The sequence below is a fragment of the Siphateles boraxobius genome, unplaced genomic scaffold, assembly GCF_051911475.1.
Source record: "Siphateles boraxobius isolate OS27281-9 unplaced genomic scaffold, OSU_SipBor_1 19, whole genome shotgun sequence".
NCBI lineage: Eukaryota > Metazoa > Chordata > Actinopteri > Cypriniformes > Leuciscidae > Siphateles > Siphateles boraxobius.
Genome location: NW_027508799.1, coordinates 8519821 through 8591909, shown reverse-complemented (window position 1 = coordinate 8591909; position 72089 = coordinate 8519821). Strand labels below are relative to the sequence as shown.

General features: G+C 41.3%; 1 protein-coding gene across 1 annotated transcript; it reads left to right on the top strand.

Annotated features, from left to right (window-relative positions):
- Positions 1 to 38921: 38921 nt before the first annotated feature.
- LOC143742436 (uncharacterized) lies at positions 38922 to 66216 on the top strand. The gene is made up of 3 exons (XM_077235289.1): positions 38922 to 38992; positions 39789 to 39929; positions 62236 to 66216. The coding sequence occupies exons 2-3, from the start codon at positions 39845 to 39847 to the stop codon at positions 64119 to 64121; spliced, it is 1971 nt and encodes a 656-aa protein (XP_077091404.1). The 5' UTR covers positions 38922 to 38992; positions 39789 to 39844; the 3' UTR covers positions 64122 to 66216.
- Positions 66217 to 72089: the final 5873 nt, after the last annotated feature.

The following is a 72089-nucleotide window of genomic DNA, read 5'->3' as shown; positions in this document are numbered from 1 at the left end:
CTGCCAGTCACCAAGCTCAGGGCTCACACTAATGACCTTAATTAATGTTGACTGTTTTGGATGCCTTTGTCTTTTTTCTTTGGTTCAGTTCTGGTGTCTTCTTTGTTCGTCATTTGAAATCAACTGGCTGTTTGGCTATTCAAATTTGAAGCCTATATATTGCCTAATTAAGTGCGCGAACGACGCTGCCTTTTCATTGGCCATTTAGGTTATTGTTCATGTGATTGGTTAATTTAAAAAAAAAATTTAAATCACTTTTAAACGAACAAATTCAAATCGAAAGCTAATACAGTCTGATGTAACCCGTATGAAAGGTGCATTTCTCTCTAAAGGCGCATCCGCTTTACAGCAGAGATGGAGATTTGCTAGATGAAACTAGCAGATAATAATGTTCTGCTGATGGCATATGTGCGTTATATGTCTGAGAGGGATGTGGCCGAGGATGTTTTGTTTGCCAAATATCTCTCCACTGACACACGAGGGGAGACGATCTTCAGGGCTCTGAGTGACTACCTGCTGGAGAACTGTATTCCCATCGCCAACATCCTCGCCTGTGCCACAGATGGAGCTCCCGCTATGGTTGGCAGGTACCGTGGCTTCGCAACTTTGTTAAAGGAGCGTGTGCCGCAGGTGTTAACAGTGCACTGCGTGTTGCACCGTCACAATTTAGTGGCCAAAAATTTAAGTCCTTCTCTCCACCAGTCTCTGAACATCGCTGTCAGGGCCATAAACAAAATTAAGGCCCATGCTCTGAACGACCGGATCTTCAGGCAGCTGTGCGGAGAGAACGATGAAGCGTTTCAGCGCTTGCTGCTCCACACCGAGGTACGCTGGCTATCCAAGGGCAACTGTCTGGCTAGGCTGTGTGAGTTGTTCACAAGTGTCCTGGAGTTCCTTGCCGGTGCCGACGCAGGTCTAAGGGACACGCTGTGGTCGTGTCGCGCTGACATATTTTACCTGGCAGATTTTTTCGGGAAGATGAATGAAGTGTCACTCAAGCTCCAGGGAGATGCCGTGACACCGGTCCATTCAAAAGCCACCATCTGCAGTTTCCTCGCCAAGCTGGAGCTGTACAAACTAAATTTGAGCAGGCGTCAGTTCAGTAATTTTCCTCAGCTGGCCAAGGTAGCCTATTATTAGCTATTATTAGTAGTAGGAGTATTAGTTATATTTAAATTTACAAAGGCAGCCTAAAAATAAAATCAATAACGTTAACCGCCTTTCTGTACTTACATTCAGGTGGTTGATGAGCTGACCGATAACCACCTGCTGCGTTACACCGATCACTTGAGGGCAGTGAAGGCGGACATGGAGATCCGTTTCAGGGACCTCGAACAATTGGATGTCCCTGAGTGGGTGATGGAGCCATTTGAAGGGGATGTGTCCAGGAGTGAGGCCGAAATTCAAGAAACTCTAATCGACCTCCAAAATGATGAGGAGGCCAAGGCAACCTTTCGTGCCTGTGGCTGGCGCGTCATGTGGGCCACGCATGGTCAGCGTTTCCCTCTTTTGTGGAAGAGGATTCGTCTTCTGCTCCTTGCTTTTCCGACGTCATACCTTGTCGAGCAGGGGTTCAGTCAAGCTTTGCACATGCAGACCAAGTACCGCAGCCGTCTCAATTTGGTTACCTCAGGCGCACTCCGGCTCAAGCTGACATCCTTGTGTCCTGATGTGAAAAAGTTGGCTGCCAGTCACCAAGCTCAGGGCTCACACTAATGACCGTAATTAATGTTGACTGTTTTGGATGCCTTTGTCTTTTTTCTTTGGTTCAGTTCTGGTGTCTTCTTTGTTCGTCATTTGAAATCAACTGGCTGTTTGGCTATTCAAATTTGAAGCCTATATATTGCCTAATTAAGTGCGCGAACGACGCTGCCTTTTCATTGGCCATTTAGGTTATTGTTCATGTGATTGGTTAATTTTAAAAAAAAATTTAAATCACTTTTAAACGAACAAATTCAAATCGAAAGCTAATACAGTCTGATGTAACCCGTATGAAAGGTGCATTTCTCTCTAAAGGCGCATCCGCTTTACAGCAGAGATGGAGATTTGCTTGCAGCCAACACTAATTTATAAAACACTAGTTTACTAATAAACTATACATTTAAAATTACAAACTCGTTATTTTTTCAGACACATTTATTATCATTAGCCAGTAAATAAATCAGATCTCTGTATGGTTCCAGAGACATGGCTCTTCTCATTCAGCACTGCGGGGAAAATATAATTTCCAGGTTCTAATTTGGCCTTAGAAAAACAGTAAAATCTAAATTTAGTATTTTAAATGTTTAATAAAGGGGCACAATGTCAAACAAAAATATGTAAATATGTCAATTGCATTTTATACAACAACCAAAAAACCAACAAAAGCAAAATACAACAACCGTTAATTTTTCGTTTTTCAATTACGGGTTAAAAAGGAAAAACGAATGGATAGTAAAAGTAAAAGGACCTTATATTATTAAAACATTTCAAATAATGCATTTGTAGAAAAAGTTTGATAGAATTGGGTCCGTGTACTTTTGTGTCCATTCCTTTTTCCTTTTTAACCTGTAATTGAAAAATGAAAAATTAAAGGTTGTTTTATTTTTTTAAATGCAAATTTGCATACCAAAATTTGAATTTGAAATGTAGGCTACACAATGCTACGCAAATATATATATATATATATATATATATATATATATATATATATATATATATATATATATATATATATATATATATAATGTATTTTCATATTTTTGTTTATGACTTTTTGCCCCTTTATTAAACATTTAAAATATTCACAAATTAATATGGAAACAATTTCTAAGGCCAAATTAGAACCTGGAAATTATATTTTTCCCGCAGTGCTGAATGAGAAGAGCCTCTAACCATAACTGATTTATAGATGTTTTATAAGTTAATATGATAATAAATGTGTCTTCACATTGACCCATTTTAATTGTTTATTAATAAACTAGTGTTTTATAAATCAGTGTCGCTGTCGGCTGAAAACCTCTCCATCTCCGCTGTAAAGCGGATGCGCCTTTAGAGAGAAATGCACCTTTCATACGGGTATTTGCTTTCGATCAGATATTTTTAGTTTAAAAGTGGACATTTCAATATAGGTAGGCTATATTTTGTTTGTTCATATTTGAGACGCGCTCCAGTTCATCAAAGTGCGCCTGATAGTTTGATTTTATTTACAAAAGCACATTTTCTTGTTATTGTGAGTTTAAATAAAAGTTGCAAATTATGTTATTTTTTTTTTTTGTATGACCAGAAATTATATAGCTAGTATTTTCAGTTGTTTCCACTGTTGATAGGAAAATGCACGTGATCGTGCCTGCATGCAGCAAGCGCCACACTCCGCACACACACTTGGATATGCGTAAACATCTTGTGTTTATTTGTGATAATCTTACTACTAACTACTAACTTGTATTGTGAGAGACATTTGAAGAATTGCTTTGTTGTTCTTCTCTTTTTTTTGGATAAAAGCGTCTTCTACATAGCCCAAATGTAATAATAATAATGGTAATAATGGTAATTATTATTATTTGCGTTTATAACTATAAATTAGTTAACTGAAGACATAATATGTTAACCGACGCCTCGGTTGAAAACATCTCAACTTTTCAGAATGCCGCAAGTGCACAGCAAGTCATAATGACAAAACCCATCTGATCAGCTTCGGCCTTTCCGTAACAACATCGAACGCTCGGCCGGACAGCTGATCATAGCTGTACAGGGCAGGTTTTTTTTTCTCATCTCCATAAATATATCTACTAGTAAAGCTAATGCAAGGGCTAGAAATCAATCAATCCTTTGTATCAAATGCAATGAATCCTCGTCATCATGTCATGGAGAGCGCAGTTCATGCTTTCTTAGCAACAACAGACGGGAGCGCAAGCGCTTGTGGAAAGGAGAAAACGATGCGGCCCTTATGTACACTTATTAGGTGTACTTTAGTAATTCAGAATAAGACAAAAGCACGGTTTTGAAAATGGATATACTGACTCAATACATAAATGTTTCACAATTTAAATACTTAAAGTTACGGATTTCATAATAATAATAATGATAATTATAATTTTAAGAAGAAAATAAGGACGTCAATCATACACATTATTATTGTTTTTATTATTATTATTATAACAGAATGATAATCAGCATACATTCAATAAAGACATTTAGCCCTTTTTTGGTGGTGGTGGGGGGCGGTCAGGGTTCTGGATCTTGGAAAGGGGGCGCTGGGCGAAAAAAGGTTGAGAACCAGTGATCTAAAATGTACAAAGACATGTGGGGTAGCTTGCTTATACATGTGGCCTCTGTCATTCCACAACATGTATTTTCAACATCTGATGGCATTTCCTTGCAATTTGTACAGAAGCACCATCCAGAACACATTTTACTACCTAATACAGAACCTATCCAGGACACTCGATATTATGTCCACACTCACTTGTGTCATCAACAAAAGCCTAGCCACCCTCAATCTGTCCTCTTCACTCAATGATGCTGTATTTCCTCTGCCTCTAGCTGCATGTGTTCCTCTTGCTGCACTGCCAACTTCAACTTCTCCACTCTCTCTTTCAACCCTGTTCTCTCTTCCAATCCCTTTTGCTCTTCTCATCCCTCTTCTCTTTCCTGTGGATGCTTGTCCAACTCTACCCTGTGATGCTTCATGCCTTATATTTTTGGGAGGACTCCAGGTATCATCTGGATTTGATACTTTCAGTGAGGATGTATCTGTGTTTCTCTGTAACACATGCAACTGTCAATATCACTTATAAACAATGCGAGATACATAGGCGGCCTATATGACGTGACAGATCAATCATTATGCATTATGTTCATTTACCTCAAAAACTATCAAGTGATCGTTATGCTGATGAAAATTCAGTTACATTGCTCTTTGAAAAGTTCGGTAATGCTTATCACGTAGTGATCGAGATTATGGCAGTGCAATGAAATAAAATCGGATATGTGTTGTAAAAAAATATTTAGCCATTACTTGAAAATGTTGGTTAAAATTTACTTTTAGTATGATTGGTTTGAACACTTAAAACAACACGGCATTAACCATACACGCGTAAAACTGCGCAGCATTAGGCTGACCCAACAAATAATTTGATAATAGGTTGTGACAGGATAATATAGCCTTATTTCGCGTTTCTTGCAGTTAATTCATTATGGTGACATAATTTGAAAACAGACGTATAGGTAATTGATGATGATGAACATGATTTGGGTCAATATCACCATAGAGTGCCTTTCAACCCTCACAATACTGACACATTTTGATTTTAATTTACCATTCGCTTTATGTCCTGTCAAAATAGTAGACACTCAAATACTATAATAAATATATTATCTGAGCTCCCACAAATTTATTTTTTAAATTATGGGCCATTTTTTAGAGCATAAAGCATACACTGTAAAGGATTTCTGTTGTTTTCACAGTAATATTGCTGTATTTTCAGTGAAAGTTTACTGTAGAAACAGTTTACAGTATGTTGCTGTCAATTTCATAGCTTTTACAGTATTATTGCTGTATTTCCAGCTTTGTCTACTGTAGAAACTATTTACAGGAAAGTTGCTGTAAATTTATGCTATTCTTTGAAAAAAAAACAGAGTTGGAAAATAATAACAGTAATCCTCATATTACTGTTAAATTGATGACAGTATTATTTCAGACAAGCCCCGACAGAGGACTTTCTTTTGGTTTATTGAGGTAATTTCAGCTTAGGAATTTTACAATACATTGTTTCATAAGGGAACCCATGTATGAAGGCATTTAGTATATAGTTAAAAAAAAGTTAAACATTTATGTGGGTGTTTTTTAATTGCGTGACTTTATGGCTGCCAGATTTTGTCACAGACCCAACTAATCTAATAGGTTATAGCCTACACTTTTTTGGGTGGGAGATGTGATTCCCATCCAATGATCAATAACATGGGCTATGCAAAACAGATAAAATCAATTCCCATGATTTTTTTTATTATTAGTATTTTGCTTTCTAATTACACACTTAATAACACAAAGAGCGAAATCGCAGTGGGTATACCTGGCAACCAATCATCTAAACCGTCAGCCTTCACTCGAATTTTCCATTTCATCGTGAGCCTTTGAGGACGGGGGCACGCACAGGGCACTACCAGCAAGAACCAGCCAGGTGAGATGTAAAAATCTATTTGTATTTAGTATTTTAAAGATGTTTATTTTTAAATGTTTCACCCCAAATGTGAAGATATTCGTTTTACCATTAAATAATCGGTGGTGATTTTGATATAAAGATAACGTTAGCTTTGTAATGCAAACATTCTTGCCAGTTAGCCAAATAAGTTACTAGTTATCACAAGGTTTGTGATCAGTTACTAGTTATCACAAGGATTGTTAATGTTAGTTAATAATTTCAAGTTAAATGTCGAAATGTTATTTTTTCTGAACATTTGTGTGTAACGTTAACGTTAACTTGTGCGTGCGTGTGGCCTGTCACAATCGAGGCCTCATATGCGCCCGTTACTGTACGTTCACACCGCCGCCGGCGAGAGCGGCAAAATCGCTCTCGCCGCCCTGCCAGCGACGCCGTGGAAAGATTCGTGGACGCTCTGATGCTCTGACGTAGATTGAACGCGTGGTCTTTTTTACAACTCTATTTAAAGGGGCCACAAAGCAAACAAGCATGATGATTGTTATTTTTGCAGAAAATTGATTGATGGAAAAAACGTAACAATTATAGTGACATGTTTGCTAATGAAATAAACAAATTAAAAGCCATTTGTGTGGTGTGGCTTTTGTGTTCATGGTTAAGTGCTATTATAATTTGCATTCCCGCTGAAAAACAAGCGTTCTAGCGCGAAAATATTGCCTATAAATAGTGTTGCGCGCCTTATCAAATTCAAATGATCAACCTCCTCAATTTTGCTTGGGAACTAATGTGGTCGGAACCAAAGTTTACAGGACTGCGTTCTCTGGACTCCTCTCAAACGGAGCACTTCTATATTCCGATTGGTTGCCGCCGAACCGCGTCATTGCTTATTACCATAAAGTTGACCTGACTTCAACTCTCCTCGCCGCTCTCACCGTCCAAGACGCGCCGCACCGCTCTCGCAGGAGCTCGCCGCCGGCTCTCATTGACAATTAATGATTTCCAGCCACTTTGACGCTCTCGCCGGCGGCGGTGTGAACGCACAGTTAACGTTACGTTACCCCTAAAAGGCTATGTTCGAAATCGACCTATGTTATCCACGACATGAAGGGACAACCACACTGTTTTCAATCATATTATACATTTATAACGTGAGTACAACCGATGTACACTTAAAGTGAATTACACAGTCGGTGAAAGTCGCACCTAATGAATTCCCGCGTCTCGGCATCCGTCAGACCAGACGTTCACAGGGTTCGATTTTGCTCACTCGTTTTCATCCACTTCAAGTACACTACCGTATATTAGTTTATTAATGTCTGGATACAGCCACTGCCAACGGTCTGAGGTTAATTTAGTTGTATATTTGATATTCGTTTGATATTCACGACAATGGTCATTATAATCTCCGTGTTTGTCACCTTCCCACATAGCAAAATTGGTTTGGCCCAGTGATGGGCCACACGACCCACTTTCACTTGGCCCAAATACAGCAATGAATTACGGTACATGACTGGACCAGTTCTTGTTGCCAGAACTCGGGGACATATGGCCCATGGCATAGCCATATCTCAGCCAAATGTATGACTATAGCTGGCCCTATTCTGGTCCTTTCTAGGACCAAACAATTCCCAGACAGCAACAAAGTGTCGACCCAGATCCGGCCCACATCTGCGCCGTGTGGAATCCACGTGTATAAGATGTGGGCCGGATCTGGGCCGACACTATGTTGCTGTCTGGGTTGATTCATGTCAGCCTCAACTAAACCTTGATCTAGCCACTTTATACACACCCTTGGCCCAACTGATAAATGTCTGAAAAACAACAGTATTCTTAACAAATTTTTATTGTTTCACATTTAAACAAAACAACAAACAAACAAACAAACAAAAAACTTCTTGAATGTCAATGCCATGTATCACACAGCTCTTGAACAAGTGAACAAAAGGCACTGTGCACACAATTCTTCAATATCTGATTCAGTTCATGAACAAGAGGCACTGTGCACACAACTCTTCAACAACTGATTCAGTTCATGAACAAGAGCCACTGCACACAACTCTTCAACAACTGATTCAGTTCATGAACAAGAGCCACTGCACACAACTCTTCAACATCTGATTCAGTTCATGAACAAGAGCCACTGCACACAACTCTTCAACATTTGATTCAGTTCGTGAACAAGAGCCACTGTGCACACAACTCTTCAACAACTGATTCAGTTCATGAACAAGAGCCACTGCACACAACTCTTCAACATTTGATTCAGTTCATGAACAAGAGCCACTGCACACAACTCTTCAACAACTGATTCAGTTCATGAACAAGAGCCACTGCACACAACTCTTCAACAACTGATTCAGTTCATGAATAAGAGCCACTGCACACAACTCTTCAACATCTGATTTAGTTCATGAACAAGAGGCACTGTGCACACAACTCTTCAACATCTGATTCAGTTCATGAACAAGAGGCACTGTGCACACAACTCTTCAACGACTGATTCAGTTCATGAACAAGAGCCACTGCACACAACTCTTCAAAAACTGATTCAGTTCATGAACAAGAGCCACTGCACACGACTCTTCAACATCTGATTCAGTTCATGAACAAGAGCCACTGCACACAACTCTTCAACATTTGATTCAGTTCATGAACAAGAGCCACTGTGCACACAACTCTTCAACAACTGATTCAGTTCATGAACAAGAGCCACTGCACACAACTCTTCAACATTTGATTCAGTTCATGAACAAGAGCCACTGCACACAACTCTTCAACAACTGATTCAGTTCATGAACAAGAGCCACTGCACACAACTCTTCAACAACTGATTCAGTTCATGAACAAGAGCCACTGCACACAACTCTTCAACATCTGATTTAGTTCATGATCAAGAGGCACTGTGCACACAACTCTTCAACATCTGATTCAGTTCATGAACAAGAGCCACTGCACACAACTCTTCAACATTTGATTCAGTTCATGAACAAGAGCCACTGCACACAACTCTTCAACAACTAATTCAGTTCATGAACAAGAGCCACTGCACACAACTCTTCAACAACTGATTCAGTTCATGAACAAGAGCCACTGCACACAACTCTTCAACATCTGATTTAGTCCATGAACAAGAGGCACTGTGCACACAACTCTTCAACAACTGATTCAGTTCATGAACAAGAGCCACTGCACACAACTCTTCAACATTTGATTCAGTTCATGAACAAGAGCCACTGCACACAACTCTTCAACAACTGATTCAGTTCATGAACAAGAGCCACTGCACACAACTCTTCAACAACTGATTCAGTTCATGAACAAGAGCCACTGCACACAACTCTTCAACATCTGATTCAGTTCATGAACAAGAGGCACTGTGCACACAAGTCGCAAGTCTGTTAACCAGTTGTACTCTCCTGACGCTCTTTTCTCTTCATCCTTTCTCTTCTGCTACCATCCCTATCCGGGGCCAGATATAGCCATCTCTTAATGGTGGAATCGATTTCCTTTTCTGTGGCTGCAGATGTCAGGCGGTTACGCCTCACAGCCGCTGAAACATACATGGTCTGAAATTAGTTTCTGTATCAAAAGACAATGTGGGTATTGGATTTTAAAGGACAATTACATTAAAACTGAACCCAGAACCTATTGAAAGACATTCTGTAACATCTACACATAGAGACTGTAAATTGATGCAGATCAGTAATGAGCTGGCACCATCCTCCTACCAGGTTCCAATATGGCTCCAGGAGGAATCCAACCTAAGCAGTTGCTTTTTCACAGAGACATGTGCAATTCAATAAGGACAGATATACGACTGCACTTTTTTTAATTAATTTTTTTTAAATCTCGGCCTTAGTGCAATGGTATGATTGGTTCAACACAATTTGCTCAGCAGAAAATAATAAGTCCATTATGAATCATGTGAACCAGTCATGTATGTCTACACTTTCGATTTAAACTGGTCTATGTATGTATATATCAAACCAGAATGTCCCGGGTTCGGTTTAAGTGGAATTGTCGGTTACACTATGTTTTACGGTGTCCTTTTTACAGTTATAATTGTTATTTAAGAACAGAGTAATATTATGTATCGATTATTTTCTATAGTGTTAGTATCAAGGTTTGGTTTACTGTTATTATTACAGTAAGTACATGTAACATGTAGCAAGGATACCGTAAAATAAAGAATAACAGAATTTTTTTTTCTCCTCTCTCCTGCTCACCACTATCTACCTCCTCGCTTCTCTACATATACCTTCTTCCTGTACCCTTCTCTCATCTTATTCTTTCCTCATCCCCCAATTTCTCCACTTTCTCCTTTTCCTCTGCCCTTTTTTTTCTCCCTCCCCCTTTTCATCCCTCACATTTCCATCATCTCGTTCTCCTCTGCTTTCTTCCTCTACTCCCCTTGTAACCTGAATTTAAATACATTGTAATGATTCTTAAAACTTAAACCACTCTTATGGCATGAAGTACAACTTACCAATCACAACATCCCGTAAACGTAAGCGCTGGTGACCAGTCCATGCATAATCCTCCAAATGCACTCATGAACATCCACCCCACCTTTGAGAGCCAGTGCGTGTACCTGAAATCATAATGATTTTTTTTTAAAGCAATGGTTTAATTCATCATGAAATACTTGAATACTATAGGTGACACTGGTAACATTTATTTCTCTCTCTCTCTCTCAAAAAATACATTAAAAATTACATCCGTCTGTTAGAAAAGATGACCATTTTGATGTAATTTTGTCTGTATTTGTTCATCCAAGCACAAAAAGAAGCAGAAGAGAACTCAATTCAGTATGTGTGTGCATCTGAGATATGGCTGTCAGTGTGTGAGTGCTTTGAATGTGTGCACACAGAAAAGCGGCTTTACTGTTCCCACATTTAACAGGGGAAGTGCCACCACAAATAGAGTGCAAGTCTGTGGAAAACACTGAAGCTAATCACCTCAGTTTTCATTTGCTTACATACCAACTGTTTTTGGAGGTCAGGGTTACTTTGCAGTTGTTCCTCCATGTCCTGAAGAGAACTGACATCTTTAAGTGGCAACAAATTTCGAGCGAGGTCTGTCCCTGACTGTCAATTTCATACTTTGCAGGGATTTGAAGATGATTCGCAGTTGGTCCATCATCATTTCCTGTTTTGTTAATATATTACACAGGAGGGCTAAGAAGAAAACAAGAAAGAGAAATATTAGTTTTCAGTCACTTTAATTAGGTTAAAACAGACTATTTGCTGGTATTATTACTATTTCTTACTAAAACTATTCCAATGCATATCAAATTTAAAAGTTAACATGCTAAATGACAACAATTGTGGATTAATCACCGTCAGGACTTCTGGATCATCACAAATTACAACATCTCAGCAAAACATTCTTGAGATATTAATTTATGGAGGTTGTTGGCAAAATATCTGAAGTAATTTCCCATTGATTTTTTTTTTTTTTTACACAAAAAAAAACATAACTATAATAAACATAAATATACTCACATGTTTGCACACTAGATGTCTGCTCCCTGGACTGGTGTGGCTCAGTATGTTTCAATGGGACTAGAGAAGGTGCAGCGTGGCATGGTCTACGGATCTCAAGAGCTGGCATGGCATGATCTAAGAATTTCTCTTTGTCTTACAGGTAAAAAATCCTTGGTTAAGTCACCAGATATGGATGGGTAAGTAAGTACTGTATAAAGTTAAAATTGCTTGGAAATAAGATTAGAAATGCCTTTCTCTTGCAAAGTGTGTCAGTACTCTGTAGAGTCTATTCCAGAATTTGTCAGACATGCTAAGGAACACAGGAATCTTTCAAACTATAGATTCTCTTGTGGATTTTTCCAGTGTCCATGTAACTTCAAAACTGCTGTTGGCCTTCGTATACATATGTATCGTAACCATGCAGTGGTTACACCATGTGCTGACAAATCACACAGTGGTGTTAATATGACATTCTTTCACTCCCACATCCGTATCTTGTCTTTGTGAGCATTTAAAATGGCACATTAGAGATGGCAAGGCAGTTACATTACATTTATTCATTTAGCTGACACTTTTATCCAAAGCGACTTACAATTGCTATATTTCAGAGGTTGCACGCCTCTGGAGCAACTAGGGGTTAAGTGTCTTGCTCAGGGACACATTGGTGTCTCACAGTGGATTTGAACCCGGGTCTCTCACACCAAAGGCATGTGTCTTATCCACTGCGCCATCACCACCCCTATAATGTTAAATGTCCTTTTCCAAGCTGCAAGAAAACATTCAGGGTTAGGTCATCTTTTCTCTCTCACATAAGCAGAAAACATTCAGCATGTGACATCTGTCGTGAAGACGGTGCAGTAGGTCTTGACACCAGTATGTCATGTGCTGCTGAGGAGTCTGACAATGTAACGTTTGCGGAGATTCTGGGGACAACCTCAGCTCATGCAGAGGGAGATGTTCTAATGACTAACTTGGCCCTCTTTAACCTCAGAATGCAAGCAAAAATGCTCCTGCCAGCCACCACAATATCAGCATTAATAGACGAATTCCAAGATTTACATGAGCACGGGATGGAACATGTACTGGCAAAAGTACGCCAAGAACTGACAAAACTTGAGATACCTAGAGATAGGATCCACACCATTGTTGAAGGGCTTTCAAAGGAAAATTTGTTGAAGATGTACAATCTGGGTGTGTTTAGGTCAGATCAAACTAGGAAGACTTTTTTTAAGAGGAATTTTTTTTATGTTGAACCTACTCGGATTTATCTAGGCATTAATGCCAAAGGAAATGAGTGTTTCTGTCAGTATGTGCCTGTCAAAGATACACTTAAAGCCTTTTTAAGTCACCATTCAGTTAGACAACAGTACAACACCTCTAAAATGCAGCAGTCTGTAGAATCAGATATACTGGAAGATGTCCAGGATGGTAAGAATTGGAGAAAAAAATACTCTTCTTCAGCAGTGTCCATCTTCTTTCTCCATAATTCTGTACCAGGATGCATTAGAGGTTGCAAATCCCCTTGGATCTGGCAAAAAAATCCATAAACTTCTGGCTGTGTACCTTACCTTGGGTGAAATTCTGCCATATAATAGGTCCTCTATAGATCCCATGCAGTTAGTGATGCTTTGCAGGGAACAGGATTTACAGTTTTTTGGCCAAGACTTGGTATTCTCTCGGCTTGTTAATGATTTAATGGATATTGAGGAATCTGGAATTATTTTAGATGATGGTGAGAAACTGCAAGGAGCTCTCATAGCAATTGTAGGTGACAACTTGGGATCCCATTCTGTGGGAGGATTTACTGAAAATTTCAGCAAAAGCAAGAACTTCTGTCGGTACTGTCTGATACATAGAGAAGATTTTGAAAGGGAGCCTACAAAAATTGGTCATGTGAGGACTCAAGAGGCCTATAAGAACAGTGTGAGAGGGTTGTCACTGGGTCACAGCCTTATAGATGGTGTAAAATCCGATTCTGTTTTCAATCGTTTGAGACACTTCCATGTGTGCCAGCCAAGCCTCCCACCATGTATAGGGCATGATCTTTTCGAGGGGATTGTGTCGACCGACCTTGCTTTGTACATCAAGCACTTTGTATCAGTAAAGCATTTTACATACACTCAGTTAAACAGGAGTATATCTCAGATAAAGCTTGTTGGCAGTGATGCAAGCAACCGGCCATGTGAAGTTGTGCAAGATGGAAAGAAGTTGGGGGGAAGTGCAGCCCAGAATTGGTGTTTTTTGCGCCTTCTCCCTCTTTTTATTGGTGATCGGATCAAAAATGCCCTTGATGACCAAGTGTGGCAGTTGTGTTTGAGGCTCAGGGAAATTGTAGAGCTTGTTTGTGCATCCAAGATTCACACCAATCAGGTAGCCTATCTCAAGGTTCTCATCAGGGAGTATTTTCAGATGCGAGTGGATATTTTCCCAGATAACCCTATCAAACCAAAACACCACTTCCTTCTCCACTATCCAGACCTAATCCTTAAATTTGGTCCTCTCATTCGTCTTTGGACAATACGGTTTGAGAGTAAGCATACATATTTTAAGCAGTGTGCACGGAAGCTTCACAACTTCTCCAGTACTCTGGCAGAAAGGCACCAGTTGCTTCAGGCGTATCTTCATGCTGGTAATGTCTTTCCTCCTGTTCTTCAAGTAGGTCAGGCTGATGAGTTTAATGCCCACATGTATAATTTCGCCATTCAAGATGCTGTACGACTCAGTAATTTGACTGGTAGCATCATGGAGACAGCCATGGTCACATACAAGGGTACAACATATTAGAAGGGAATGAGTGTTGTACTTGATGTTAGTGATGGTGGGTATGTGCTGGGGACGATTGCTCTGATAATAGTCTGCCAGGAAAAGGTGTATTTTGTTTCAGAGAGACATCAGTCAGTGCCAGTGTTGGATCTTGGTGTGCACTGTGTACAGCATGACAGTGAGACTTGTTATGTGTGTGTTTGTGTCGACGGGCTTGCAGACTATCACCCAGTGTCTGTTTATAGACATTTGGATCTCGATCTTGTTGTGCTTCACCATTCTATCTGTTTAGGTTGCAAGACGACATGGAGTCAATCATAAAGGGCACTCTTGCCCACTTGAGTGAGGAGACGCTGACATATCTTCTTGAACATCTCTCTAACATTGGCATAAGGACCTCAGATGACTTCAGATTTCTAACAGAGGATGATTTAAAACAAATGATTTCATTGATTGATAGCAGAAAACTTCTACATGCATTTAACAACAGAGGTAAAACATTTTGCAAATGTATTTTCTAAATGCTGTAAATATCTTCTTTTTTTTGCTTTAATTTTTAGAGTTCAAATGTTACTTGACATTTTGCATAGTTGTTTTGTAGTCAAAAGATTCAAAGTTCATGTTCTTTTATTATGGTAACTTTATTTGTCTCATTTAAATGTGTACTCTGTCTTTAGTAGACTCTGTCTGTGCTTTCCCCTTTTTTGGTCCTTTTTATGTTTTTATTTTTAGGTGGTGGTGGTACACAGTGCAGTCAGCCAAGTGACAATGCAGCAAGTGAAACAATTACACTGACATTAACTCCAGTTACTGAATTGGAAGTCTCCTCAATAATGACTTCACCACAGTGCAGCGTTCCTTTGCAAAATAAAACATGGACTACGACATTTAAAATTCCATGGGAGAAGACTAGCCCCACTCTACAAAGATGTCTCGCTCAGAACACAATCCCAGAAGACAGAGACAGACGGCACATGTTTAGAATCACTGTAGATGCCATGAGAGAAAAATGCTTAAACCCAACATGGAGTCAGTTTACAGTAATTTCTAAAAGTGTAGTTGACAAATACCCTGGTAGCTTTGAAGACAGAACAGATGAAGGTGACAGAATGGGCAATGGATACTTCACGTTGTCCTCACAACTAAATAATATAGTGGATAACCTTAACAGAAACAATACCCTTGCCCGTCTCAGAAAGCCAAAAAGACCTGCGGATACTAACAATGTCCACCCAGCACAGCCAGAAAAAGTTGCAAAAACTGACAGTTATGGATGCATAAACTGGCAGCCATCTCAATTACCAGAAGGAGAGACAATAGACTCTCTACATCATAAAAAAGAAGAACTTAAATTAATTTTCTCTCAAGAAGGACCAAGTGGAGCAGACCGTGTAAGAGTGAATGATTTGATGGTCTTAACTTATACAAGTCAGTGCAGTGCAATAAACTCCACACCTTCACTTAGTGTACATGAATTGAAAAGAGAATGGCCTTTCCTGTTTATGAATAAGTTTTTAATGCAGCACTTCACTTCACTTACTGGGATCGAGCTTGACGAACGGCTGAGAGAATGCATTGCTGGAAAAGGAAGGAGGGTGCTCCAGTTCTTCAAAACTCAGTTTCTTCGCTGGACAAAAGAAGTGAAGTTCTTGCCGACATTGAACGTCTCCAAGGCGAAAACATGGACTCAACAATCGCTGTCATATTGCTGATGATGACCTTCTTTAGAGAGAAAGATGATGCCATTTTCCTTCTTGCTGATGTAATTATTATACCGGATTCATATAATTGCCAATGAATATATATTTTTTAGATGTATTAAGATTTATTGCTGTCTCCCACATAAGCACTCCTTCTGTTTGACCTTTTGCATGCAGGTCACCAGTACCCATGCAGATGCTGAAGCTCAGTTGTCGCTTCCCACTACACCAAGAATAATCATGCTGGGTGAGGTTGTCATTCAGACTTATACCAGTTCATTTATTGCAACCGTTTCTGATTTGCTTCTAAGAGATAATTCTGCCCTATAAGGTCAAGTTTTCAAATCTGTTTTTTAGGAGATTCCATCCTGACATCGAAAAAATGGATGCTCTGCGTAGAAGGAAAGGTGGTCATCCAGTCAGTTAACCCTCAGGATGACTTCACATCTGCCCTGGCTGTCTTCTTCGCTTCTTTCTATATATTCAACCTGGAGTACCAAGCTGAGGCTGCATCAACCCTGGAATTCATCCAGAGGAAACTATTGATGAGTCCATAAAAATTCATACTGTATGGCATGAGCAGATCATGGTGAGTACTGATAAGTGAACACCTAATCCAGTGTGGCCAACTTAACCCTTTAAGGTTAACTTAATTTCTGCTGATTTTCATGCAAGATTTTGCAATTAATGCTATCATTGCTTGTCCAAATCTACAGTGGAAGTACTATGTTCATTCAAACCTATGCAAACATTATACGTTTATTTTTACTTTCCCAAGCTGTTGTGTTAGACTTGGCTTTTTTAGCTAATAGCTTTTTTCAGTATATTGTAAAAAAAAAAAAAATCTATTTACAGATTTTTGGTCAGGATAAATCCAGAGAACACAAAATGCAGAGCCAAATTTCAGCAGAGCCATAACAGTGGCAGGATGGTGCAACGTAAAAACAGGGCCCTGAATCCACATGTTGCCAGCTTCATCAAGGAATTCACCAACTATGACTGGCAGAATTATTAGAATTAGGTAAGACTTTTAATTAGCCTACTGATTAAGTAAAGAGGAAAGGTTAGTCAGTGTAGTTAAAAAAGTATCAACAAACTAAAGTTTCATTTCAATATTTTATTTGCTTATAATGTGAAATACAAGCATTACATTTAAATGTAATCAGGAGCCTTTTTACCTTAATTATATCAAGCAGGAAAATCAGAAAGAGAATTTATTGTGAAACGAATATCTCAGTAGGTTTATGCAGTGTTGAAAATGTTTTTCATCTCTTTCAGCGTGTATGTAGTTGTTCGACATTGCAGCGCGCTGATAGGTATCGCTCTTACGGTTAATACAGAGGTAAGTAATTTTCAGCTATTAAAGAACACATTCAAATACATCAAATTAGAGCGGTTTTAGCTTTTAACATGGATCGAGGAGATCAGGGTCATTAAGAAAGAGGATTCAATGTGAAACGAATATCTCCATAGGTTTATGCAGTGTTGAATGTTTTTCATCTCTTTCAGCGTGTATGTAGTTGTTCGACATTGCAGCGCGCTGATGAGTATCGCTCTTACGGTTAATACAAAGGTAAGTAATTTTCAGCTATTAAAGAACACATTCAAATACATCAAATTAGAGCGGTTTTAGCTTTTAACATGGATCGAGGAGATCAGGATCTTAGAATTTAGTTTAAAGGGATAGTACACCCAAAAATGTACTCACACTCACATAGTTTCATTCTCATTTAAAGGTATTAAGTTTTGGCTTATCTCCTGGTTCAATGTATTGTGGTTCCATATACTGTAAATTAAATGAAAGCTGTTTATCACATTGATGTCTGCCAAGCTGTAGTGCAACTACATTTTTGTTTTGTTCTCTAAAGGAGCAAAAATCTGGGATCTGCATTGGCCCTTCGAAGTCTGGACTGGAAAATGTTTTTACAGTTTAATGAATTAAATTTTAATAAAAGTTTTTAAATGCACTTCTGAGTGTTGTCATAATTGATGTGACATCTAATAATTAGTAATATAACTGTGAAATATTTGTGCATACAAGTCTTTATATTTCATTCTTTTTTAAGCGTGTAACAGATTGTATTTAGTCATAATATGTTTATATGTGAATATAAAAACTATATATGTGAATATAAAAACTACCGTAATCAATTATACTGCATAGTAACTTTACAGTGTTTTAAAATACAGTGCAAAAACAAGAACTGTAATTAATTTTACAGTATAAATATACTGTAAGTTATTATACAGTATGCTGTGAACTACTGTAGTCAGATTTACAGTAATTTTACCGTGGAATAAAATACTGAAGCTTGCTGGATATTTGTTGCCAGTAAGTTACTGTTGATTTTACGTTAAATTTTTTACAGTGTAGATATGTCCACCCTGTCGTGGACATAAATTACTGTTAAATATGTTTTCATTGCATTATTAAGATACAAATGATACTTTCTGAAAGGTATGATGTCCCTTTCCTAAACAGGGTTATTTTTTTTGCTTTAAAATTATAAATACATAAAAGATACATTTAAAGACACTCATACAATTCGCACATGTATTTTTTTCTTATTTGGAGAAATATTTGATTATTTAGATGCCGTTTTTTGTTTGCATGTTATTGCCCCCACACCTAGCACAATGGATTATTTAGGTATGATTACATTATTATTTTAAATATTATTTAAAAATACCAAGATGACAGGGTGGACGAGCCCACGACAGGGTGGACAAGCACACGACGGAGTGGACACATAAAGCAAAACACAAAAAGCATGACAAAATATGACAATGAAACATTTATTCAACTTAAAAAAATAAATATATAACTACATTCTCAATCACATTGATATAACTGAGAATTTAGAATGGCCTCTCTGGTTGAGATGAAAAGGGCAGGGAGTTCAAAAACCTGCCCGTCTTTTCAGCAAAATGTAAACATAAGGAAAATTATAATAACAAAACATGACAAGGCAAGTACATTAAATGTAACAATTAGTTTTTTATTTGTGGCCAAGAAATATTGTAGTAAATAAATTCTGTCAATTTGTAACATTTACAACACGTGGAACAACTTGCCCCAAACTGGTATTGCCGGGCACTTTCTGCCACAATTTCTGCAGCACTCAGAGGCATGTCCTGAGAACAGCAATGATTTTATGTTTTTTTATATAACAAAATATTATCTTGTTATATTATATTTAATAATATAATATTATATTATATTATATGTTTCCATAAAATGTAATATAACATTTCTATAAATTGCAATATTAACTACAAATGAATGCTATGTCCACCCTGTCATGTGTATGTCCACCCTAACGAGTCTAAGTGGCCGACAGGGTGGACATTTTGGAACAATGACAGGGTGGACATTTTGAGCTTCAATTAGCATATTAGCTTACAACAAACTGTTACTAGGTAAATAGTTAGTCTAGTTGTTGAAGAGAATTTGGTATATTAAAACGTACATATTTGGTAATTATTGTATTTGAATCACTTCCAGTATATTTTATGCCGATGTAGTACCCTCACCGCCTGATGAGGGGAGATATATGTATAAATTAATACAGGACACGGAGCTGCTGCTGCTTCACTTATCAGAGTCTGTATTGTTGGAGCAGCGCGCTTGAGCCCCCTCCCCCAGCAGGTGAACACTCCCAAAAGGTAAAAAACAATCAAATAATCGAACGACTGAGCAGGGAACATTAATCGTGAAAGAAATAATCACAAAAAAAACATGTATTAGAAATACATTCTCTTGTCGTCACATCTTACAAATCATATATTTATTTACTACTATTTATCTACTTACTTATTTACAATTACTTATCTACTTTTGTAACCACCACACTCTCCCCCTCGAAAATACATGTCATCCCGACATTACTTTATTTTCACTTTCTTTCTTTAGGTGGTGTTGTTTTATATGCAAATGTTCTAATTTATGTATGCACTGCGAGTTAACTGTATGTTCAGTTCATCAATAAAGGTAAGTGTAGGGAACTGCATAGTCTCTTGTCCTCCTAATACTGTTTTTTTTTCTCTAATCCATTCTTTTCAGTGTGCATATAAGTCTTTGTATGTGTAAAAGTATACTGGCTAGTACTGTGATGCTGGGTAAGTCCATGGAGTCATGCTGTGCATTTCATATGGCGTGGGTTGAAACACTATTGTGTTAATCTGCTCTACATTATAGCATGCAGGGGTACCCAGGTAATCATAGGTGAATGTCTTTGGTGGTCTCCTCTCTCTCTTAGGCAATCTACACTCCTGTTCTTCTTCACTGTTACTTTCCCACAGGGCTAGATGTCCATCTGCTGTATCATCAGATTTTCCTCCAGGTTTTTCCTCCACCATCACATCAACTTTCTGTTGAGGTATCTCCTCATTTTCCATACGAACTTCTGTTTCATGATCCTTCGCTACCTCTTGACCAATTTCTTCCCTTTCCTTTTCAGGTTCACAGGGCCAGATAACTGGTAAGTTTCTGCTTTCTAACTCACTGTTTAATTCCACAGGTTGCTGAGACTCGACCGCAGGTAAGTACCACTGACTACATCCTTCATCGTCTTCCTCTGAGCTAGAATCATCCCTTTCTACAGAGGTAGGTTTATCCACTTTTTTCTTTGTTTTTGGCTGTGTTCTGAGCTCCATTTCCATTGGCAGGTAATCACACGGTAACAAGAGATTTCGATGTAGAACCCTTGATCTTCCCTTTTCTCGTTCCGGCTTGACTTCATAAACCGGGCTTTCTTCTCCCATTCGATGAATAACTGTGTGTATATCATCTTCCCTGTGATTGCGAAGCTTTCCTGTACCTCCTCTGGGTGTGAGATTTCGCACCAGAACACGATCTCCTGAGTGCAGCACGAGCTCCTTACTTAACCCTTATGGTTCCTTCTGTTTCTTTCTGCTGTCTTCTTGCTGTTCTCTTTGGCAATCTCAAACGGTTCCTGCATTCCTGGCCTCCATCTCTTTACATATTCCTTTTGGTTGTTAGTCCCTTCCGCTGCCGTTAATCCAAAGAGCAAGTCAACGGGTAGTCTCATGATCTCCCAAACAAGAGATAGAATGGTGAAAATCCAGTAACCTCACATCGCATACTGTTGTAGGCAAAAGTAAGTTCGTTCAATGACTCCTTCCAGTTGGACTTCTGTGGTTCTGACAAAGTCTTTAACATCTGGAGCAACGTCCTGTTGAAATGTTCAACCTGTCCGTTCCCTTGCGGGTGGTATGGGGTTGTTCGCGATCCTGCAATTCCACAATTCTTTTTTAACTGATAAAGCAACTGATTCTCGAATTCTGCTCCCTGGTCATGGTGAATCCTTTGGGGAAATCCAAATTTCAGTGCATAGTCATTGAATATTCGATCCGCGACAGTTTTTGCAGATTTTGATGTGGAGGCGTAAACCTGTGCAAACCTTGTGAAGTGATCAACTATCACCAGGATATATTCATATCCTCCTTTACTCCTGTCCAGGTGCAGAAAGTCAATGGAGACGAGTTCAAATGGGTGAGTGGTGACAATATTCATTAGTGGTGCTCTGGTTTCTCTACTTGGTTTCTTTTGTTTCAGACAGTTACAACTCTTGGTCACGAAATGTTCAATTTCACCCTGCATTTTGGGCCAGAAGAATCTGTCTCTGATCAATGACGTCGTCCTCTCCACTCCTTGATGCCCCATTTTACTATGTAACTCCTGTAGAACACGTTGTTTATATATTTCAGGCAGCACAAGCTGAGATCGGGTAGCTGTCTTCCGGCGGAGTATTCCATCCTCTCCAATGCACAGTTTGTCCCATTGCAAACTTCTACCCTGTGCACTGAATGTCCTTAATAAGTGTCTGGAGGGTTTTTCGCCAGCCCTCTTACATTGTACTACAGGTCCAATGTGGATATCACTTCTCTGCGCTTGTCGTACCTCATCGGTGGAAAAAGACTGGCCTGACTCCGCACACTCCGTCGGGTCATAAAGCGAACTCATGGCTGTCCACAACATGGCAAGATCTTGAACTTCTACAGCCTGTATGGTTGCTTCGACACAATCGGATGAGAGTTCCTCTGTACATTGCTCCATCATGGTTCCAACTTCCAGCGGCATCCTGGATAAGCTGTCTGCATCAATGTTTTCTTTGCCAGGGTGGTATTTTATGGTGAAATGGAAGTCCGCGAGCTCCGCAACCCACCTGGATCCAGTCGCATTGAGCTTGGCACTGGTCAGTACATAAGTAAGCGGATTGTTGTCGCTGTATACTGTGAAGGTAAGTGCGTAGTACAGATAATCACGGAACTTCTCTTTGATGGACCACTTCAAGGCTAAAAACTCCAATTTCCCTGAGTGAAGATGATAATTTCTTTCAGAGGCTGTCAGTGTACGGGATCCATAAGCAATGACTCTAAGTTTCCCTTCTTGCCTTTGGTACAGAACAGCACCAAGTCACTGGTTTGAGGCATCTGTATGGAGTATAAACGGCTGCGAGAAATCAGGAAATCCAAGGACCGGAGGTTCCGCCAAGCAGTCTACTAGTGTCTCCAATCTCTGCTGATGTTTTTCTTTCCATAAAATGGGCTTCTGGGAAGGCACTCCTTTCTTTTTGTTTTTTAAACCTTGGTGGTGGTTCCATTGTATCCTTCGCCCTTTGTCTCCACTTCTCCTTTCAGTAAGCCAAAGAGCGGCCCAGCGATCTTGGAGAAATCTTTGATATACTGCCTATAGTAGCTTAACAGGCCAAGTATGGCTCTTAACTGTCCCACCGTGCTGGGTCTTTTCTCTCTCAGGGCTCTCACAGCCTCGGTGTCAGCAGGGTCAATTTTACTTCCTTCCGCAGACACAATCCTCCCCAGGTAACGAACTTCCCGCTTGAACACCTCACATTTACTAGGCTTGAGTTTGATCCCATATCGCCTTAAATGCTGCAGGACTCTTTTCACATCATTGACATGGTCTTCAAAGGATTTGCTGAACACTAGCGTGTCATCAAGGTAGGGGACACAGCAATCGTCTCTGAGATCCTTCAGGCACTCTTCCATGCAGCGTTGGAAAGCCGCGGGAGCGTTCATCAGACCAAAAGGGATACGAATCCATTCATACAACCCCCATGGCGTTACAAAAGCTGTCATGGGTCTACTCTCTTTGGCCATGAAACCCTGATGGTATGCTTTTCCTTGTTCAAGTAGTGAGAACCAGCTGTTTCCTCCAAGACTGTCCATGATATCCTGAACACGTGGAATGGGCTGTCGGTCGGGGTTTGTTTTCCGATTTAATTCTCTGTAGTCAATACAGAACCGCAAACTACCATCCTTTTTCGGGACGCAGACCACTGGTGAGGAATACGGCGAGTTTGTCTGTTTAACCCATCCTTGGGCAATGAGATCATGTAGGTAATCCTTCATCTCTTTGTACAGGGGACGAGGTACTGACTGGTAAGTGCGTGCGACTGGGATAGTGTCTGTTAGCGATATAGTCAACTGCAGCCCATCTATGCAGCCAATGTCATCATCGGATTTCGAAAAGGAAGCTGCTTCCTCTCTCAGCATCTGTCTTACAATGTGTCTTCTAGACTCACTGAGACGGCTTAAGTCCAGCGGTGGTTCCCATGCGATGTCAGAGGTATGGCCGTTTTCATCTGTTATTTGATTGACCCTCACAGAAGTTAAGTCAGGTCCCTCACAAGAAGCAGTTGGATACACTGCCTGTACAGGTTGCACTGTGCCTATGACCATTTTGCCTGCTAACAGTAGGTCATGATCCGTAGGGTTCTGTACACTGACAATTATGTGGGGAGATGTATGTTGTCGCAGGGTTACAATCGTCTCACAGAACTCCAACCCCTCCGCCCACTGTGGGTTAACGTCAGGCTCAAAAATTAGCAATGTATTTACTTTTGGTCGGTGTGAATGCACTCTGCATTCAATTTGTACTGATGTGTGTTTGGGCACATGAACATTTTCTTTTTTTTGTTTTGACTAAATATTCACATGACGTTTCTGCATGAACTTGCTCAAGGAAAGCTTGAACTTTTTCTCTCTCCACCGATTCATTGGTGATTGGCTGAGTTAATTCCTTGTTATTCACTATTTGCTCAATCACGTTGTATCCAATGATAGGATGACGAAGCTCTCTGCCCTTCATTACCAACACAGCTATGACCAGTTCTTTTGTTTTCACTTCATTTGATGCCAACCCAAAAGTCACTTCCATCCACCCTGCATAAGGTATGTCCTGCCCGTTTGACGCCACAAGGCAGAGTCCTTCAGGCACATCAATTGCCTCTGCAACATTTCTCAGTCTGATATTTGGCAAGTGTTTGTTTTTCCACAGTTCATCCATTATACACACTTGAGATCCTGTATCCCATAATACATTACATTTACATTACATTTAGTCATTTAGCAGACGCTTTTATCCAAAGCGACTTACATTTGAGGATTAAACCAAGCGAGTCATCATGGAGAGGCAAAAACAACGCAAGAAGTTCTCAGAATACAAAGTTCAAACATTGCTCAGAGTAGCATAAACCAGACAAGCGAAGATTTCAAGAAAAAGGAATTTTTTTTCTTTTTTTTTTCTATGTTAAGTGCTCACGGAAGAGATGAGTTTTCAGTTGTCTTTTGAATGCTGTCAGGGATTCTGCATTCCGGACGAGGGTGGGTAGGTCATTCCACCAGCATGGAACCATGAATGAGAATGTTCTGGACAGTGATTTTGTGCCTCGCTGTGAAGGCACCACGAGCCGTCGCTCCTTGGCCGATCGAAGGCTTCTGGTAGGGATGTAGACCCGTAGGAGCGAGTGAAAGTATGAGGGAGCTGAGCCGGTGGACAATCTGTAAGCAAGTGTCAGCGCCTTGAACTTGATTCGAGCAGCGAGTGGTAGCCAATGCAGGGAGATGAACAGCGGAGTGACTTGGGCTCTTTTGGGCTCGTTGAAGACAAGACGAGCAGCAGCATTCTGGATCATTTGTAAGGGTTTAGTTGCACATGATGGAAGACCAGCTAGAAGAGCATTGCAGTAATCAAGCCTAGAAATAACCAGGGCCTGGACAAGAAGTTGTGTTGCATGCTCAGTTAGGAAAGGCCTGATCTTCCTGATGTTGTGCATTGCAAACCTGCATGATCGAGCTGTCTTTGAAATGTGGTCTGTGAAGGTTAGCTGGTCATCAAAGATTACTCCAAGATTTCTGACTGACCTTGATGGGGTGATTGAGGATGAGTCTAGCTGGATAGTGAAGTCGTGCTGTAGAGACGGATTGGCAGGGAGGACGAGAAGCTCAGTCTTTGCCAGATTCAGCTGCAGGTGATGTTCCTTCATCCATGCCGAGATGTCCGCCAGACAGCTAGAGAAACGTGCAGCTACTGTGGGATCGTCTGGTTGAAATGAGAGATAGAGCTGGGTGTCATCAGCATAGCAGTGGTAAGAGAAACCATGTGCCTGTATGATGGGTCCCAGTGATGTGGTGTAAATGGAGAAGAGGAGGGGTCCAAGGACTCACCCCTGGGGAACCCCTGTGGTCAGTCGATGTGCTTTTGATATCTCGCCTCTCCATGTGACCCTGAATGACCTACCTGTGAGATAGGACTCAATCCAGTGGAGGGAAGTTCCAGTGATGCCCAGTGATGAGAGGGTGGACAGAAGGATCTGATGATTCACAGTGTCGAAGGCCGCAGACAGGTCTAGGAGAATGAGAACTGATGATTTGGAAGCATCTGTAGCGATCCACAGGGCTTCTGTGACTGAAAGTAATGCGGTCTCGGTTGAATGCCCTTTCTTGAAGCCAGATTGGTTAACATCCAGCTGGTTGTTCAGAGACAGGAAAGATGATACTTGGTTGAAAGCAACTCGTTCAAGTGTTTTTGCAATGAATGGTAGGAGAGAGAAAGGTCTGTAATTCTCTAGAAGTGATGTGTTTAATGTTGGTTTTTTAAGCAGTGGGGTTACCCGAGCCTGCTTAAATGCTGTTGGAAAAATGTCAGTATGGAGGGATGAGTTGATGATGTGTGTGAGTGCTGGTAGAAGTGTGGGAGTGATGGCTTGAAGAAGGTGTGAGGGGATGGGGTCTAGAGGGCAGGTGGTAGGATGACTGGAGAGGAGAAGTTTAGATACTTCTTCCTCGGTTAGTGGAGAGAAGGAGGAGAGAAGGTTATTGGCTGTGGGAGAGGTTGGCCTAGGTTCCTGTGTGTGTGGAGGAGAGAACTGACTGCTAATGGTTGTTGTTTTGTTAGTGAAGAAGTTAGCAACATCATCAGCAGTTAGCAAGGAGGTGGGTGGTGGTGGAGGTGGACAGAGGAGAGAGTTGAATGTCTTGAAAAGTGTCCGTGTGTTAGAGGCGGTGTTGATCTTGTTGTGGAAATATGAAGATTTTGCGGCGTGAACATCAGCAGAAAAGGAAGAGAGCAGAGATTGGTACATACTCAGGTCAGATGTATCTTTTGATTTGCGCCATTTCCTCTCCATTGCCCTTAGTTTAGTCCGGTGTTCACGAAGAACCTCAGATAACCATGGGTTAGAGGGGGTAGCGCGTGCTGGCCTGGAGGAGAGAGGGCAGATAGTGTCTAAAGAAGAAGTTAAAGTGGAGCATAAAGTATCCGTTGCGGTATTCACATCTAGAGATGAGAATTGTGAGGGTGAGGGAAGAGAAGATGACACAGCAGAGGAAAGACGGGAGGGAGAAAGTGAGCACAGGTTTCTTCTGAAGGTAACTGGTAGGGGAGTTGGTGGAGTGTGGATAGTGAGTTGTAGATTGAAAGTAATGAGGAAATGATCTGAAACATGGAGAGGTTTCACCAAAATGTTGTCAGTGATGCAGTTGCGTGTGTAGACCAGGTCCAGTTGGTTGCCTGACTTGTGAGTACCTGTGGTGATGAGCCGTTTGAGATCGAATGAGGCTAGGAGAGAGATGAAATCTGTAGCATACGGCTTCTCTAGATGGATGTTGAAATCGCCAAAGACTACAAGTGGAGTGCCGTCCTCAGGGAAAGAGGATAGCAGCACATCCTGCTCCTCAACAAAGCTTCCCAGTTGACCTGGAGGGCGATAAATGACTACAATCTGGATCTTAACGGGAGTTGTAAGTGTAATAGCATGATATTCAAATGAGTTGTTATTGCATAGGGAAGAGAGAGTTGAGTACTTCCAATTGTTAGAAATGAGAATACCAGTCCCCCCACCCCTACCAGACTGGCGAGGGGTGTGAGAGAAAGAAAAGTCTTCTGGACGGATCCAGGTCTCAGTCAAGCCCAAAATATTAAGAGTTGAAAGAGATGCAACGGCAGGAATGAAGTCAGCTTTTTTGACTGCTGACTGACAAACTATAGACCCATAGAAAGAGAGAGAGGTGTGTGTTTGGATGAGAGAACGGGACGCAGATTAGCAGTATTGCGCTGCCTTCTGTGCGTGATGAGAGTGCGTTGTCGAGAGACAACCGGAATGTATTGAAAGCACATGTTGATTAAGGGAAATAGAGTACAAGTAGGAAAGGAAAGGGAGAAGATACTTAAGTGCTTAGCTGGTGTCGTTGCTCGGTGGAGTCGCACAGGTAGAGTCGATGGTCTTTACCCGAGTCGGTCTTCACACGAGGAGGCTGAAACGCTTCCGCTGCCGCTTCCGCGACAGCGCGCACACTACATAGATATAATGCGCTCAAATTACTGAGTGAGGACAGCTGTCTCGGACCAGCAATTAACACAGCACCCTCGAATAATCCGGAAATGTCAGAGATCGAAACTAGCTGTTGGCCAGCGACTCACTTAAGTGCTATGCAATTTAAACTGCAATAATATCCAGACGCGGCTCTTATAAAAAGTAGCAACGCGTCTACTTAAAATACAGATTTGTGAGAAGGTAAAAAATTAAAATAACCACAGAATCGAAAATAGCCCTAGCTTGAGATAAATACTAAACTGAAACAACAGGAGAACTGGATATTAAGAAAAAATCTACTTGCGCGCTCTTGTCGACTCCACACACTTGACCGCTGTCCTGGCCTTGTCCTGAATCTCCACGAGTTTATATCTGTTTACAGTGGCTGTCTCGGACCAGCAATTAACACAGCACCCTCGAATAATCCGAAAATTTCAGAGATCGAAACTAGCTGTTGGCCAGCGACTCACTTAAGTGCTATGCAATTTAAACTGCAATAATATCCAGACGCGGCTCTTATAAAAAGTAGCAACGCGTCTACTTAAAATACAGATTTGTGAGAAGGTAAAAAATTAAAATAACCACAGAATCGAAAATAGCCCTAGCTTGAGATAAATACTAAACTGAAACAACAGGAGAACTGGATATTAAGAAAAAATCTACTTGCGCGCTCTTGTCGACTCCACAGACTTGACCGCTGTCCTGGCCTTGTCCTGAATCTCCACGAGTTTATATCTGTTTACAGTGGCTGTCTCGGACCAGCAATTAACACAGCACCCTCGAATAATCCGAAAATGTCAGAGATCGAAACTAGCTGTTGGCCAGCGACTCACTTAAGTGCTATGCAATTTAAACTGCAATAATATCCAGACGCGGCTCTTATAAAAAGTAGCAACGCGTCTACTTAAAATACAGATTTGTGAGAAGGTAAAAAATTTTAATAACCACAGAATCGAAAATGGCCCTAGCTTGAGATGAATACTAAACTGAAACAACTGGAGAACTGGATATTAAGAAAAAATCTACTTGCGCGTTCTTGTCGACTCCACAGACTTGATCGCTGTCCTGGCCTTGTCCTGAATCTCCACGAGTTTATATCTGTTTACAGTGGCTGTCTCGGACCAGCAATTAACACAGCACCCTCGAATAATCCGAAAATGTCAGAGATCGAAACTAGCTGTTGGCCAGCGACTCACTTAAGTGCTATGCAATTTAAACTGCAATAATATCCAGACGCGGCTCTTATAAAAAGTAGCAACGCGTCTACTTAAAATACAGATTTGTGAGAAGGTAAAAAATTAAAATAACCACAGAATCGAAAATAGCCCTAGCTTGAGATGAATACTAAACTGAAACAACAGGAGAACGTCCTGGTTGCGTATGCAACCCACCGTTCCCTGAAGGAGGGAACGGAGGACGTAGTCGACGGTCGACTGAATTGGGATCTCGCTAGAGAGCCTGTCTTCTTCGAGTGCTATTGAACGAGCCAATGTAATTGGCGTGCGTGATTCGCATCACACACTCCGCCCCCGCGGCGCGGTTATAAATACGGAAGTGGATGCACGCACTAGTTGCTTTTCGCTGAGGAGCTGAGAGTAACCCGGGGTCAGCGATGGTCCAGCGGTAGTGGCAAGGGGACTACGTCCTCCGTTCCCTCCTTCAGGGAACGGTGGGTTGCATACGCAACCAGGACATTCCCTTTCAGTCGATAACGTCAGACGTAGTCGACGGTCGACTGAATTGGGATCACCCTTTGAACACGCCACTAACGCTGCCACCTTCCAGTGCCTAAACCAAAGCCTCCTGATGCCCCCGCAAACTTAAGGCGGGGAAGGACAGGGCTTAGGCCAGGGAAGTCACTGCTGTTCCTACAGGACCACTGGGAAAGCGTTCCCCGTACATTGGAAGGAAGGGACGCTGCGGAAGCCACATCCAACCCAGAGGGAGGTAACGTGGAGAATACACATATGAACTGGGCGGCAACCGGGCAGTCTAACATATGGAATGTCACTGGGGTGGCTCAAGCCTAAGACGGGGGAGACACACCGGACAGTGACGGCAGAGAGACTCTGCCGAGGGAAGACACGGGCTCGCCGCAGGGAGCCGTATCGTGGAAGAATACACATATGGGGTCGCCGTAGGGACCGCAACATATGGACCCAGCCTAACACAGGTTCCACACTGCTTACGAGTGGTAGGCCTAACACCAGACGTTCCGCACGTCCGACGTCGGAGGGGTGTGGAGGAACTCAACAGGGTTCAATTTTAAGGGAACTCAACTGGAGTAGAAAGGCGCACGTATCCAGTCCATAGGAGGGGAATGGCGCAGCAAGCCGACACTTGAACCGGGCTCACGGTGAAACTGGCTTCATGAGAAGGGAGCCCACGGGAAGCAGCGGTTCAACTAGGTGTCGTCCAGCCCCCAACTCTAGAATCTGTTTAGCAAAGCATATCGTCAACGCCCAGGCGGAGCACTTTACACTCATCATAGAGGAGCTCAACACCTAAGTGGACATGTTGCATCTCGGATTTTCACCGAAATGAAGGCAAGCACTAAGTGCAACTTTGCATGGAAACAGCCTTCCCTCTCTGCTGAGTTCCAACAGATATTTGTAGAGCTGGTCTGAGGTCTATGGCTTGCATTCTGTACACGTCCAAGCGAACGGACAGAGAAGCCAGGGCTGGATCTGCCTCCTCCAGGGCAGCGCTTGCAGGCTCACCACCTGCTCCTATTACGGGAGAGGTAGGAACCTTGGGCACAATCCGAGCCGGGGTCTCAGCTTGTGAGAGTTAGCCGGCCCAGACTCCAGGCACAATACGTTGACCGAAAGCGAGCAAGTCCCTACCCTCTAGTAGAGACCACGCGAGCAGGAGAACTGATATAACAGAATTTTTAACTCACTGCCTGCAGTGGCTCAGGGGCGGTCTCTGCAGTGCAGTCGCACCAGGACAAGGCCCAAGAGGATATAGAGGGACGCAAGGATTTACAAGACCTTGCTCCTCAGGAACCTGACGATCAGAATGTGCTTCTGCACACTTCTGCAACACGATGAGCGTCGTTTAAACACAGAGGCAACATCATTTTGAGGGTGAAGGAAAACAGCCTACTCCAACCCATTTTGCAGGAAAGAGAGCACTGAAGTGATCGAAAGCTTTCAGGATCTCCTCTGGAGAGAAGACGCACTCAACGACTAGGTTCCACTTCTAAAGGCGTAAGCATGCTACCCATTTCTAGGGGGTGCTCGCAGAAGTGATGGTAACTATCACATGCCCTGTGATAGGCACCTGAACCTCCGCGTTCAGATGTAAGAACGCCCGGAATCTCCGGGGGAAGAACGCGGGTGCCCTCGTGCCCCGTCCCTGAAAGAGTTTTCAGGGGAATTCAGGAAGGCTGTCGATAGGAACCAGGTCTAGTTGGGCCAATAAGGGGCAACTATGAAGACCTGTTCCTCTCCTGACTTAGCACGTAGGTGCAAGCGACGGGCGCAAAAAAGATAGGAGCGTTGCTCAACACAACATGAGAAGATCACTGGGCTTCAGGAGCATCTTCTGCTAAGCACTTGAGTGTGACAAGTTCACTGAGCTTCAGGAGCATTCCTGCTCAACACCTGAGTGTGATAAACTCACTGAGCTTCAGGAGCATTTCTGCTCAACACTTGAGTGTGAAGAACTTCACTGAGCACCAGGAGCATTTCTGCTCAGCACTTGGGTGTGACAAGTTCACTGAGCTTCAGGAGCATTCCTGCTCAACACCTGAGTGTGATAAACTCACTGAGCTTCAGGAGCATTTCTGCTCAACACTTGAGTGCAAAGAACTTCACTGAGCACCAGGAGCATTTCTGCTCAGCACTGCGTGTGACGAATTCACTGAGCTACAGGAGCATTTCTGCTCAACACCTGAGTGTGAGGAACTCACTGAGCTACAGGAGCATTGCTGTTCAACACCTGAGTGCGATGAACTTCACTGAGTTTCAGGAGCAATTCTGCTCAACATGAAGTGTGATGATTTCACTGACTTGAGCAGGCGCAAGGTGACCATGAATCGCAGTCACTTTTAGAAGGCTCACTGGGGTTAAACGCATTTCTGCGGGCCCCTGGGGCAGCTGAGACCCAGTGTTTGTCCAAGGGTAGTCCGCTCGGTTTACACAAACACTGGCGGAAAGATGAAACCGGGGGGGGCAACTGAGCGGCCCCGGAATGGTCATGACCCAGCTGGACCCAGGGGAGGGAGTCTCCACTTGCCCTGGCTATAACTGCCGTGAGGCTCGATGGCGGCACGATTGAGTGAAGCGGGAAGAGTGGAACAAAGCGTCCTCAGAAGCTTCTGACTCCAAGGAGGAGGTGACGGGTGAATTGTGACAGCAGCGGTCGCAATGTCTAACAACTCGAGGTACGAATGCCCGTGTAGTCGGGGGTCGCCCAGGCCCCCGTTAAAACACGCCCTTGTACATGGCCCCTCTGTTGAAGAGGGTTTGGCAGCAGACCGGGATGAACTATAGTCACACAGGGTGAGCTGCTCTGCCACGGTCACCTCGGGACTCGATCATGAAGCTAGCGCTGAAGCGGTCACATATGGAGGAAGCCAATGGCTGCAACTACCATATACCCCAGGAGCCTCTGAAAGTTCTTCCAGTGGGACCCTTTCTCACTTCAAACACCAGCTGAACACATTCTCATTGGAGAAACGTGTTAGACCGAGTCCATCTCCAAAACTGAAAAAGAGATACTAAGCCCGTGGGCGAGATTACTCTCTTCCAGTTGACCTGAAGACCCAACGGGCTCTGGAGCACTCGAAGGGAAGGACACTGCACTGATACTCCACCCTTACACGCAACCCACAGGATGGCCTGCGGTGCGGAAGGTAGAGATCTGTTCTTAAGCACATGTCTTTCAGGTCGGAGCTGCAGACCAATCTTGGGCCAAGATGGTCACGACCCACCACCTAGTAGCACGAAGAACGAGTTTACAACTGGCCTTCGTACCGGCTGGAGGAGCGGCTATATCAAATCCTTCGCCAGCAGGATAAGATAACCACGCACAAGTCAGGAGCACTGCTCAACACTCGGTGTGATGAATATCACTGAATTTTCAGGAGCACGTCTGCTCAACACCTAATGTGATGACTATCACTGACTTGAGCGGGGTAGCCGAGCCTGAGGTGGGGCAGCAAAGTAGAGAGAGTGGTGTTAGTGTGCTGTGCAACACTTACCTGTCTCCACAAGCTGCAGGGGGCGCGTGAGAAGGCGGATGACCGGGTCCTCGAACGCACCAAGCTGCCTGCTGGCGACCAAGGGGGAGCTGAGGGTTGTAAGGCTATACAGGGTCACACCCGCCAGACTGGCCCTCTTGGGACCCAGGAACAGATGAAATTGCTCTCTCTATGGAGTGTGGGTACCGCTTGCTCCGCTTTTTTTTTTTTTAGGGAGCCAGCGGCGGAACAGACACACACACAAACAAAGGCTCCACCCGACCCTCACCCAGGGGGAGGGAGTGATCGTGCCACTCCAATTGCATCTCATCCATTCCTTGGCGGCCCGCTCCGGAATGCTTTCGCTGTCGCTTGCCACCTGGCTTGGCAGCGCCTGGAGCGGGCTGGGCGTCTCTACTGTGGCCGGCTCCATGCTGAGGCCTGGGTGGAGGCTGCTGCGGAGGGCCAGCAGGAGCGGCGGCCGGGGAACGCCCACGGCGACGAGCAGGCGGAGGAGCTGCCACCGGCGGCGGGTGGAGGCAGCAGCTGGCCACCGGGGCAGGATGTGCCGGATGACCTCCGTCTGCGCTTGAGCGGCAGAGAACTGTTGGATGCAGTTCTCCACCGCGTCGCCTACCAGCCCAACCTGGGAAATTGGGGAGACCAGGAACCGAACCTTGTCCGCATCCGCCATACCAACCAGGCTGAGCCAACGAAGGCGCTACTGGACCACCAAGGTGGACATCCCCAGACCGATCACGCACGCTACGACACCCGTACCCCGGAGGGTGAGGTCGGATGCAGTGCGGTGCTCACCTATGAGCGCACGGTCTGGATTACCCTCGTGCATGCCATGGGTGCCCTAGCCTGCAGCAACGCCATGGCACGCAAGAGGAAGGGGCTTGCCCACAGGCTTTGTAAGCTCTGCCCGTCGGAACAGACGAAAACTCACAGGCCTTAGGGGGGAGACGAGGATCCCCCCAAAAGGCAGCGGCCGCCGGACACAAGTGCACCTGTGTCGACAGACCGCTCCAATGGAGGGACACCTCGCAACCCTTCACCGTTCCTCCATCAAGGGTAATGAGGGGGAAAATCTATTCAGGCAGTTTCTGGCAGAGAAAGATGCTGTTCACCACCTGATAAGCTCTCCATGCATTTCGGGAAAGAAAGGCACTGGGGCGGCGAGCTGAGAACCAGCGCGGCCCGCCCCAAGATACCAAACTCCAGATTCCAACCGAGACTGAACGGGACACGGTGGAGGTTCCACTCGAGCCCGGCAGCCTCGGCGGCCCGTTTCAGCATAGCTGATAATCCTGGATCCGGCTCGGGCAACATTGAACTCCCGGAGGGAGACAATGCAGCCGAGTCATCATCTCTAGAAGTCAGCTCACCCTCCGATGCTGCAATCGGCGTCCTGTCCTCCAGGGGAGCCCTGAGTGAAACCGCTGGCCATCCCATTACAGATGGACCAGCAGACAACACAGGAGGCTCCAGTGGTTGCAGTGGAAGGGAGGAGTGAGGAGCCCACAGGGAATGGTTACCGGGCGGGACATCCAACACTATCCTCTGGTCACCCATCCCACACAGCACCCGAGGGTGGGGCATGGTAATGGGGACTCGCTCTCCGCGAACGAAGGCGAGTCTCGCCCTCAACACTGCGACAGTCATGTTCCCACAGTGAAAACATGAGCTGTCCACAAAAGCTGTCTCAGCGTGCTGTAAGCCCAAACACGTGACACAACAGTTGTGACCATCAGAGAGAGACAGGGAACGACCGCAGCCAGAAACGCACGGGCGGAATGACATCTTGAAAAAGACGCAAACGCACCCGTGTTGCTCTTTCAGAAAATAGGACCGTCACCAGTGCCGGAGCACACAGGGGAATGACCGCGGCAACACTGAACAGAGAACTGAAACAGTGAAGCACTCACTTTTCCGCCCTCTAACCAGCCATCAAAACACACAAACATTTAGAAATTTGTTGCTGTTAAAACAGCAGTTGAGAGCTCAAAGCTCGCGATCACCGCTGCACTCGCGCTGTAGAACACCAGCACTGGGAGAGTCTTCCTGAAGAACACCGACACACTCGCTCGTTGTAGACAACAGCACTCTCAGAGACATCAAACGATCGGCTCCGAAGCGAAAGGCAACTAGTGCGTGCATCCACTTCCGTATTTATACCCGCGCTGCGGGGGCGGAGTGTGTGATGCGAATCACGCACGCCAATTACATTGGCTCGTTCAATAGTACTCGAAGAAGACAGGCTCTCTAGCGAGATCCCAATTCAGTCGACCGTCGACTACGTCTGACGTTATCGACTGAAAGGGAACTGGATATTAAGAAAAAATCTACTTGCGCGCTCTTGTCGACTCCACAGACATGACCGCTGTCCTGTACATCAACAAGCTGGCCTTGGATGTAACACTGTACGAGACATTGCTTCCCTACAAAAGCAGTACCCATAGACATTTTCTCTTTCGATTTCCTTTTTGGCAAAGCAGAATTTATAATGACATTGGAGGACTGATTGCGTCGTTTCTTATCTTCTGTCCCGTGCTTAGATTGACATGCTTTAGAGCGGTACAATGTTTGTTTACCAGTCTCACAGTGTCTCAATATGAGGTCAGGGTGGATGGTGCCACGAAAATGAACAGCTTTGACGGGACTCTTCCATCGCACTGCTCACTGCCTGTCCCGTGGTCGTGACCTGTCCTTGTTTAAAGAACCATCTCTGTGTGTCATGGGCATCCGTGCTCGACAGCCAGCTGAGAAATGGTCGCTACCACCACACTTGTAACAGTGACTACAGTAGACATCCAATCTACTTTGTTGACATGCAAAGCATTTCCTTACTCGAGTCGCAGGAGGGTGATAGCGTTGTGCTGGGAGCCACTGTGGTCGTGGAACTGTCTCTCTCCTCTGGTCGTAAGGCTGCCAGTAATATGGGGACGGACTAGTTAAATGAGGGCACTGAGTAGACATGACTTGAGGTTGCTTGATTGACTCTTTAATTTGAGACACCTCTGCACTGAGGTCTTTCAACAGGGCCATACCTGAACGCATTTGCCTCAGCTCACTTAAGATCTGAAGTTCGGTCTTCTCTGGATTGTGCTGTTTTTCCCTTTTTCTCCATGGTGGTATCACTGGATTGAACTGTGTGTACTTTAGTGGCGCATGGCTGGAAGAATTTCTTTTTACTTTGGCCCTCAGCTTCGTGGGCGCACGGCAGATTAACTTTATCAAAGAGTAGTTCGTCACTTACATCAGTTTGTGTCAAATAGGGTCGCGGATCACCTCTAATGCTGTCATTCTGTAGTGCCGTCAGGATAGTGTGGAGAAACATGCTTTGGACTAGCTTCGGGTCATACTTCAAACTTGATTCGGCCTTCTGTGATGCAAACAGAATCTTTTGTCTTAAATCCAGACAGCGGACAAGGAAGCTCAGCGGGGTCTCTCTGCTGCTCTGTACCTCTGAGGTAAGTTGTTTATACAGCTCAGTGGCACCCTTTTCTTGGAAATGAGCCCTGAGAATCCGTCTTAATGTGGGCAGTGTAAGGTTTGTCTTTCCCTCTAAGTAGCTACGAAGCTGCATGCCTGGTGCAATTGCTCGGATTACAGCATCAACAATTTCAAGCTCAGAGAAACCTCTGCTCCGTCCATGTTCAATTTGGTGAGCTAGACTTGAGAAGGAGAGTTTGTCTTTTTGCCCAGGTTCACCTATCTGGCCAGATATTTTGAACTCCCTGCTCCATGTTGACAAAACTGGTCGTGTTGACGCTGAGGGACAATTTAGGTTGGTAGTTTGTGTGTCTAAGCTTTGTTGTGTGTTTGTGTGGTGTGGGGCACTAACATTCTGCTGTGTGCTTGTAACGTTGTTATGTTTTTGTTCAATTAGTTTTTGCAAAGCTAACTGCAACGTATCAATTTATTTTTGTAGCTTTTCTTGCTCTGTGACCTGCACTACTGAGTCTACAGTCACTCTCTGAACTGCCTGTGCTGTCTGTTGCTCGGAGGTATTTTTACTCCCCTGTTGAAGTTCACAAATTTTGTCTCTTACATACAACAGTTCTGACATGCCATTATCTTCCAGTTCATCTAACCCCTGCCTTTCAAGATGTCTAACTAGTGCAGAAATGACAAATGAGCGGCTTTTGTCAATAACATGTTCACTCCCTTCAATATTCAAGAAATCACACAATTTCACAAGGTTTTCTCTTGATAGTGAATACAATACTCCTATCACTTCAAGTCTTAAGTCCTCTAACTGATCCATGGTTCACTTGGGATGTGGGTGTGTGCAGTGTGTGATGCAGGAAAGCAGTCTTAGCTGGTCGGAAAATGGCAATGTTCCGGGTATCGACAATCAACCTCAGATAGCACGCACTATTCTTCCGGACTCAACGTGGACGCCAGCCGTTCTCACTCTGTTCTCCTCATCCGCAAGTCAGAATGAATGACACTGGAGGTAGACCATCATTTATGGACGCCGACCTTCACTGCATTTCATCCCAGCGGTGCCTCCAAAATGTAGTACCCTCACCACCTGATGAGGGGAGATATATGTATAAATTAATACAGGACACGGAGCTGCTGCTGCTTCACTCATCAGAGTCTGTATTGTTTGAGCAACGCGCGTGAGCCCCCTCCCTCAAGCAGGCGAACACTCCCAAAAGGTAAAAGCAATCAAATAATCGAACGACTGAGCAGGGAACATTAATCGTGAAAGAAATAATCACAAAAAAAACATGTATTAGAAATACATTCTCTTGTCGTCACATCTTACATATCATATATTTATTTACTACTAATTATCTACAATTACTTATCTACTTTTGTAACCACCACACTGACAGGGTGGACACGTTACGCTTTGGCAAAACAAGTAAGCAAACTCATATGAAGAAATTTTGTTAGTTGTAAAATCAGCAGCTACTCACCTCAGCAGGTGAATTTCCCACCACTATAGAGATACAAAAATCTGTTGTCCTGATGTAACTAATGGGGGTGGCCTAGTCTTAAAGGGGCAGATTCCACAATACGACAGGGTGGACAACCATTTATGGGACATGGACAAACTCTTCTTTTTATTAAATAAAAATATTGTTTTTATTATAAACTGATCAATACACTCAATTTGAGTAATATCTTATTAAACAAAATATTAATAGGAAAAAATAAATAATAAATAAATACGATTTGACTATTTTACTGTCATTCAAATTTGATGAGCAGTGCCTGATACATAGCAAAATAACATACATCCTCTTATACAAAACTATAGAAAATCTTGAAAATGTATCTAAAGATCCAAATAATGCTACTGCTTTGAATAAAAAAAACTTAGCCTTATATAACACACCCTTTCATAGTCATTTGTATGTTAAGTTATAATGGAAAATTAGTTATTTATGTTCAGGACACCAAAAGTCACCCTACAGTGATATTGACCCATTCATTACTTCCATGCAACTCGGGATGTGAAAGACATCTCCGATCGTTCCACTTTTCCCCATAGCGTCATCAAGCTTCGCCTTTGTTATTGTTGGAAACTGTGCCCTCTTGTGGACAAGGAAGCTACATATTGTATCTTTAAGCTCAGTGCTTTATTGTCAGCCCCAGTGCTGCCAGATGTGTGTTCTATAACTGCAGTGTCTCGGTGCTGCTGCCCTCAAATGTTAGTCTGGAGCCCTGTGAACTTAAAATAAAACTGCACATTGTAATATCTGTACATTGAGTCTATTATTAAATAATTTGTCAGTATTACAGTTATTTTAGGGGAAATTTGAATAATTGCATTGCAAGCTGATTTAAGGTGTGCCCCTAAATTTTCTGCATGCGCTCCTAAAAATTTCAGTCAGGGGCTACAGCACTCCTTGTAGAAAAAGTTAGTCTGGAGCCTTGCAAATAAATTCAAAGTCAATCCTCCATACTCCATCTAAGTAGGTGGCAGAATATGCACTATAAACTGATTTGCCAATTGCCATAAAACTTTAAAGAAGGACTTTTATTTTGGTCTGTGATGTGACGTCACAAGGCTGCGCCGCATCCCGCGTCTATTGTGATCGGCTGAAGAAAGGTTTGTGTTTACAAGTATTTAAAGCGTTTAAATCTATACAAAGCGTTCACTCACATTTATAGCTTTTACTAATGATGTAAAATGAGTGAATTATTATGTCATGTAATGTTGCATTGTTTGTCAAACATTAGTGAACGTTATGTTTGTAAGTAAAGTGCATCCACATAAGAGTAACGTTAACGTTACCAGAAAATGCTCATCTCATTTTACTCCCTATGAATCAGTTGATCGTAAGCACGAATTTGGGAATGAATGATGAAGAAACAGCTTTTCAAAACTCCACGTCAAATGAACCAAATAAGGCTATGCAAAATTATTAAGTGATTTGAAGCGCTCGAATCATCGCATGGTGAATAGGTTATGCATGTTGGTTTAAATCTAGTACAAATGCAACGAACATAAACGATGACAACTTTTATTAACTAGTAACAACATTTTGAAATTAATTAATAGAAATCATTAAATAAAAGTAAATATTAAGTGTCAGGTATAATTGTATTATGATTACTATTATTATTATTATTAGTTTCTAGTTATCAGTTCAGTTGTTTGTCTGTTTTGAAATCTACAAACTTTAAATAAAACTAAATGTAAAGTGTCTGCATAGTTTGTGTTAAAAAAAAATATATATATAATGGTATTTTTTAGTTTGATTTGGCTAATCAGTTTAAAGCCATTCCCTCTGACTGACTCTTACCAGTGCACTGACTACTTAGGGAGCTGATTGAGACACACACAGAGATTTAGTTTGGCTTATTTTTCATCCTTATAATTATTCTCATTTTAATCATGACAGAGTGTCTAAACATAAGGAAAAACTCCTGGTGAAGCAACTGAGACACTGTTATAAAGATGGCATTTATTAAAGATGTCAGTAAAGACATGAAGATTGAAGAAACATTCAGTGTGAAACAAGAAGTTACTGAGGAACAAACAGGTTGGTTTCATTCTCAAATCTGAACTCAATCATTTGATACTGTTTAAAATGTTCAGCTCTACAAAAATGAATGATATTTATAAAAAATGTAATATATATGTTTGTGTCCTAATTAAAGTGGTTTTATTTGACATGGAACCGGTCAAAGTTGGGCATCTATTATTATATGTTACACATAAAAAATAAATAAAAAATATGAATGTAGCCTAAAAAGTCCCTTCCAAGGAAATTCTGTTCATTCTGCGACCATATTTGCCTCTGCCTATTTCGGACATTCGAGACTGTCCTATTTACTTGAATTGGACGATCCTGAGATCTCAAAAACTGCATACCGAATTCACAATAAAATAACATGTTTCAAATCTGCAACAAAATTTGTCAAAATAATCCAATAAATTGTGTTTCTAATGCTCAAATTTAAAAAACTTTTTAAAGGGTTAAAAAAAGCGTATTTTTAAGACTGGACTGGACCAGTCAATGCCCATATGCGGTCCTAAGTGTGCGTCTCAAAACACTGACTGTTTATGTATCAACCGAAGCTTGTAACAGTAGCTGCAGTGACGTGAGGAGGACATTAATAATCATCTCTATTGTTCAGAAGGTGGGACTTATTCCACCATATTGCGCGTTGCATTTTCTCCCATACATGAATATGTTGTCATTGTCTTTGTATCTGAAGGAAAGAGAATTTTAGAAGGAGATTTTTACTTGCCCGATCGGTCAAATAGCCTGATTAAAATGTCAATAACAAAAAATAACTAGAGAATCACCAAAATGCAAGAATGATTCTGATTTCATTTAGTGTAAGTTAAGGGTGCTCCGATTGATCGGTCGCCGATCATAATCGGACGATAATTGCTTTGGGATGTGTGATCGGCGGTCTCTATAAAGGGCGAACAAGAAAAGCGGATCAGATGACGGAAAACTCGCGAGACAATTTTTTATGCCCTGGTAAAAATAGCTTCACCGGTCTGGCAATTCTACAAGGTGTGTGAAAAAGACAATTCATTAGCAATCAATCTGTAATGTGTAGTGGTCGACCGATATGGGTTTTTTGATGGCCGATGCCGATATCTTACTGTACGTTCACACCGCCGCCTGCGAGAGCGGCAAAATACGCTCTCGCTGCCCTGCTAACGACGCCGTGCAAGATTCGTGGACGCTCTGATGCTCTGATGTAGATCGAATGCTTGATCTTTTTTTAAACTTCATTTAAAGCGGCCGCAAGCAAATAAGCATATTGATCAGTATTTGTGCAGACTGGCCACACGCAGGGTATAAGTTAACCTAATAATATATTTTAAATGTGAAAGTAACTTTGAAAGTAAGAAAATTACAGATGGAAAGAGATTAACTATTATATTTACTTTGCAAAAAAAATAATTCAATTTGTGTGGTGTGGCTTCTGTGTTCATTTTCAACTTTTTTTATTGATGTCCCTGTACGTAAACAGGGACAAGTCATATTACAATGGTAAACCCGCAAAAGAAATGATTAACTTCTCCTCCATTTTGCTCGGGAACTAATGTGGTCGGAACCAATGTTACCTGGCCTGCGTTCTCTGTAATCCTCTCAAACGGAGCACTTCTACATTCCGATTTGGTTGCCGCCGAACCGCGTCATAGCGCATTACCATAAAGTTGACCTGATTTCAACTCTCCTCACCGCTCTCACCGTCCAAGACGCGCCGCCCTCGCTCGCCGCCGGCTCTCATTGAAAATGAATGACTTCCGGCCTCTTTGACACTCTCTCGCCGGCGGCGTTGTGAACGCACAGTTAGAGAGGATGGCCGATATAAAGCCGATATTTATATTTATATATCAAACATATATATATATATATATATATACACACACACTTTATATTTATATAAATCAATATTTAATAAATTACATAAATTTAATAAATATTTGAAAATATTCAAAATAAACATGCTTAGGCCCTATACTTTAGATGGCAACTTCTTGAATCTGCAATCCTATTACAGTATTTTTCACAAATAAAGTAATTGTTTAAAAATATGTGAATAAAAAGGAAGTAAACACTGTAACAGGGCGCACTGATAATCATATTTTTTTTACTTTGACTTTTGACAGGGTAACGCTAATTTTACATACAGCACACAGTGAAAATGACATGAATATGACACAGTGGGCAACTGGATATTGTAACGGTTATCAGCTGGAGTGCCCTTGAGAGCCAGCTGAGGGCACTCCACATCAGACTATCATTGTTCACTCACAACTACATTTCCCATAATTCACTGCCTGGACTCATCTCTGATTATCACATTCACCTGTGTCTCATTATATTGTTTAGTTCACCCCATATTAGCCTGGTTCACCTCATCATTCCCTGTGAAGTCTTGTACGTTATCCCACTGCATTTCTGAGCGTTTCCCTTGTTTTCTTTGTTCCTGGTTTTTGATCTCTGCCCGTGTCCTGGTTTTCCCATTCCTGCCTCACCCTCTGGATTTGTCTGTTTGTTTGGATTGCCTGCCTGTGTATGACCGTTGCCTGGATTCTGATTACGATTTGGATTAACTTTAATAAACTGCATTTGGATCCTCAAGCTTCTTGTCTCTGAGCAGTTCGTAACAGAAGACTTCACCAACATGGATCCAGCAGTTTGTCTCTTCCACCTTCGCCAAGGTAACCGTTCCATTGAGGATTTTATCAATGAGTTTTGTGAGCTTAGCCATGGGGTGAACTTTAAAGATTCTGTCTTAAAGGACATTTTTCGCCATGGACTTAATGAGCTTCTTAACTACCTCATGCCTGACAATACCCCTCACTACACTCTAGCTCAATATCTTGACATTGCCATTCGGTTAAGCTCTGCCCTTCACAACATGCCAGAACTTCCAGCCATCTCCACCACGCCTACCATCAAACCAGCCACCGGATCGGTATATGGACGTCCTGGACTGATTTCCAGCAGAGCCGATTCCCTGCTGATATCAGCGCGTGCTGCCGGGAAGGCCATAGTCCAGCCAGAGACCGTCCAGCCAGAGACCGTCCAGCCAGAGACCGTCCAGCCAGAGACCGTCCAGCCAGAGACCGTCCAGCCAGAGACCGTCCAGCCAGAGACCGTCCAGCCAGAGACCGTCCAGCCAGAGACCGTCCAGCCAGAGACCGTCCAGCCAGAGACCGTCCAGCCAGAGACCGTCCAGCCAGAGACCGTCCAGCCAGAGACCGTCCAGCCAGAGACCGTCCAGCCAGAGACCGTCCAGCCAGAGACCGTCCAGCCAGAGACCGTCCTGCCAGAGCTTCACGTCAACCACGTCAAGCCAGAGCCGAGGCCCTCTTCGCCGCTGGTCCTGCCCTGCTCAAGGCCCTCTTCGCCGCTGGTCCTGCCCAGCGCTCAGTCCTCTTCGCCGCTGGTCCTGCCCAGCTCAAGGCCCTCTTCGCCGCTGGTCCTGGCCAACGCTCAGTCTTCTTCGCCGCTGATCCTGCCCAGCGCTCAGTCCTCTTCGCCGCTGGCCCCGTCCAGCCCAAAAACCTCGCCGCTGGCCCCGTCCAGCACAGAGCCCTCGCCGCTGGCCCCGTCCAGCACAGAGCCCTCGCCGCTGGCCCCGTCCAGCACAGAGACTGTTCAAGTCACGTCTGCCGTTCCAGAGACTGTTCAAGTCACGTCTGCCGATCCAGAGACTGTTCAAGTCACGTCTGCCGATCCAGAGACTGTTCAAGTCACGTCTGCCGATCCAGAGACTGTTCAAGTCACGTCTGCCGATCCAGAGACTGTTCAAGTCACGTCTGCCGATCCAGAGACTGTTCAAGTCACGTCTGCCGATCCAGAGACTGTTCAAGTCACGTCTGCCGATCCAGAGACTGTTCAAGTCACGTCTGCCGATCCAGAGACTGTTCAAGTCACGTCTGCCGATCCAGAGACTGTTCAAGTCACGTCTGCCGATCCAGAGACTGTTCAAGTCACGTCTGCCGAACCAGAGACTGTTCACATCACTTCCCCCGAGCCAGTGTCTACGGACAAGATGGCCGCCTCCGAGCCAGTGTCTACGGACAAGATGGCCGAACCAGAGACTGTTCACATCACTTCTGCTGATCCAGAAACTGTTCACATCACTACCTCCGAGCCAGTGTCTACGGACAAGATGGCCGCTTCCGAACCAGTGTCTACGGACAAGATGGCCGCCTCCGAGCCAGAGTCTGTTCCTGTTCCCGAGCCAGTGTGGGTGTTGTCTGTTCCGGAGCCCCCAGTGTGGGTGTTGTCTGTTCCGGAGGCCCCAGTGTGTGTGTTGTCTGTTCCCGAGCCAGAGCCAGTGTGTGTGTTGTCTGTTCCTGAGCCAGTGTCTGTTCCCGAGCCGGGTTCTGTTCCTGTGCCGTGGCCGCCCGAGGGCTCTTCACCGCCCTGGCCGCCCAATGGGTCGTCTGCTTCGCCCTGGCCGCCCGATGTGTCGTCTGCTTCGCCCTGGCCGCCTGATGGGTCGTCTGCTTCGCCCTGGCCGCCCGAACTGCCTGCTCCACCCTGGTCGTCTGCACAGCCTGCTCCACCCTGGTCGCCTGCACATCCTGCTCCACCCTGGCCTTCCGTCCTGCCGCAGTCTCCAGGCCCTCTTCCGCTCCACGGGCCTGGCCCTCCATCCCACCCCCGGGTCCGCCTCCGCTCCACCTCCCTCCTGGAGAATTTTAGGAGCATCTGGAATCTGCTCCTTTGAGGGGGGGCTATGTAACGGTTATCAGCTGGAGTGCCCTTGAGAGCCAGCTGAGGGCACTCCACATCAGACTATCATTGTTCACTCACAACTACATTTCCCATAATTCACTGCCTGGACTCATCTCTGATTATCACATTCACCTGTGTCTCATTATATTGTTTAGTTCACCCCATATTAGCCTGGTTCACCTCATCATTCCCTGTGAAGTCTTGTACGTTATCCCACTGCATTTCTGAGCGTTTCCCTTGTTTTCTTTGTTCCTGGTTTTTGATCTCTGCCCGTGTCCTGGTTTTCCCATTCCTGCCTCACCCTCTGGATTTGTCTGTTTGTTTGGATTGCCTGCCTGTGTATGACCGTTGCCTGGATTCTGATTACGATTTGGATTAACTTTAATAAACTGCATTTGGATCCTCAAGCTTCTTGTCTCTGAGCAGTTCGTAACAGATATAGCACAGCATATTTTACAATGAAGGATTTAAAGTTTTTTCGATCGCGTCTCCTGTGAAGCTGATCTTCTGTTCACATTCACTCACTTCGCACGGACCGTCACTCGCAGGAACCCGTTTATGCAGGCTACAAATGCACACTTCACAAGATATCACTGCTGGATTCGATTAAATCTGCAAGGTTTAGATATTCAGAGATTTGTTTAAATTACGTAGATGCGCATTTGCTGAATGTTGACTTTGCTGAATGTTGAGAAAGTATTTTAGCCTGATTGTTTGCCTTTTCGGTTACAAATAATATAAAAGCAAACGCATTACTTCTTCGCATACCATTTACTTTATTTGATTACCAGTTCTGTTGCCACCGTTTCTGTCTAACAAAGTATTAGACATGACTGACAGAGAGACGGAGAATGTGAGTGAGCGCTTTGTGACCAGATTCAGGCGCTGCCGTTCTCGTCTCAGGTGCTGGTGTTCTCAGCGCCGCCCGTCAAAATAAAAGTCCCGCTTCCAACACATTGTCCAATTAGAAAAACTTATCGACCGATGCCGATATTTAAAAAAAGCCAAATATCAGCCGATATATCGGCCGTGGCGATATATCGGTCGACCACTAATAATGTGTGTACCATGCCGCTGCCTGCTTGTCAAACTGTGCAGCCTCTCTGTTCAACCCGTAACTAAATCCCTCGATCCGCAAACTACATTTGAGTTCTTAAATGGTCTAGCAGTAGATCCTTTGCCAAGCGTGTCAGAGGTTGCAGGTTCTAATCCGAACTCAAATAGTTTTTTTTTCTCTCATCAAAACTGAATATGTTCATCAGTGGTTACAGTATATCAAGCAGGGACAAGTTTGTGTGCTTTTTATTTTGTGATGTCGCCGGAATGAATAGAGAGTCTCCACAACGGCGATAGATTGAAGAGCGCGTCCGAGTGAAGACTGCGCGCGTGCCACAGAGAACACTGTGTCCATGACACTGATCGCCACGGTAACGAGCGCTCAGCTTGAGTAAAAAACAACACCACATTTTAGCGCTAGATTTCTTATTTAATAGCGAACTAAATGAATGCTCTGCTAGTTAACTGGAGATGTTTTATTTATTTGTATTAGGCACGTATACGTGCGTGCCTCAATGTTACAAAAATTGGTGGGGGACAATATCGATCCTTCGATACAGTGGTGGGACACGACTTCAATAGATCTAAACAAATCAATTTAACCATAGACGTGACCAGTAGTGGTGGCTTTCTTAATCTGTTTAAAATAATTTTGCAAGGGTTCTTGCAAAAAAAATAATATATATTGATGCTTAAGAAGTAATTTTATTTGCATTTTCTTTTTTTGCTGTGCACTTTACTAACTGTTGTCCTTTTAAGTGTATTAGAAAAACTGATGGCTGACTGACTCAAAATATTATTTTGGCTATAGCCTTTTTTGTTGCAGTTTTTAGTTTCAAGTAGTCTCAAGCTAAAAATAGTTAAAGACTCATATGTTCTGTCTTTTATCTTTTTTATTTTATATTCTACAGGAAAGTTGTATTTGTCAAGCCCTAAACTGTTCCCAATAACCAAGCACAGGCTGCTAAGTTAATATGCTGGACATGTTGCTTCAAAATAAATACACAGGTGTCAATTCATGATACGTTGTCTTCTCTTAATTGTAAAACTTAATGTACATTGATGTAAAATGTAGTTTAATAAATAATGCTACATGATAAATAGAAGACTTCAAATAGACCCTGTAATCGGTGATCGGTATCGGTATCGGGTGATACAGCTTCCAGTAATCGGGGATCGGTGATCGGCCCCAAAAATCCTGATCGGAGCACCCCTAGTGTAAGTGGCAATTGATAGTGTATAATTGAATAATGTATTGACAGTAACAAGGTTGCTCTGTTGAGCAAAAGTTTTTTTGCTTGATTGCTGTGATTGCTCGATTGCTCCTGTCTGCCATGCTGTTGGTTTGTGTCTGTCTTCGTATATCTTTCTGTTTTTAATCATTATTTACTACCATTCCCTGTTGTTTAAACTGCTAAATACAACTTACTCAACATCACATATTAACCTGACATCGCTAGCTTCTACCTAAATCGTTGCTAGCACAACAAGCTACTAATTCGCTAGCCTGTTAGCATGCCATCCGTGCGCTCTTTATTTATTTAGTTCGCGCCTTTTACAAAATTCTACTAAGTAGAATCAGTCCACAAACACGTTGAGTCATGTCGTCATCTCCTCTTATTGTGACTTGCACTTCATGTAACATGTATAGCATAGCCTTCTCTGTCAGCACAGGATTTACATGTGATAAATGCAGGGAGATAGTCAGGCTGACCGAGAAGATTTCAGAACTAGATACACGTATTCAAACTTTATTTGAGGTTAATTGTAAGAGTGCAAGGGCTTTAGATACTGCTTTGGATGCGACTAGCTTAGAGAACACTGTACATTGTTCGGTTCCGGCTGAAGTAGAGCCCGTGCAGCAGGGCAATTGGGTGACGGTGAGGCGCTGTAGTCGCGGGACAAAACACAGCTCTTCCGTTCCAATTACAACATTAAACACATTCTCCCCACTCAGTGAAACACCCATTGAGGATCCTGTTGAATGTGCCCTAGTTATTCTATTACATGGAAAGTGAAAATAGAGAGACCAGCCACCATAGTCACATGTTTGCCAATCTGGGACTCAGGTCAGGAAGCAGACAAACTGGCTAAACTAGCGTTTCTCAACGGGGGCGGTTGGACAGTGTTGGGGGGCGGTGTGAACAAAGCAGCAGAGAGGGGGACGCTCAGGCATAAATGGGGGGCGTTATTCAGCACAACTTTTAAGCCTCTGACAACACATACAATGTTCATTTGAAGGCAAAATAAAATTATGTCTGTGCAAATTAATGAATTAATATTTAAATGTTGCTAGTAGCCCACTCAAACTTGTCCGGCTAGTTACCGGCAAATGATCTCCATAGAAACGCCTAAAAACAAATGCCGTAGCTGTCAGAGTGAACGCCGCTGAGGACTGACAGCAGCCTCCGAACTCTGCTTCGCGGTTTAAGATAAGATAAATGTGTCCAATCAAAATGTACACAAGCTTTGCGGTTTAAGTGTAATGTGTCAAATCAAAATGCACACAAGTACAATTACGTAGGCTAAAACAATTTTGATATCAAAAAACATTCAAACATCATGGCGGAAAATAAGAAGTGCAGACAGTTTAGTGTTGAGTACATTAGATATGGCTTTATTCCCTCACCCACGAACATCCAGCTCCCAATATGCCTGCTTTACCAGCAGGTTTTCTCTAACGAGGCAATGAATCCCATCTAAAGGAGCACCTATTAAGGAAATACAATACCACATGCAGGCGAAGTACCACAGCCGTCCCAGTTTGGTTACCTCAGGCGCACTCCGGCTCAAGCTGACATCCTTGTGTCCTGTTGTTAAAAAGTTGGCTGCCAGTCACCAAGCTCAGGGCTCACACTAATGACCGTAATTACGGTGGCTGTTTTCCGGTCTCGGAATGTGAACAAACGGGCCTTTTTTCGTTTCGGTTTTAAAGTAATTTTATTTTTTGTCATCCGAAATAGAAAATGAAACTCAAATCATTTTTAAAATTTCGCTCATCCCTTTGTGATACTGAAAAATAGAAACGCTTTGTATTTTAATTTTTTTTTTTTTTATTTTTTAATAAGAGGATCATCGTTAATGATCATGGGACCATGAAGAGGTCAGGGGGGCGTTTGTTCAAAAAAGTTAGAGAACCACTGGGCTCCACCCCGCAAGATTACTGTTATAAAAATGAACCTCATCTGAAAAGCAAAGGGGGAGGTGTTGCTGTAATTTATAGTAATATTTTCTAAATTACTAAGAATTCTAGTTTCAAATATAATTATTTTGAAGTGTTGGTGCTTAATGTAACAATATATAGTGCAAATGATAAATCACGTTTAAGATTTGTGCTGGCTACTGTATACAGGCCACCAGGGCACCATACAGACTTTATCAAAGAATTTGCTGACTTTCTATCAGAGTTAGTACTAGGGGTGGCACGATCCGCATTTTTTGCCTCCGATTCCGATACCTGGGACTCAGTATTGGCCGATACCGAGTACCGATCCGATCCAATACTAAAATAATAATTTAAAAAACAGTGCCGAATTACCTAATAAATTGTATCTGTATGCCTCACTGTGGTGAAGAGAGTCTGATTATTCTTTTGTTAAAGGCATCAAAGCTTGACTTAAACATTATTTTCCTTACTTTGTAAAACAATATACAGACAAAATATATACTGTTAAAAGACATTTCTTTTACAATTTTAAGCGCAACTTTTTAATGAAGCAGCAACATATGATAGATTGGACCGAACAACTAAGGCTATCAATAAACGGCCATTGCGCAAAAGTATTGTAATATGAGAAGCTCCAATTCAGAGCGGCACGAAACACGTATGCGCTTCCCGTGTGCAGAATGATGTGTTTAAAGCAACATGGAGTCACGGCACAAAAGTAAGATATACATATATTTATTTATTTATTCATTAGTTTGAGCCTTTTAACAGTTTTAAATTTCAGTTAATGTGCGCGTGAAGAGTTATATCGCTCTCTACTCCAGTGTTGTGATCTAACAGACACCCGGGGAGAAAGTAACATGTGAAACTCCGGGAAGTTAAAGTCCTTTATGGAAACCATAAACCTTTATCTACAGATCTACAGTACAATAATAGGAACATTGAATCATCTTGAAGAGAGTTTCATGCTGTTTACTAACCGAGCACGACGCACTGTTTGAGTGCTGAATTGAGAATGACAGACATCAGCAGCGGAGGGAAGCACTTAGGTGAAGATTAATTTAATGACTTAAATCTGTACCTCACATTAAACTATATGTAATGGCATCATAAAACTTTGAATATAGTACACGAAAACATTATGGTGCTTTATAATGTTTTTGTGCCTTTTGTGTTGTATAACAAAAACATTCGCACAATATCGGATTTGGATGTTCTCGTCTGGTCGGTACCCGATCCGGCAAATATTGATAGTATCGGAGCAATACCGATACTGAGTATCGGATCGGCGCACCCCTAGTTAATACTGGCTGCAGATAAAGTCCTAATTGTTGGTGATTTTAATATGTAGATAATGAAAAAGATGCATTGGGTTTGGTATTTAGGCTAAACTCTAGCTTAACTCTATTGGAGTTAGACAACACGTGTCAGGACCTACTCATTGTCTTAATCATAGTCTAGATCAAATATTATCACATGGAATCAATTTTGATACTGTTGAAATTCTGCAGCAGAGCGATGACATCTCAGATCACTATCTAGTCTTGTGTAAACTTAATTTAACCAAGGCTGCAAAGCCGACTCCGTGTTACAAATATGTTAGACCTATCACTTCTGCCACTAAAAATTGCTTTATTAATAATCTTCCTGATCAGTTTCATGATCTCAGCATCCCAGATAGCTTAGAAGAACTTGATATTGCGACAGAAACTTCTAACTCTCTTTTCCAGCACTTTAGACACAGTTGCTCCTTTGCGCTTAAAGAAGATCAAAGAAAATAGTCCAACGCCATGGTACAACGAGCACACTCAGGCCCTAAAGAGAGCAGCCAGAAAAATGGAGTGAAACTGGAAGAAAACATAACTAGAGGTATTTCGCATTTCATGAAAGGAGAGCTCGATTGCTTACAGAGAGGCCTTAAAAACTGTTAGATCTGCTTATTTTTCAACCCTATTAGAAGAAAATAAACAAAACCCTAGGTATTTATTTGAAACGGTTGCTAAACTGACGAGAAATAAAGTTTCAAGCCCAGAAGTTTCCAAGCAGCACAACAGTAATGACTTTATGACCTTTTTTACTTATAAGATTGATAATATCAGGAAAAAAATTATAACTATGCAACCGTCTACTACAGTATCGCATCAGACAGTGCATTGTAGTCTCACTGACGAAAAATTCGATTCATTCATTGCTATAGGAGAGGAAGAATTTTCTAAACTCGTTAAATAATCTAAATCGACAACATCTTTGTTAGACCCTATCCCGACTAAACTATTGAAAGAAACGCTTCCAGAGGTCATAGATCCTCTTCTCAATATCATTAATTCATCTTTGTCACTAGGATACGTACCAAAAACTTTTAAGCTGGCAATGATTAAACCACTTGTTAAAAAAACTTGATCCTACAGAATTAGTCAATTAAAGGGCAATCTCAAATCTATCTTTTCTGTCAAAGATAGTAGAAAAGGCAGTATCCTCACAACTATGTTCCTTTTTAGAAAGAAATGGTATCTACAAGGATTTTCAGTCAGGATTTAGACCGTACCATAGTACTGAGACAGCTCTCATTAGAGTCCCAAATTATTTGCTCTTATCATCCGATCGTGGTTTTATCTCGCTATTGGTGTTACTCGATCTTAGTGCTGCATTTGATACTATTGACCACAATATTCTTTTAAATAGACTCGAAAATTATGTTGGCATTAGTGGAATTGCATTAGCATGGTTTAAATCATACTTATTGGGGCCCGGTTCCCCAAAACACTATTATCGCTAAGTAGTTCTTAAGTATATCTTCTGTAAGTCACACTTTCGTAAGGTTAGTCTGGACCATTCGTAAGCTCTCTCTTAGCGTTGTTTGAGCTCAAGAACGCTAGTCGCTGCCACTGTGCAGCAGTCTTTAAAAATCAGCGCAGCGCAGTACAAGTCAAACTATGGTCTGTTGACAATGTTGTGGCTCAATAATGGAGATTTTAAGACTAATAATAAAATATGTTCGCAATGGATACAGGCCTATTTATGAAGTTGACTTTATTTGGTATCAGAACTCATAGGGTGGTAATGAGCCTAGGCTATTTCGTAATGTCATAAAAACGTTTAAATTGGCAATCACTTTTGATCATTAAAATCTGGCAAACAAGTTGGCTCTAAATGGCTAAGATCTATAAATGGGTAAGCATGGTGGTGTCCAGTAAGTGACCAACTATGGCAGCGATCCAACGTGTCCTTGTATTGAATCAAAGATTATAGTGGACCATAGGGGTGTGATCTCCGACCTGGTGGCAAGGTGGCCAGGCAGCACCTATGACAGTTTTGTCTGGGCCAATTCTGCCGTGGGTGAACAAGCGGAGATAGAGGGGTTTGGTCAGAGCCTGTTCCTCGGGGATAGTGTATACCCTCTGAGAACATACTTATTCACATCGCTGACCAACCCACAGACTCGGGCTGAAAGAGCCTGAAATGTTGCACACGTTCGCACACGCAACGTTGTCGAGTGTGCAATTGGCATCTGGAAGCTGAACTTTCGGTAGGAGTCGGCAGGAGGAAGAAGTCGGCAGGAGGACTGCGTGTGAAGCCTCACAGCTCTTGCGCAGTTACGGTGGCAACGGCCATACTCCATAACATGGATGTGCGTGGAGGCACACATATTCCGGAAGGGGAGGAGGAGGAGGAGGTGGAAGCGGATGAGGAGGAAGATGGAGAGGGAGAAGTTGAGGTCCTCTATCCTCCATAGAGGGCTGCCCTGCACGCTGCCGGGGTTGAGGCAAGGCAGCTTTTGAATGCAAATGTTTTTGGTTGATTTATATTTTCGTTTTGGATTAACTTGCTGAGCTATCATTAGCCATTATCCATGATTGAATGGACTTTATTTTGATTCGTATTATGATGGAATTTTTAGTTTTCTGGAAAAAAAAACGGGAGTTTCAAACCTTGCATCCATTAAATGTTCTGTGTGTGATTCTAATAATTTAAACCTTTACTCTATCATGCCATTTCCATTCCATAAGGGCTCTATGCAACGCCAATCATTGACATGCTTCTCTTAAGGTAGGCGAAGGAGCCTACACGTTAGAATTTCTGAGTCAAAAGTTGACATATGCCCAAATTACCACGTCACATTGCTGATTCATCTTCATTCATTTATTGGGCATTGAATGCAGGTCACATGGTTGTCAGAGGATTCCCTTTCCGCTGCTTTGCCTCATGCATAGCCTTAGCGTCATCAAACACACAGATAATGTACATTACAAACTAATGTCGTTATGCAGACTCTTCAAACGAGCATTTATATCTGAATGTGCACTTAGATTGACACTGCTTAATTTCCTTGTGGATAAATAAGGTATCTCATAAATAGAGCAAGATTTTATGCGTAGGTTTCCAATGGCAATAGAGAATCAGTTGTTGAATCATTAAGGATGACAGAATGACATACAATCTTGTTGATGATCAAGTATTTTTAATGAAAATGCGCATACAAACACACACAGACACGGTCACTGGTGTGACTGTTGCTCCGCATCTATAAAGGCAAACACATACCAAAATCAGATTAGGAACTGTGAGGAAAGGAACATCAAAATCTTTAAACCAAGAACAACTGGCTCACCTTCAATGTTCACCAACTCTTCGCTATACCGACATGGTGAGATTGTGGAGCGATGTCGTGTAGCGAAGTCCTGGCGAAGACGTGTGTACGGGAGGTGATGGCGTAGTGCACCTTTCCGGCTCGGTGCTGCCAGGTGAGGAGAGTGCTGCAGGTGGCTCGGTGTCTGGGGAGCATGGCACATTGGGGGGTGGTGATGACCTGGAACATGAGGACTGTTCAGCGTCACCTCTTCTAACGTCAATCCCCCCAGGGATTCCATGTGAGACTGGGTCTCCCATGATCGCCAGTGCCTTCTCCTCATGTGCTGTTAAGGGTTGCACCGAACTGGTCCCCGCACCTGTCCTCGCCCGGTCTCTACGGACAGCAGAACCTCTCACCTTAACCTGGCTTGAAAAATCATGCCATTTTTTCCTGACGTCCTGCCAGGACCTTGGTGTGCCTGATCCGGAGACAGCCATCTTCCTTGCTATGTCGCTCCATAGCTCTTTTTTGTTGCTGTTGCACAAGTTATTCCGAAAGCTGGAAAACAGTGTCCCCTTGTGCAAGCTCATGTAAGGAACTTAGCTCAGGTTTGGGGAATAAGTATCCAACAATTATTAATTTTGAATCAACGGTGATTGAATACGGATCTGAACTAGATCGTCATACATAAAAATCACCCAAATAGAGATTATATAGCTCACGCGTCTGCTTCAGATATATATATATAGTTAATTAACACAACGAATTGTAATTAATTAAGTATATAATTCATATGCAGGCGGGCTATATTAATTTTCAGAATACCTTAATAGAGGTTTGGAGATAACGGTCTTCTTGGATGTTGGCTCGTGAACAAATCAGGATCGCGCGAGGATCTCTGTGGGGACTCATTACGCTGTAAAGGTGTCACAAACTAATCTACCCTCCAGACTGGCTGGCGCTAACGGAAGATTTAGAATTGGAAGAGTCATAGGTTGGGGATTTAGAAACCCTTGTTAACGTGTTTATGGTGTTAAGAAATACTGACTTCATGATTCTGCGCTCATACCCTACACTCACCTCGTCCAGCAAAACTTCAAGTTCCTCTGACTTATCAGTTTGTAGCAGTAAATGAAGAGATGTCTTATCAATCAAAAGTTCAGTATGGCGTACCACAAGGGTCAGTATTAGGACCGTCGCTGTTCACTCTGTACATGCTACCCTTAGGAGATATTATTAGGCAGCATGCCATTAGTTTTCACTGTGAAGCCCAATTTATACTTCTGTGTCGAACTCATGCCGTAGCCACGTCGTAGGCCGTGTGTAGCGCGCGTACCCTTCGGCGTACCCTGACGCGCACCTCTCCAAAAATTTAACAACGCGTCAATTCTATGCGGACGCAAGCGCTGTGATTGGTCTGCTAGAACCCCTCCCTCGGGGTTCACATGCTCCCTCTGCATGTGTAATTGCGCGTCTACGCGGACAATGACATAGAAGTACAAATGAAAACCAACGTGTAGTCTATAGCGAAGAGGCTGCGTCACCTACGTCTGACGCAGAAGTATAAATCAGCCTTTATGTTGATGATACTCAGCTCTATATTTCTTCTTCGACGATTTGGGAAAATAAAAGCCCAGGCTATTATTTGAAGTTTTACGGTAATAACCTACAATACTGTCTAACACTTGATGGCTGCTCTGTCAAGTCCTCGTCGTCGGTTAGGTACCTGGGTGTGCTCTTTGATAACAATCTTTCATTTGAAAGTCATTTGAATAGTATCTGTAAAACCGCATTTTTCCATCTAAAAAATATATCTAAATTACATCATATGCTCTCAATGACAAATGCAGAACAATTAGTTAATGCGTTCATGACATCAAGGCTAGATTATTGTAATGCTCTTATGTGTGGTTGCCCTGCACGCTTAATAAACAAATTACAGCTGGTCCAAAACGCAAGAGCTAGAGTTCTTTTCCAGAACCAGGAAGTATGACCATATTATCCCGGTTCTGTCAACACTGCATTGGCTCCCTATTAAACATTGTATCAATTTTAAAATATTGCTGATTACTTACAAAGCACTAAATGGTTTAACCTGTTAAGTTTCAACCCCACTTTTAAAAAAATCCTCAGAAATGGCATACCCAAACTAAAACACATACAGTTCATGAACCCTTTGTACTAAAAGCAGAATATGATCACATTTGAAAGCTGACACCTGGCAGTTTATTTTAAATGTAGAATGAATTATTGTCATAATGAAAAAATTGTTATAAATAGCTTCAAAGTTTTGTAAAGTTATTAGAAATATTTTTTTTATGAAACATCTTCATAAAAGTAATATTGAAGTTGGCATTGTATCAATCTATGAATGCACTGCAGCTAAAGCCACATGTCTGACCATGTTATATTTAAAATCTGAAGATGAAAAGTCTAAAACTATGTATTTAGTTAAATGTTTTTCAAGATCATGTCATATGACTTTATTTTGATTAGACTCTCAAATGCAAACTGATGTTTATTGTCATGTTTTAAGCATCTATTCAGTCTATTGTCTCTATTGTTTTGTGGTGCAAACGAGCCCCATTCAGTCTCAGTCTCCCATGCACAGATTCACACCTCACCGGCCTGTTTATGGCTCTAAATATGTTTTTCTTTTGTCTTCATTATAATTTCTAACGTTACTAACTGTTTCAATCCCTAATTTCTTTTTTCAAAGTTCTCACTTCACATTTGAAACTGTATCAAATGTCCTTCTTGAAAAAAAGAAACATTTCAGTAAGCATTCTTATTTAGAAAAAATCATAAAAATAACAGCTAGGTGGCAGGTGCATCTGAGGGCTATGTAGCAAGTTAGCTTAGCACACCATCAATACACGACAATTTATTATGATTAAACCATGTTTGTTCTCCAAATTTACTTTATAACGCAAGTCGATTGTTTTAAATAACCTTCTGTGATCTGATTTGGCTTCAGATAAAAAAATCGGACAGAAAATATATTATTTTATAGTATTCTGCACAATGATAGTCTATATCGGTTAGCATTACATTATAAATATAATCTATTATTATGAAAATACCTGACATGGCTCGAAGAACACAGGTAAATCAAATATCATTGCAATCATTTTTATTGTCTTCAAAACGTCTTTATCTGCATGTTACAGCGATCTCTGGAAGCTTTGTTTGTTTTGGGACTTCCTGAATGTCACATGATTATTGCTCTTCTTCATGTGTTCCATATATGGACTGCACATGCACACGGCACACTCAGGCTGCCAGTATGGATTGAAAACACAATACATCAGAGTATCCCGTGCTCATAATGATTACAATGGCCCATTTGGGTATAAATTCAATAAATATTATTCCTGTCTATATTAATCTGAAGTAAACCTATGAGATTCTATCAATATTTCTCCAAATCTGAACATTTTTGAGCTAAAAGCCCTGAGAGGCGTTGTTTTGTCAAGCGCTGTCATGCCGACCTCACAGGAGTTGTTTTCTGAATGAGAGCGGCTGACGCTCATAATTCATATTAAAGGTATCGACTCATTTTTAGATTACATAACTCCTGACACAAATTAAGACATAACTGTCACTATAAGTTTCTAAGAATACAATAGTGGTCAAATACTGAAACTTGAGTCTTTTATCTTTTTAATGATGTATAGTTTGTCAAGGTAATAACTTTAAATCTGATAGTAACTTTGAACTATTTAAACAAAAAACGCTTCAGTAACGCATTATAGTCCTTCCCGTGTATTGCGATCTCAAAATTCCAGCCAGTTGATAATACCTAAAATATCAAAATCGACTGCTGGCGGTAGATCCTTTTCCTATTTAACACCAAAACTTTGGAACAATCTTCCTAACATTGTCCGGGAAGCAGACGCAGTCTGTCAGTTCAAATCTAGACTAAAAACACATCTCTTTGGCTTAGCATACACATAACACATTATAGACAGTTTAGGACCCAAGGACCCGATGTTTGAAAGAAGACCTGGAGTCAGAATTATAATAAATTGAAGAAAGTTTTACACAAGATAGTTTGCAGTTTCTTCAGCAGAAGTCATCTTCAAGACTCTGCAGGAGTTCGTAGACCGCCCGGCTTACAGTTACAAAGATCACAGCAATTATCCCATTCACCAAGGTCTAAGCTACGTCCTTACTTCAGGTTGCAGTTTCTGATTGGCTAAGAACACATGTAGTCTAAGCAAATTTCCACACATAGAGACATACTCTCCTCTCTATCCATTAGTCAAGATAGTTGTCCCACGATTCTAAGATTTAGGTCTGCGGTGACCTCGGAGGTGAGAGAAAGGTGCCTTCGGGTCTGTTGTTGCATGCCAAAGTGTCCCATAGCTATGGAATTACATTTGTTTCTAAAAAAATGAACGACACTATATATAAAACTGAACGTAACTTTATAAAACTGAACGTAACTTTTTCAGAAACTATCAAAAATATGCCATTACAAAAGAAGAAAAACACAATGAAAATAAAAAAAATGAACTCAGTCGCACAAATTTAACAGGCTCTTCAAATATGCTTCATTCATTGTTAATGTTTTTCAAAGATTCATTTTCGCAAATCGTGGATTCTGAATGCATTGCCACAGATTTTGCTTATGCTTCGCAGTTTTTCGTTTGCTGTTTTGAGACAAACCTCTCATGGGGGTGGGCTTAACAGTGATCTACTCTTATTGGATAGTGAGCTTTTGATGGACAGGTGCACTCTGACCTGGAAGTACAGACGTCACTCAGTGGCGCGCATATTGGAAAGCTCACGCGGTGATTTGTATGCAATACGTTGTGCTTTGTATTACTAAATATGTAAATAATATTTGACCTTCGATCTTCTCAGTTTGTAAAGATGAGCTCTCAGGAGAGACACGGAGCGGCATCCACTTCCTCCTCCGCTTGTCCTTCAAGGCAGCTTGAAGTAAGTTCGTTTTACTGAATTAACCAATAACATCGATTAAAGTTTTATTCATGTACAGTGTGTAACAGTTCTGGCTTTATTTTACACTGTGCATTGCAAACTTGTGAATAACAATAATAACCCACAACGAACTGTTGCACACTGTAGACCTACATGAATAAAACTTAAATCAATGTTATTGGTTAATGTTACTTCAGTAACACAAACTTACTTAATGCTGCCTTGAAGGACATATTATTACCATAATTAGTAATACAAACCACAACGTATTGCATAGAAATTACCGCGAGAGCTTTTTATTTATTTTTATTTTTTATTAAACATTTACTTACAGAATACAAAAATGAAGATCCATAAGCCAGAAAAGAGAGCAAGAGGTTCAAGGACTGATAGATATTACGTCACATTTGAATTCAGAGGAAGAAAGAAAAACAAATAAATACAAACAAAACTTAAAATACAAAAAACTTTTGCCCACCCCCACGAGAGGTTTGTCTCAAAACAGCAAACGAAAAACTGCGAAGCATAAGCGAAATCTGTGGCAATGCATTCAGAATCCACAATTTGCGAAAACGAATCTTTGAAAAACATTAACAAAGAATGAAGCGTATTTGAAGAGCCTGTTAAATTTGTACGACTGAGTTCCTTTTTTTATTTTCATTGTGTTTTTCTTCTTTTGTAATGGCATATTTTTGGCATATTTGTATAAAGTTACGTTCATTTTTTTAGAAACAAATGTAATTCCATAGCTCATATACAGGACCTGCACAGAACATCCAACGCACGCACAAAGCACTAGGCAATCACAGTTTCACCAAGGTTGAAGAGGGTCTGAGCTAACTATCATCAGGACAAACTACCAAAATATACTGACAATACATTCCCTCCTCATAAAGGAATCTTTTGTGCAGAGATTTTTGATCCAATAATGAATTCTTCTGTTTTGCTTCTGTCTTCTTCTTTAATATAAGAAATGTTCTCATGAGAACAGTTGTGAAGTTTTGTCAGGTTGTGAGGAAATATACAACTATTCAATGTTTTGATAATATCCCTCAGATGTAACTTGTACAAGGAGAATACTGGCACTCCATACTTGTGTTTGATGAGGTATCTCTTTATTTACAGAAGCAAAGTTGTAGTGGTCAGCAATGTTCCCTCTAATATTTTTTTTCTTGCTGAGCAAAACTTCTCTCTTTTGGGTGGACATTTTGGCCACCTGAGCAAAAAAATTTTTTAGATTTGACCCTTGATGTAACTTAGTGATATTAAATCATATTTTTGAAAACAAGCAGTTAATTCAGAAGTCACTAAATTAAGCAAATTTACCAAGAAATTCTTTAATGAAACATTTAAAAAAAATCTCACTCAGAACAGTTAGATTCTTTATAATATAATGCTAATATAATATAAAAAACAAGCAGTTACAATGAGATTGTTTAGGACAGTGGTTCTCAAACTTTTTTGGTAGCGCCCCCCTTTAAACCTCTAAAAGAATCTGGCGAATATAATATATATATATATATATATATATATATATATATATATATATATATATATATATATATATATATATATATATATAGCCTATATATATATATATATATATATATATAGCCTATATATATATAAACGAAAATATTTTTTACATTGAAAAAATGCAGTGCAATGAAAAAAAGTAATAGTTTCACTTTGTCATAACAGTAAGAGAAAATAATTTACCAGAACTTAAACTTTTAAGTTAAATGAACAAAAACATTTAAATAGTTAAGTGATGCTTTGGATGAACACTATATAAAAGCGCCAATATTTAACAGCTTTGGAGAGTGCCTTACGATCTCAACTTCTTGTTGGTCTTCTCACCTGAATGCGCCACTCCGTGCCACAATAGCAGCTTTTGATTCGGTCCGCTGAAGAGGTGCTTTTATATGGCAAGCAACTTCTATGTTGGGCTTGTTCCATGGTCTGAAAAATAACGATTCAGTGTTATTGCCGTTCATTGCCGTTTTATAAAGGCAGAACTAATCGCTATTTATGCACTTGAACGCCGTAGTAACGTAACGGCTGTTTTTTTTGTTTGTTTTTTTCTGTTCTCCCGCGCCCCCCCTTGTGTAGTAACCATCTCACTTTGAGAACCACTGGTTTAGGACAACCGTAATTTTTTTTTCAGCCAATTATTGGCAACAGGTAACATTAAACCATTAAAATTAAATACTTATGATTATTGCTTATGAATTTGCAAGATTGTCTATATAGGGGCTTGTCAAAGTTTTTAATGGAAAAGCCCTTAACAATCCCCTTGTTAGATCAATTCTTTATTAGTGAAAGTGAAAGTGACACGTGATGGCCAAGTATGGTAACCCATACTTGGAATTTGACCTCTGCATTTAACCCATCCAAGAAAGTGCACACACATTAGGAGCAGAGTAGTGAGTAGTGAAGACACACACACTGCAAACGTGGATACACACACCCGGAGCAGCGGGCAGCCTTGAGTGGCGCCCGGGGAGCGATTGGGGGTTAGGTGCCTTGCTCATGGACACCTCAGTTATATTCCTGCCGGTACTGGAATACTAATAGGGGCCGGTGACTGCCCCTATTAGGCTTATAATATAGTATAATATATAACAAAGTTAAAAAGAATTCAACTATTTAAACTGATATAATGTATTATATCAGTTGAAATGCTTAATTCTTTTTAGATTATATGAAAACAAACTCGAGCATTTAAAAGATTTAATAGCTAGTCAGCACCTGTGTCAGGGTGTGTCTCTCTCATTGGCGTCTTGCTATGATACTCTGCACTGGGTCAAGCAACATTCTCCTAAATATTTTCAAAAATCGTGAACATGTGAGTTCTAATCATCCATAAAACCTACACACACAAAAATCTATTTAAACTTAACTGATGTAACAGGTATTTTGAATTTGCAGGCTTCACCTGTGGTGGGTTAGGTGTGTGCAATTGTAAATGTCTCGGGAGTTTTGTTACATTGCTGTGTTCATCGTCAGTTATTTTCACCATTTAATCAAGCCAGTCTTCTTTAAAACATGATGACGTTTTATTTTACACGGCTTTGCATTCCGCGTTGCCTCTGGTTTTGAGCTATTTGGTCCACAAACATTAAAGAACAGCGACTGATTTGGCTCACTGCCGCTCACACAATTCTTTCAATGAATCCTGTAAACCGCATTCATTGGTACTAACTCTATAGTGGTTGACCAGAGCACTGCAATTATTTCTCATTAAGATTACAATCAAATGGATTTCCCCAAACATTTCGTGTCTGTTCTCTAGGCTGTATTTTATTCTTTCTTCGCGGTTGAGACATTATAAGTGCACAGCTTAGAGTGAATGTTGGATAGATGGGACCCGAACCTTGCTAATGCTTGTCCACAAATGTCAACAATTCTCAAGCTGTCCAAGAGAATGTTGTGGTCTGTGTTGATGAAAGATGTAACTTTAATAAGCATAGTTTCTGTGCTGCAATAGGGCTTAAATCATGGCTGAATCTTTTTCACACATACGATTACTTTGCATGACTGATCATAGTTGAGAGGACATTTTTGTAATACTGTAGACAGCAATGTCAGATTTAAGATCTGTCTGTAATTAACCAGTTCCCCTGGGCAACCATGTTTTTATTTTATTTTATAAGGGGTGTGATAATTACCAGTTTTTGGGATGTGTTCTAAATAAAGCAAAGAGTTGACAAAATTGAGAAGAGGTTCTGATATTAAAGAAAACGCCTCTTTCAGTAGCTTAGTAGTTATGGGATCTAGCATACATGTTTTTGGTTTTGATGCTTTATGTCTAAATATTTTGGTGTCTGTTGCTTTGTGCCATTAAACTGGAGTTAACTTTTATTTGTCTTTTTTTGCCTTAGACCTGATGCCACTGAGAGATGAGAGTAAAGTCCTGAATGAAATGGAAGAGAAACATAATGCTTTCATAACTCGAGAAAAATCATGTAGTTCCTTGCAGACTGAAAAGACTTCCTCACGAAAAAGAGCTCAGAAGACAGGAATTGTTTTTTATTTCACCTGCTTTGAGTGTGGAATGGGTTTCAATCAACCTGAAGACCTTAGAGTCCACATGGGAGTTCACAATGGAGAAATGTCACTGAAAGATGAGAGTAAAGTCCTGAATGAAATGGAAGAGAAACATAATGCTTTCATAACTCGAGAAAAATCATGTAGTTCCTGGCAGACTCAAAAGACTTCCTCACGAAAAAGAGCTCAGAAGACAGGAACTGGATTTTATTTCACCTGCTTTGAGTGTGGAACGATTTTCAATCAACCTGAAGACCTTAGAGTCCACATGGGAGTTCACAATGGAGAAATGTCACTGAAAGATGAGAGAAAAGTCCTGAATGAAATGGAAGAGAAACATAATGCTTTCATAACTCGAGAAAAATCATGTAGTTCCTTGCAGACTGAAAAGACTTCCTCACGAAAAAGAGCTCCGAAGACAGGAATTGGTTTTTATTTCACCTGCTTTGAGTGTGGAATGGGTTTCAATCAACCTGAAGACCTTAGAGTCCACATGGGAGTTCACAATGAAGAGAAGCCTTTCATCTGCCAACAGTGTGGAAAGGGTTTTACTCAAAAAGGAAACCTTAAAGTCCACATGGGAATTCACAGTGAAGAGAAGCCTTTCACCTGCCAACAATGTGGAAGGAGCTTCACTCAAAAAGGAGCCCTTGCCAGGCACATGAGAATTCACACCGGAGAGAAACCTTACACTTGCAGACTGTGTGGAAAGTGTTTCACAGTAGCACTAAACCTTAGATATCACATGAGCATTCACAATGGAGAGAAGCCATTCAGATGTGATCAGTGTGGAAAGAGTTTTAGACGTAAAATAACCCTTAATAACCACATTAAGATTCACTCAAGAGAGAACTGTTTTGATTGCCATCAGTGTGGAAAAAGTTTCACTGAAAAAGGAAACCTTAAAATCCATATGAGACTTCACACTGGAGAGAAGCCTTACACATGCACTCAGTGTGGACAGAGTTTCACATATAGAAAATCTCTTGACGTCCACATGAGAAATCACACTGGAGAGAGTCCTTTCACCTGCAAACTGTGCGGGAAGGGTTTCACACGGGAGGTAAATCTTAGGTATCACATGAACCGTCACACTGGAGAGAGGCCATTCACATGTGATCAGTGTGGAAAGAGTTTCAGACGTCAAGTAACCCTTCATCAGCACACGAGGATTCACTCAAGAGAGAACTGTTTTATATGTCATGAGTGTGGAAGATGTTGTCGTAGCTTGAAAAGCTTTAACAGGCATCTTGCATCCAGACACAACAGAAAAAAGCCTTATAAATGCCACCAGTGTGGAAGAAGTTTCCGATTCAAAAAAACACTTAAGACTCACATGAAAGTTCACACTGGAGACAAGCCCTTTACGTGTCTCCAGTGTGAGACGAGTTTCACTTATCAAAGAGACCTAAACCGTCATTCGCAAACTCATTCTGGAAAGAAAATTCAGTGTTTAGAGTGTGGCAAGAGGTTTATAAAAAGGAGCAATTTCAGAAATCATCTGCTCATCCACTCCAGTGGAAGATCATTTAATTGTGATCAGTGTCATAAAAAATTTATTTTGCCAGCACACTTACAAATACATATGAAAAGTCATGCATATGTGAGAACTTATTCATGTTCTTTGTGTGGAAAGCATTTTAAATGGCTCTGCAATTTAAAATGGCACCAGAAAATACGGATATGTGTTAAATTAAGGCTACGTTCACATCGCAGCTGAATGTGGCCCAAATCTGATTATCTGCTCAAATGCAGGTTAATTTGTTTGTTTGTTTTTTGCTTGGCTGTTCACATGACCCTTAAATGTGGCCTGTATCAGATGATTTTCTGAGGCGGTGAAGCTCCACCTTGGCATGTTCATCACATCAACCGGGAACACTTCCCATAAATCCTGACGTACTCGTGGCATCATAAGAAGAATGGCGTCTACGCTAATATTGGTCTCTCTGTTTATCCTGAGGTTTACTGCAGTCCGCCAGATCCAAGCCATATCCAGATCTGATGAAGGACATGTGTCTGGATACGACGACAACGCAGTCCTGAATGTTTTTTCAAGATGATTCCAGTTCCTATGGATACGTGGAAGCGACAAAAAATTCTGTAATGTGAATTTTTAAGGCCAGAGAAGTAATTTGGTGAGGTCAGTTTGTAAAGAAAGACTACAAGCCTGCACACATGTATATTCAAATGCGCATACTTATAAACTGAACACCGTGTGCATTTGCACGTTGTCTGCGTTTTTGAGGTTACGCGGTGAAGGGGGTGGATTGGAATCCACTGCTGCTTCAATGTATATGTAATGAATGATTATAATTAAGGTATTGATCAATATTTTCCCTTCTAAATATCAAATGAGTTGAATGACTTCTCTAGAGATTTTACTTTGTTATAAAAGTTACCAGTGTGATTACTGAAATGTTCTTTTCATGTATTCTTTAATGTCTGTATTTGATATCTGAATGCAGTGCTAGCTTATTTAACACAGCTTCCAGAAATGAAATAGGGACTTGTTTTGTGTTTGAGAAAGGTCTTCAATGTGTTAAAACATTTAGGGGTCATTGAAGCCAATAGTTTAAGGGACCATTTCTTTGTTAAAGCCTTACTTTCCAGTTAGACTAAAGTTTAGCTATCCTTGAGAGAAAGAACGCATTATCTTGATGTTTTGAGAGGACTCTCCTGTTTATAGTGAGAGCCTGGCCAAATCCAACCTTGGAAAAGCTGTGTGTCGGTGTGTGAGTTAGTCTTCGTGGTTACAGGTTAAGGAACCACTGGCATTATTGGAGATTGACTGAGTTGTTGTTCTGGGCATGCCAAATCTGAGACCTGGAAGGTCATGACGTGCATACTACAGCTGCGTAATCCATGGAGATAGGCTTCAGTCTATCTGTATATGTGTGGAAAATTACTGTGTTTATCTATTTTCATAGCCAATGAGAATCATTCATCCTGTAAGCAATGACTTAGCTTAGACCTTGGAAATGGTATAACTGCTGTGATCTTTGTAACTGTAAGCGGGGCGGCCTACAAACTCCTGTGAGAGTCTTGAAGCTGACTTCTGCTGATGAAACTGCAAACTATCTTCAGTAAAACTTATCTTTAATTTTTTATAATTCTGACTCCGGATCTTCATTCTTCATATCTGGTTCTGGGTCTTTGACTGTATAATCCCTTACAGCGGAGATAACATTTTTAAAAATGTTGTTTTGTGAATGAGCAGGTCGGAGTGCATTATGGGTTTTCTGTTAGAATGGTGTTGTGTAACCGACCCCTAATAAGTAATAATCTTTGAAATGGAAGTGAATCAATTAAAACTAACTTTAGCTAGACAACTTTATTCTAGAGCTTCTGTAAATCCAAAACAATCTCTGTTACTTTAATTTCCTATTACCCTGTAAAGCAGATTTGAAACAATCTATATTGTTAAAAGTGCTAAATAAATGAAGGTGAAAACTTGACAAGTGATTTGCCCATGTTCACCTCTTTTATTTGCAAACTTCACTTCATTATACATTGACCTGATGTTTTTTTTCCTTTTTGTCATGTACATATGATCACTTGTGGCCTGACCATCTCCTTTGCTATGCGTAACCCTCTGCTGGTGAGTCTCTGCTAGTTTCTGTTAAGTCTGTTCAAGTCAAGTCTTTGTTTTTTTTTTTTTTTTTTTTTCATTTGAGCAAACTACATTTGGGTTAAAACTTTACTTACCTTCATTGGACAATCTTTTACACCACCTTGCTGTTTTGGATTTGTTTAAATGACTTCTGCGAATTTTCTGGCCCTGCTTTTGTCTTACCAATTAAATACTGCATACAGATCCTCACACAAGTCATCTCTTTACTCTGCAGGTATTCACAAGATAATGAATACATAAATATTACTAAGTTCAGTGTGCTGTTTAAAATATTACTCCGTTACAAGAAAAACTAGCTTTAGTGATACAACGTCATATTAAGTGTACATTTTGTAATCAAAATGTTAAAAAAGCAAACATTTGAACCTGGGGCGGAGCCAGACATTGTAAACATTTGTGATTTAACTCAAATCAAGTTGGTCCTGGGACTTTATTTCCACATTTATTACAGCTATATAAACTTTTTAAATATTTTATAAATCTAATTGTTCTCTACGGAAGTCCTGAACCACAAGGTGAGAAAAAAAAACCTTGTTATTTCAACATTAGTCATTATTTCGACATAACTCGTTATTTCGGCATATCTCGTTATTATGACATATCTCGTTATTTCAAGATAATATCTTATTGCGACATAAGTTGTTATTTTGACATAATATCTCGTAATTTCGACATATCGTTATTTTGACATATCTCGTTATGTCGACATAAATATCTTATTTCGACACGTCGCTATTTCGTCATCTCGTTATTCCGACTTAACTCTTTATTACGACATATCTCGTTATTTTGACATATCTCGTTATTTTGACATATCTCGTTATGTCGACATATCTCGTTATGGCGACATATCTCGTTATGTCGACATAAATATCTCGTTATGTCGACATAAATATCTCGTTATTTTGACAACTATTACGACATAATATCTCATTATTCCGATATATCTCGTTATGTCGACATAAATATCGTTAATTTAACATCTCGTTATTTCTCAATAAATATCTCGTTATTTTGACATATCTCGTTATTGCGACAGTAAATACCTTGTTATTTCGACATAAGTGGACATTCTAATATGCATTAAAGGCACACTATGCAGGAATTCCGTTTTTGTCAAACAGCGACCCCTAGAGTCGCTGTGGAGTACTTGTATTTAATGTTACTGTCCTAAATACCACTCACGCAGAGCGTCTCTGCACTCACGGCCTAATACCCCCCCTCCTAGACTCCGAAGATGTTCATTGACTAGGAAATGTTTCACAATTTCATACAAATATTAGGCTACTGCATAATTTTATATATTGTGCTATCGAAGATGAACTACTGATGATGGTAATAGGATAATAATAAGTTTGCCAAGTGTTAGCCTACTTTATAGTAATATCATTAAAGTAGCCTACCTCGTTTGATGGCTTATAACGTTTTTACATGGTTGCAGCTAAATAAATAAGTAAATAGCCTAGGCCTACTATATTTCATTTGTGTTTTTTTGTATGTAATGTAAAACATTACAAAATGCCAGATGAAATCAATAAAGTTACATGTACGTCGCATTATTTCATAACATTGGCCGTTATGTCGTTTGACATGATCATTGCAATTTATCACAATAGTTTGCAAATAGCGCTCGTTTACACTATTTACAACATGTAGGCTTATTTATGTCCTGATAATTATGTGAGATTTTGACAACTGTTCTCATGATAATTGTAGGACTCAACTTTAACAGTGAAAGTGGGACTCTTGTCCGGTTCCTCGCACTGTCAGATTCTCTTTTCCTTTTCTTAGTCTCTTCCGACCGTGTTTTTCTTTGCTTTTTTTGAGTTTATATTCTGGGCTCATCAGATTTTTTTTGTACATAGTATACTTCATTAGTATGATTATTCACTGTGTTTGGTCTGTTAGTAAATAACACTGTCCGTTGTGTTAAGGTTTGTATTAATTTCGATATGCCACTAGAGGGCAGAATCGGGAATTAAAGAACGCATTGTAGTTATGTTGTGTTGACCTAGGCTACTGTTATGCACTTCTATGCAAGTTGGTGCTCCAAAATCCGAGAGGTTTATCGTGGAAATTTACAATCATGCCAGGGATATGCATTCATTCCATTCCAGGCTAACCTTTATTGAGGTTAAATTTATGTAGCCCATCAATCCTACAGCCTATATTGCTGTAGTATCCCTGTACCGTTAAGATCAGCTGTTCTTCCATCTTCAAAGTTGTCATGGAAAGGATCAAAAGCTGATTGGTTGGTTCTTGTCACATGACCCCTGGTGCACTTCATTCTGAAAAGTTGAAATGTTTGTATGTGGCTGCTCCATAGACGCACCTGTAAAAAAACGAGCGGGTTCCTTTCTGATAACGCAATCATTAACACGATCCATGTAACATCCCACGATATGGATAATTAAATGAATATGTCTGATTTAATTTTTCTGTTAAAGATGATTTTTTCTTCTATTGGGTAGGCTACAGGAGTAGATGGCCACCTAATTGTCTATTTAAACGTAGCCTATATAACACAGTTTAACAGATACACTACCTCGATTAGAAATTTTATAATATATATATATATATATATATAATACAATGACTTGAACACAATATAGAAAATTTTAATAAGATATTTATTGAAAGATGAATAGATATTTAACATTAGGCTACATTTTTATCCTATTCTTGACTGCATTTAACGGACTGTGTACAATTATCAAAACGTCTCGGGACCCATGTATCATGTAGGCTAAGCAGGCTTCAAACGCAAGCAACAGCATCCTCAGTTGATACTGTAATTGGCTATATTGGCGAAACAGATTTGGCGATTCGTGCAGAGGTGTAAAGTCTAGGTTCAGACAGTAAAAATCCTCCTCAGTATTTTGTTCCAATCACCTGGATTTACTAATTAGCAGTTTTTCAGCCTGGAGATAAAACTATTTAGTTAAATCAGCTGGCTGAGTTCATGGCAGGACTTTTACTTTCTGAACCCTGGACTTTACACCTCTGCTCCAGTGCGCTCTGGACTCAAAACGTAAAATGTTTCTAATTACAACGTGTTTTTGCAGCGCTGAGCAATGTAGCCAATCACAGACATAGTTGTTAATCTCCAAAACGCAATGGTCAATCAGAGAAGTTTAACCCTCTGGGGTCTAATGTGTTTTTGGGGTCCTTAAGATGTTTTGACATGCCCTGACATTTGTGCTTTTTTCATTTGCTTTCATTTGCTAACATAATGGCAAAGTTGTCAATACCCTCTATTTAGCACAAACGGGGCTACCATAATATGTGAGCAACATGTATGTACATGTTTGTATTTTTGAGAATATTGTTTATGCACGGTTATTGAAAAAACTAAAACTTAAAGTTTCTGAAATAAGGCCACAAAACACATACTAAATATGTGTCCACAAGACTTTTGACTAATGGATGTTGTCCATTAGTCAAAATTTGTGCATTTGTGCTTTTTTCATTTGCTAACATATTAATGGCAAAGTTGTCAATACACTCTATTTAGCACAAACAGGGCTTTTTAGCACTTTTTAGCACAAACATTTGTGCTTTTTTCATTTGCTTAGATTTTCTAACATATTAATGGCAAAGTTGTCAATACACTCTATATAGCACAAACAGGGCTACCATAATATGTGAGCAACATGTATGTAGATGTTTGTATTTTTGAGAATATTGTATTGGACAGTATCTGTCTGGAAAACAACGTGAGCTTTTGTTGTGCTTACATTTACAGCTATCGCAAGCAGGTGGCGCTTATTGAAACTTTTTTGTTCAGAGATTAAAGTATTTAAATAGGGTATTTTAGACTTTATGTATAAGTATTTAAGACTTCCAGGATTACAATGAGAGCTTGTGCTCAGATCAGGACATGTATAAGAACTTGATTTTGCTTTCCTGACAGCAGAAGTATTTTACTGTACTAAAGTCCTAGGTCACCCTGATAATTTGTGTTAAAGCAATTTATCTGTAAATATGATGAGGCAAGTTATTAAAGCACTTTATAACATTTAAGTAAACAAAAATTCTAAGTAGCTTATTATGTTGTTTTTTTAGAACCACACAGATTATATTTGCAAGTAATCTGGATTGTTTACTGAGAATCCTATTCTACACTTCATAACTTCATAACTAGAATACATTTTACGGCTGCTTTTGTGACAGTTTATATGCTTGTTTAGCAATGTGATTGATTGGTCTTGATTGGCTTACTGAAAGTATTCAAAGGCTAGGAGAAGACTAATTATATTGCACACTGCTCAAGAACCTATACCATGAAGGTAGCTGAACAAACTAGGGGTTAAAGGATTAGTTATGAGTTGACAAAACCAAATCAAAGCAATCAGTCTTCGTTGATGCCATGAAGCAGCTCATTAACTTTCTGTCAACTTTGATCTTAAAGTTATGAACCAAACCCCTGCAACAACTCAGTGTTATTGGCACCAGAACAAGAGAAAATATTATTTCGAAGTTGTAAGTATATGTCACAGCCTTTTTTGATTCAGTTTGGGGATTCATTTTTTTTCTTTGGGCTACACTAGGTTTTTTCTTTGGGTTACGACCTCTCATAAAGAAGTATCAGTTCTAAGAGAAGAGAGACTATGTAACATAAACAAGAACGGGTAAACGGCAAAATCCATCAAATCGATTTATTTACTCACAACACACGTCACAATAACGAACGTACCAAACAAGGGACGAACTTAAATTAACAGACAACTAACAGAGAAAAGACAAAATACAAATGTAAAGAAACACTTGTTTGCTGGCTAGCCCACAAGATCTGTTGTCCTTTTCTTTCTCCTCCTCATTGGCGCTTATATCAGTCAGCTCCGTCAATCAGCCACTCAAATCACGAACAGGTGCGTCCACCTAAGAGTGTGCACACGCTCCAAAAAGATAGAGCGACGCCAAGAACAACAAGGGAGGGACCAAATAAAGAAAACACAGACACAGGTCTTAACACTCCCCCACCTAAAAAGAAAAAACATATGTTTTTAAAGTTGAGTGCACGCGAGAAGGCAAACAAACAGAAATACATGGTAAGCTACATTATCCTCGCGAAAGAGCATCTGCAACAATATTGTCATTACCCTTCTTGTGCTTAATCTCAAAGTTGTATTTTTGGGCCATCAAGGCCCAACGCATTAAGCACTGGTTATGATTATACATGCGTGACAGAAACACCAACGGATTGTGGTATAAACCACCACGGGTAAGGAGGCAGCCCCCAAATAAACATCAAAATGTTGTAACGCAATTAACATAGCTAATGTCTCCTCCTCTATGGTCGAATAGTTCAGCTGAGGCTGACTGAACTTAGTAGAGAAGTAAGACACAGGATGTGACAAGCCGTCAGCACCATCTTGCAAAAAGACAGCTCCCATTCCTGTCGCACTCGCATCAACCTCCAACGTGAACGGTCGGGACAGGTCAGGGGTTGACAGGAATGGAGCACTACACAGAAGAGACTTTGCGCACATAAAAGCATGTTGACATACATCAGACCAACAGAACGGTTTCTTAGAACTGCATAAAGCTGTCAAAGGTGCCACAATCGTATAGAAATATTTACAAAAGCACCTATAGTATCTGGCCATTCCTAAGAATCGCCGTAGTTCCCGCCGGGTCGTAGGAACAGGATATGACAAAATAGCAGTGATCTTAGCATCTATTGGTCAAACCTTTCCTCGACCAACTTGCTTACCAAGGTAAGTGACAGTTGCTTTCGCGAATTCACACTTTTTCAAGTTAAGTGTGAGAGAAGCATTAGAAAGACGACTAAAAACGGCCTGTAATGTTGTCATATGCTCAGTCCAAGTGCCAGAATAAATCATCCAAGTATACATTACACTTGTCAACATCACTTAAAACCAACTCCATTAAACGCTAAAAAGTTGCGGGCGCGTTTTGCAGGCCGAACGCCATTCTCGTATACTGAGCAAAACAATCTGGCATTACAAATGCAGCAATATCAGACGCACATGGAGTCAACAGGACTTGCCAGTATCCTTTTAAAGGATCTAACATTGTCTAACATTCCGATAT

Excerpts from the sequence above, each read along its gene's own strand:
- LOC143742436 (XM_077235289.1), top strand. The coding sequence starts at position 39,845 with ATGGCATTTATTAAAGATGTCAGTAAAGACATGAAGATTGAAGAAACA. Across the intron at positions 39,930-62,235 it reads AGTTACTGAGGAACAAACAG|ACCTGATGCCACTGAGAGAT; the intron begins GTTGGTTTCATT and ends TTTTTGCCTTAG.